This window comes from Chrysemys picta, chromosome 12 (genome assembly GCF_011386835.1).
Source record: "Chrysemys picta bellii isolate R12L10 chromosome 12, ASM1138683v2, whole genome shotgun sequence".
NCBI lineage: Eukaryota > Metazoa > Chordata > Testudines > Emydidae > Chrysemys > Chrysemys picta.
In genome coordinates, this window is record NC_088802.1 from 18307944 (window position 1) to 18379575 (window position 71632).

Consider the following 71632-nt stretch of genomic DNA (forward strand, 5'->3'; position numbering starts at 1 on the left):
GCTTGATTATCACTTCAAAAGTTTTTTTTCTCTTAATTAATTGGCCTCTCAGAGTTGGTAAGACAACTCCCACCTGTTTATGCTCTCTGTATGTGTGTATATATATCTCCTCAATATATGTTCCATTCTATATGCATCCGAAGAAGTGGGCTGTAGTCCACGAAAGCTTATGCTCTAATAAATTTGTTAGTCTCTAAGGTGCCACAAGTACTCCTGTTCTTCTTTTTGCGGATACAGACTAACACGGCTGCTACTCTGAAAGCTGCTTTTGTAATGAGCCAGCCACTCCCAGGCCCTATTCAAGCCCAGATTAATGGTGTTAAATTTGCAAATGAATTTTAGTTCTGCTGTTTCTCTTTGAAGTCTGTTTCTGAAGTTCAAGAATAATTTTGTTCAAGAATAGTTACTTTTAAATCTGTTATAGAATGTCCAGGGAGGTTGAAGTGTTCACCTACTGGCTTTTGTATGTTACCATTCCTGATGTCCGATTTGTGTCCATTTATTCTTTTACGTAGGGACTGTCCGGTTTGGAAAATGTACATGGCAGAGGGGCATTGCTGGCACATGATGGCATATATATAACATTAGTAGACGTGCAGGTGAATGAGGGAAGAGCATAATACATTCATTTACCTTCCCAACACTTTACATAAATATATCTCACATGACATCAAAATAGTCTGGTTGTTATTATTTTTGTGCACATGTGGGCTCTGATCTTTTTTACATCTGAAACCCACTAATTATTAATTAATAATAATTAATTCTTCAATAAGTGTCCAGTCAATGCTTTGGGCATCCTTGACAACCTTTTAAAAATACATGTGTGAAGAAACAGACCTGGGCACTGTCCCAAGAGCAAATAAAATAATGCAGCAGCAACACAATCAGAGCCAAAATTGAATAATGAAGGTGCTGATCTTGCTGTGTGGTTAAGTTTACACACTGGGAGTAGTTACATTGACTTTATATCAAGCATGTTCTTAAGACACTTCAGGGGCCTAAATAAATCCTCTCAGAAACAGCAGACACAATGCGGCTTCCTACCTGATTCCATCTTGTGAACATAAAAAGTAAAGAAGAAAACAATAAAACCAGGGAGAGGGGAGCTGGCTCTGGAGCTGTGTCAGAATGAGAGACTCTTCATCTTCATTGTAACTTGATCTGGATAACAGGAAGGAGGAGGGGAAAAAACTTCCTCATAGTGAGTATAACACTGATTAACATTAAATCATTAAAGTCAGATATTAAAGAGGACACATTAAATAAAAAAGGAATAAATACATAGCTAAGTGAACTATTTCATATTACGGAGCGGAGAGCTCTCCCGTTGCCATCATAAAACTACCTCCGTGAGCAGCAGAAGCTCTGTTAATGGGAGACGCTCTCCCGCTGACATAGTGCTGTGCACAACGGCGCTTATGTCCATGTAACTTACGTCAGTCATGGGCTTGGTCTAGTCACACTCCTGAGCAACATGAATTCTGCCGACTTCAGCTATCGTGTGGACACAGCCTCAGGCGCTTCTCTTTGGCAGAGGAGCACGGTTTAGGACACACCCCTGTTGTGAGCATTTCCCATTGGGTAGTTGAGATGGCTCCCCACCTAGCATGCTGGCTCTTGGGGATGGCATTGTAAGGCACCTGCCTGTCTCCATTCATCGTGCCGGGAGACTAGGCGCCTAAGTCAGGCTGTGTGGGTTGCTGTGTTCTTCTTGTGATGTTCTGGGCACCTAAGAATGAGGTGCGGATGATGCTCGGCATTGTAACACCTAAGTCCCTTCATGGATCCCACCCCCAGTCATTTCCATCAGAAGCTTACAGAAAGCAAAGACACAGACCTGGCCGAAGGTGGAGTGTCTTCTTTTTCTCCCTTTTAAATCCCATCTTTTAGCTCATGGCCACCCCAGTTGAAGGGGTGATTTTTTTTTTCTTCAATGCAATAGCAAACAAAAGGCAGTGATCTCATTATACAGTCCCAGTGGAGATGAGGAAAGTGATGCTTTCACCTCAATGTAGCTACTCAAGGTGATCGTTAACCTTCCCAAACAGCCTCCAACCCACAGAATTCTTCTTGACCAGTTGCACTGAGGGGAAACCACCACTTGCCTTGTTACACACAGATTGTACAATGAGAAAGAGAAACCTGCACCCTAGTGTAGACAAACCCGCAGAGACCGTCTCTCGGAGCAGGTCCCTTCCCATGAAACCCCCCATGGACACCACAGCAATTGCTGACGGGCAGAAGAAATGTGAACAGCATAGTTCATATCTCTTTAGCCACCTTTGAATAAATTCAACACCTTTGGACAGGGCTGTCCCTAGCTATTCTGAGGCCCTATGCAGCTCCCCTGCAAGGGGTGTGTGGGGGGCCCCAGGCCTCCACAGGGGAGGGGCAGGGCTGGCTTGGGTGGCAGGGAAGAACCACTTACCAGTGGCATGCCTGGGGCCAGGTCGCTGCACTTCCTGCTGCTGGTGAGTGTAGGCCTGGCCCTGCTGCAGTCCTCAGGGGAGTGGGGGCGGGGCCGGGGTGGAGCAGGAGCGGGGGCCATAGGTAAGAGGCGAGGCAGGGGCTGGAGCAGCACGCAGCTGTGCAGGGCACCAGGAAATTTGGTGCCCCAAATTTCCTGGTGCCCTACGCAGCTGTGTACTTTGCATATGGGTAAGGACGGCCCTGCCTCTGAAAACAAAAAAGAGAGTTAGCACCGTGTGTTCAGCTCCCCTCTCCACAGAGCCCAGCTGAGGAATTTCCTGATTGACATGGCTATAGACAGCACAAGGGACAGAGCACAGGCTGGATAGCAACATGTCACAGTAAAACCCCAGCTCTCATCAGAGGGATATGCCGGTGTATTCCCTGTTAGTGCTGGGGGGACACAACCAAGTAGGGACCTATGACTCCGCACCTAACAACTGCAGCTGGAAAATTCAAAAGGAACAAATCATGCTTTATTTACTGTAAAGACCCGTCAGAGTGCAAAGGAGCTGAGAAGCAGCTTTAATACCCACAACAATGGAAAACAGACCCACAGGTTTCGGGAACAGTTATTTTTAATGAAACTAAAATGGCAACAAAGTCAAGGAAGTAACATATGAAATTAATGAGTGACAGTTGCACCTTCAGTGACATTTTATAATTCTCTATCCCTTTTTTTCCCTTCTCTGTCACACTGGTTATTTGTACTCACCATTTTTCTAGCCCTCATTTCCCATCCCTGTTTATTTCTCTGTGTCTTCCACTCTCCTCTGATCCCTCTCACAGATCATTCCCCTCATGTTCTCCATTCTTTCCCCGAAGTTTATCCCTTCCCCTCTCACTGCCTCTGGCTCTTTCCCCTCTTCAGAGTGTTTAAATTTCATTGTTTTTATATTTAATTTTCACCCTTTCTCCAGGACTCTGTTTGTTTTCTTTTACTTTATTTTTTCCTTGTTTTTCCTCTGTTCCTTCTGGTTCAACCCAGCCCGCCCCCCACCCCCCACCCCGCCCAGCCCATGACTCGAACTTAGAAATCATGAGTCAGAACCAAAAATCATGAACTTGACCCCCCCCCAAAACATGAGGGCTCAAAACAATATATAAGGTATCCTGCTTTATCTTCTGATTTTTGAACTCTCCCTGCCCATCCCCCGTGTGTGACAATTACAGTGTTACCAGCTCTCCCGTAGTTACAGAGGAAGGTGATTGGGCCCCTGTGGCAGGAGCTCTGGCTGGGAGCCCCAGTGAGATCTAATCCCACTGATCTGTACAAAATGCTCCCTGCTGCTGTGGAGCTTTCAGCTTCTCCCCAACCCCCCAAACCCTGATTGATTCATTCTGTGTTCCTGCCACCCCCACATCTGCCTGTCCCCAGCCCAGCTGTTAGTTCTGCCCCCTGCCCAGCCCCCATGTCTTCCCTCAGGGCCCCTCTGCCCCTCCTGCAGCTCCAGGGTTCTTCACACCCCGCCCCCTCCCCCCCATCCCTGGGGCTGCAGAGAGAGGGAGGAGCTTCCAGGGGTCATAGAGATGAGGTCCCAGAGGCTGGGTAGATGGGAGTCCTACAGAGTCATAGAGACTGGGGAATGTGAGGCTAGAGATGCTAATTTCAGGGTCCCCAGTCTCAGGGACACAGTCTGATCCGGGATCCCCACCCCACCCAGAGCCAGGGTCGGATTCTCTCCCCAGGGACAGAGCCTGGTGGGAAAGTGAAGATCGGGGCCTCGTCACCAGCATCGATAAATGTCACCTGCCCCTGGTCACAGTCCAGACAAACCCGAATCCTGCTGGGGATCTGGCTCAGGGGCAGGGGGATCTCAGGGGAGGTGAGAGCCTGGAACTGATCCCTCCACCGCTCCACAGCCCAGATCCCCTCATCAGGGCTGAGGCTGATCCCTCCCTTCCTCCTCACAGACTCTCTGGCCACCCCCACAGCCCAGAATCGCCCAACCCCCACCACCACCTCCCAGCAATGTCTCCCCGAGGTGAATCCCTCACAGCCCAGCACACAGGGATCCAAGTCAAATCTCTCAGGGTTGTCGGGCAGATCCTGCCGTGTGTCTCCCCATCTCACACTTTTCCGATCCTCAGACATGATAAGTCGGGGATGAGCCGTGTCAGGATCCAGAGTCACATTCACTGGGGGGAGATAGAATCCGAGCGTTAGGGGCAGAGCTCGGCCCTGCTGGAGGGTTTGATGGTGTCAGTGACAGAATCTGCCCCAGCTGGAGAGTGACTCAGGGAATCTCCTTCTTCCAGGATGTACCCATCAGATCAGAGATCTCAGCACAGTGCTGGGGAGAGTCACTCCCCTGGCAGAGACGGGTCAGTGACAGGGTGAAAGTATTGGCTGGGCCAGGCCTGTGACTCTGAATCTTTCCCCTGCTGCCTCCACCTCTCCCCAGGAAGGGGATAAGAGTCTCTGGGAGCCCCAGCAGATGGTACAACTCAGTGAACATTGACAGAGTTCCCCTCCCCCTCCCACCTTAAATCTCACTGTGTCCTGTCTTCCCCTGTGCTAGACTTTGCAATGGGGCCTCCCCACTGCACCCTGCTTGCTCTGAAATGTCACAGCTCAGACAGGAACATGCCACATGTTACCAGGATTGAACTGTCCCAGAATTTCACTGCTCAGCAGCAGTCACAGCGCAAAAGTATATACCCACTGAATGGGAAGTTTGAAAAATTGAAGATGAGATTGTTAATGTTAGAGAATGGGGAACCTGTGTGTTTCGGAGTCAGATGCATGTGTAAGCAGAGTCGGGATGAGCTCTACCCTGACATCTGGTGGTGAATTGTGGCGAGTTGTGGAAAAGAACTTCAGGGGCTTATCTTGTTTGCATAGGCACACCCACCCTGCCTAGCATGAGCCCACAGCAGCCCAAAATGATCACTTTGGCTGCTGTAGGATCCCCAGTTTCTCTGTTATTGGGGCAGGAGGAATAAAGTGTTGTTACCCTGATTATGTGAATTAAGGCCAATGAAACTGTTTTATGACAGAGGGACTCGCCATCAACTAAGTAGCACTCGCTAGACAAGGGACATGGGTTCCAAAACCCTGTGAATTGAGAGAGGATAGGGACATGTAGTTGTATTTGATAGCATGTGGTGTCTCTAGACCTGAAATACCAATTGCACTGTCTTCTTCTCTCTCCACTGTAGAATATCAGAGCTGATTTTAATTCTATTAGGAGTCTAGTAACAGGCTGCTGAGCTGAATTCACTTTGGGCCAAGGGTGCACCAGCACTGAGGCTTCCCCACTACAAGCTAAACTCACTAAAGCACTAAAATTGCTGAGAGCTGAAATCACTGAGTGTTGGGGGGGGGGGGCTGAAGATATGTTGCTAAGCAGCTGGTGGAGCAGAGCAGTTTGCAGGATGACTGAAGTGGCTTGCGGGATGGCTGATGGAGTGGAGCGGCTGGCAGAGTGGAGCAGTTCGTGGAGCTGCTCACGGAGTGACTGGTGGAGTGGCTCACAGTGAAGGCTGCAGCAGAACCCAATGGAGAGGTGGGACAGTCGGCCTTGGACCACATAAGGTGCCCCCCTGGTTGGGAGGTAAATCTCTGCAGATAAACTTTTGAACTCTGGTGCTGCACTGACCAGGGACAGAGACTTTTGGAGTGTTGGACTTTTGGGACTTTGGGTGATTTTTTTGGGTTGCTGGACTTAAGACCCTGAGGGGAAAAGGACACTGCCAAACTTACTTGGGGGTTGGTATTTTGCTCATGGTTTGCTATGAATCCTGTTTGTGGTGTTTCCCCAACATAATGCCGCTACACTCAGACTCCGTGCTTGCGAGAGGGGAAGTATTGCTTCTCAGAGGGGCCCGGGGGGGGGGGTGTAATTGTCCCAGGTCACTGGGTGGGGGCTCGAGTCAGTTTTGCATTGTGTTATTGAAACGGAAACCCTAGATACTGAACCCAGCCCTTGTTGCTGCCAACTCAGCTAGGCAGAAGGGTTACAAGCAAAAGGGGAAGCTACGTTATCCCTTCTTGTAGAGAATAGCGAGGGGGGTGGAGGCACCGCCAAACACTTTCATAGAAAGAAGCTATACCCTGCTGAGTGGGTGGCGGGATCCAAAAGAACCCAGACCTGTCCATCAAAACCTGTAAGCGGATTGGCATTAAAGGAGGTAACCAGGTGGAGAGGGGCGCTACAAGTACATTAGCATGAGGCAGGGAGTGAGGGGTTAACACAAGGGAAGGGGGTTCATGGTGGAATGAGGCAGAAGCTATAAGTGTGGGGGGAGCAGGGTGGATTAGGGTTTTGTGGGGCCCTGGGCCAGAGCAAATGGGGACCCCTCCCCACCCCTTGTGCCTGCAGTTCCCTCACCCCCTTGCGCTTCTGCTGGGGAAAGGGCATGTGGGCTAGCTGCACACCACCCACCTGGCACTCCAGCCAGAGAGTGGGGCAAGCCCTTACACCCCAATCCCATTCCCTGGCTAGAGTGCCAGGCGGGTGGAGTGGGGCAAGCCCTGCAAGCCCCTGAGCCCTGACCCCACTCTCCGGCAGAAGCGCTGGGAAGGCAGAGAGAATCGGGGCATGGAGGCACCCATTTTTCATGGGCCCCCCAATTGGCCAGGGCCCCTTGGCACAGGCCCCATTGGCCCAGTGGCAAATCTGCCACTGAGGGGGGAGGGGGGAGTGTAGAATAGGTGGCTGGTGGAAAGAGGGAGAGGGTCATGCTAGTGATGGGGAGGCTAAAGTGACATCCTATTTACCAGAGATGGGAGAATGCTGAGATCATGGTGGATGGAGACAGGAGAAAATAGACAAGCTCATAGCTCTGATCACAGGAGCTCCCCAGATGTGTATAATGGAGCCAGAAGAGCCCCTGTCTGTGACCAAGGCTCTGTTCCTCTGCTAGAGACTGGAGCAAGGATCGCACACAGACACAGTCCCTGCTCACCCCATCAGCGGGTCATTGCAGAGCTCCTGGCCTTCTTCAGAGGGGAAAAGATGAAGGAAGAAACAGAGAGAAATTGGAGATCGGCCATCAGCGCAGGGAGATAAAACAAACTCCCACTGGAGAAGTGGCTGTGGAGGTGCATGTCCCACTGGATCTGTACAATGAGTGGCAGCTGCTGTCACAGATCTCTGCAGGGTGCAGTGCACATGTGGGTGGTGAAGGGGCACGAAGAGTAGATGCAGTATGATATAGATTCATTATGGTTTGATAGGACATAGGCACAAACCCCGCCTCACCTTGTGATGCGCCGTGAAATGCAGGGTGCTGGGGAGTGAACTATCACAACCACTCCCACATTCAAGGAAAAAGAGGCACATTGCCTCATAGGGACTGATATTTGGACTTTGATAAATATGATCGTTAATTACCTTCTTCCATAGGTGCGATAGATCTTCTCCATGCTAAACAACCCCATAATTAGAGATGATAGCTGCTCTGAACAAGTATTGCATGATTCAATATTGTACAAACTAATACACCGAGGGGAAAAGAAAGCTCTAAGTTCATCAGAACCTCCACTGGGTTGCATGTGTGTCTCTCTCCCAAGGTGGATCTTCACTGCGGAATTAGCCCAGGATCTTACCTGGCTGTTGTCCCAATATGTTTATTGCGCAAGCATAAAAACTCTGGCTCAAGTTTGTTGGTGCTTTACGCCCAGGCTAGCTGTCAAGACTTTGGGTATAGGGTATAGTCCAGGTACCACTTTAATTCAGGTTGGTTACCTGCCCACTTTGCAATGTGGATGGAGATTAACCATTTCAGGAGCTGATAGTCCTCCAGTGCCTTCCCACAATTTCTCCTGGGCCATGTTTTCTTGGCCACTACCTACTTTACTACTGTATTGCTTATCAATTTTTCAAATTAGCTTTTGGTGGGAAATTCATCCCGCTTAGCCTTTCCCCACATTTTATAAAGTTACCTTAAAAAACAACCCCCACCTCCCCAAAAGAATGACAATAATAATAAAAAGCAAACAAATAAAAAAAGGTTTCCTAGTGCAACAATTTTAAAAATTAAATTTAAAAGCAAACTCCACCACAATTAAACAAATGGCCACATGATACTCCAAATTGGTACAAAAAATTTCTTTTCAGAGGAAGGATAATTACACTTACTTATTTTGTTATCTTGTTTGCCTAAAAATTAAAGAGAAATAAAGGGAAATTCATCTTGTTTAGTCTTTCCCTACATTTTATAAAGTTACATTACAAAACAAATCCACACAAACTCTGCCAAAAGATAATAAAAATAAGAAAAAGGCATGCTAGCAAACAAAATGAATAAAGGTTTCCTATTGCAACAATTTTAAAAGTTAAATTACAAAGAAAACAACTCTACCACAATTAAACAAACTCCCACATTAGGACCCAAATTGCTACTAAGTGTTTCTTGTCAGAGGAAGAATAATGACACTTACTTATTTCTTTATCTCGTTTGTCGAAAAATTAAAGAGAAATAAATATATAGTTTGTTAGGTGTTTCCCTTTTCTTATGTTTTATTTGTCTTTATCACCTATATGACAGTGAAGGCTGAGAGAAATAAACCTCCCCTTCAGGACGTCAGATGAGAGGACCAAGTGGTAACTTCTGATCTTAAACTCTGTGACTCCATGACTCTATTGCTTATCAGTTTTTCAAATTAGCTTTTGGTGTACAATCGATCCAGTTTAGCACTTCCCCACATTTTACAGAATTACACTAACCCTTCCAAAAAAGAATAATAATAAAAAGCAAGAAAATAAACAAAAAGAGGTTTCATATTGCAACAAAATTGTAAAAGTTAAATTTAAAGCGAACAACTCCACAACAATTAAACCAGCTCCCACCTGAGGATCCCATTAGGTACAAAATATTTCCTGTCAGAAGAAGGATAATGACACTTACCAATTTCTGTATGTAGTTTGCCTAAAAATTAAACAGAAATACACATATTGTTTGTTCTGAGTTTCCCTTTTCTTATGTTTTATTTCTCTTTATTATCACTACAAGAGTTAAGATGGAGAGATTATTTTTATTCAATCACCTAATAAGGTCAGACTAGACCAGTGCTGCCAAAATGTTTCCTGTTGCCCCCTCCCCCCCCATTACCAGTAATGGAATCCATGTGTAACACCCGCCCCCCCCCCCTCCCATTACTGCACAGTTGGCTCAGCAGAGGAGCTTGGGCTGAAAGCGGAGCTGGGCAAAGAACTGGGGATAAGAGAAGAGCTTGGAATAGAGGTGGAGCTGGCCTGGGGGCAGAGAGGAAATGAGGGCAGAGCTGGGCTTGGGGCAGAGCAGAGGATGGAGTGGAGCTGCTGCTGGGGCTGGAGCTTGGATAGGAGCAGAGCGGGCTGGGTGACACGCCGTCCCTTCTCCCCGTAGTGGCTGGCCAGGGCCATGCTGTGCACCCAACCTAACATTCCTCCACATACCGCTAGGGGCCCGCCCCACTGTTTGGGGACCACTGGACTAGAGCAGTGGTTTTCAAACGTTCTTTCTGGTGACCCATTTGAAGAAAATTGTTGATGCCCATGACCCAACGGAGCTTGGGATGATGGGTTTGGGCTGTGAGAGCAGTCTCTGGACTGGGGCAGGGATTGGGGTGTGGCAGGGGGGTCAGTGTTCTGGACTGGGGGTGCAGGCTCTGGGGTGGGGCTGGGGATGAGAGGTTTGGGGTGCAGGAAGGGGCTCTGGGTTTGGGGGGGCTCAGGGCTGGGGTAGGGGATTAGGGCGTGGGCTGACCTTTGGCGGCTCCTGGTCAGTGGCGCAGTGAGGGTGCTAAAGCAGGCTTCCTGCCTGTCCTGGCATGGCGGATCATGCTGCGTGCTAGATGCAGCCAACAGCAAGTCTGGCTCCTAGGCTGAGGTGTGCAAGCGGCTCCACGCAGCTCTCGCCCAAAGGCAACGCTCCTCCCCCATATGGCTCCCCCCCGTATGGAGCAGGTGCTTGGGGTGGAGGCAGCGCGCGGAGCCCCGTGGCCTCCCTGCCCAGGAGCCGGACCTGATACTGGCTGCTTCAGGGCACAGCACGGTGTTGGAACAGGTAGGAAGTAGCCTGCCTTAACCGGGCGGCACCGCCAACTGGACTTCTAACGGCCCGCAATTTGAAAACCACTGGATTAGAGGATCCTGTGGTCCCCTCTGATCTTAAACTCTGTTACTCTATGACTCTATTACTTATCAGTTTTTCAAATTAGCTTTTGGTGGGAAATTCATCCAGTTTAGTCTTTCCCCACATTTTATAAAGTTACATTAGCAAAACAAACCCCTATACACTCTCCCAAAGTTGATAATAAAAGTAAGAGAAAAGCGTGCTAGCAAACAAATGAAAAAAGATTTCCTATTGCAACAATTTTAAAAGTTAAATTACAAAGAAAACAACTGTGCCACAATTAAACAAACTCCCGCATTAGGATCCAAATTGCTACTCCGTGTTTCTTGTCAGATGAAGAATAATGACACTTACTTATTTCTTTATCTTGTTTTCCTAAAATTAAAGAGAAATAAAGATATATTTTTGTTAGCGGTTTCCATTTTCTTACGCTTTGTTTCTCGTTTTTCATGCATACGACAATGAAAGCTGAGAGAAATCAACCTTCTCTTAGGACGTCAGACAAGAGGATCCAGGGGTCCCTTTGGGTTTTTTAGTCTGTAATTCTATTGCTTATCTGTTTTTCAAATTAAATTTTAGTGTGAAATCTGTCCAATTTAGTGTTTCCCCTCATTTTATGAAGATACACTAAACCCCCAACTAAAAAAAATATATATTAAAAAGCACGCACACAAACAAACAAAACCAGGTTAAATATTGCAACAGAATTCTAAAAGTTAAATTTAAAAGCAAACAACTCTAAACAATTAAACAAGTTCCCACATGAGGATCCAATTTGGTACAAAACAATTCTTGGCAGAAGAAGGATAATGACACTTACCAATTTCTATATCTCATTTGTCTAAAAGTTAAACAAAATACTGTGACAGACCCAGACCAGTGGAGTAGAGGAGTCTGGTAGAGGGCAAATATACTGGTCACTGGATGAGTAGATTTCTGTTCCCTGAGTGACCAGAGCAGGGGCTGCACTAGAGTAATCAGGAACCTGCTAGAACCAATTAAGACAGGCAGGATAATTAAGACACCTGGACATAGGCGGCGGGTTATATTCTTTTGTGGTGTCCAAGCTCCAGCAATATTCAGGGCCGGGGGCCCAGCTCCAGCAATATTTGGAGCTGGGTCTCTTCCCCGACCCTGCCTGGAGTGGGCCCCAGCCCCCAGGGGTCTCCCCCACCGCCCTGCCCCTGCCTAGAGCGGGTCCCAGCCTCCACCTGCCGTCCCTTCCCCCGCGGTCTCCCCTCCTCCCCCGCGTCCCTGCCCAAAAGAAAGCAGTGCGCGCCTCTCCCGTGCCTGCTTGTGCTGCCGGAATAGCACATTCCTACGTGGAGCCTTGCTCCCGGCAGTAACTGCTGTCTGCTGCCCCAGGGTCCTAGTGCCCCCTATGCACTAATAGCAAGGCAGGCTGCCCTTACCCTGTCCTTCCACCCTATCCCTGAGCCTCTCCAACGCCCCAAACCCCTCATCCCCAGCCAGAGCCTTCATCCCCCTGCACCCTAATCCTCTGCCCCAGCCCTGAGCCCCCTCCTGCACCATGAACCCCTCATCCTCAGCCCCAGCCAGATGCATGCGGGCCGAGGCCCCCGTGAGCCCCCCAGCTCCCTCCTTGCCACGCATGGGCTCTGCGGCTCCCGGGCATGCGAGCTGCCGCCAGGGTGCGGGGCCCTGAGCCTGCTCCGGGAGGGGCAGCGGCGGCGGCGGCTCACACTTCCAGGAGCCGCACAGCCCGAGCACTGCAAGGGGGGAGCCGGGGGGTCGCACGGGGGTTTCTGCCCACATGCATCTGCTGCAGGAGCCCCCAGAAGCCCCCAGAAGGCAGCTCCTCCCTGCTGAGCTGCTGCAGCGGCCCAAACCTGGCAAACCCAAAAAGAACAGGAGTCCTTGTGGCACCTTAGAGACTAACAAATTTATTAGAGCATAAGCTTTCGTGGACTACAGCCCACTTCTTCGGATGCATATAGAGTGAAACATATATTGAGGAGATATATATACACACATACAGAGAGCATGAACAGGTGGGAGTTGTCTTACCAACTCTGAGAGGCCAATTAAGTAAGTGAAAAAAAATTTTTTGAAGTGATAATCAAGCTAGCCCAGTACAGACAGTTTGGCTTGGTCTACACTACCCCCCCTAATTCGAACTAAGGTATGCAACTTCAGCTACGTGAATAACGTAGCTGAAGTTCGAAGTACCTTAGTTCGAATTAGTTCAAACTTACCTTGGTCCACACTCGGCAGGCAGGCACCCCCGTCGACTCCGCGGTACTCCTCTCGGCGAGCTGGAGTACCGCAGTCGACGGCGAGCACTTCCGCGTTCGACTTATCGCGTCCAGACTAGACGCGATAAGTCGAACCCAGAAGTTCGATTTCCAGCCGTCGAACTTGCGGGTAAGTGTAGCCAAGGCCGTTGATAAGAAGTGTGAGAATACTTACAAGGGGAGATAGATTCAATGTTTGTAATGGCTCAGCCATTCCCAGTCCTTATTCAACCCAGTGAGTGCACTCGGGGCGGGGGCCGCCGGGGTGGGGAGGGGAGGGCTCACAGGGGGGGCTGTGCACCCTCCAAGGGAGTTCAGGGGGTGGGGAGGGGGGAACCTGGTCTGGGGAGCAGCCCCTGGGCACAGCTGGCCCCTGGGGTCTATAAAGGCTCGTTGGGATTTGCCCCTCAATGAACTGATGTTACGGGGGGTGAGGGCACAAGGTGGAAGTTTCGCCTAGGGTGCAAAATATTCTTGCACCGGCCCTGGGCAGGACTCAGCACTACACTGACAGAGACACCAGAGGAGAAAAAAGAAACAAACATGTTAATGCACGAAATGACCAGACACAGTGGACAGCACTTCACGGGTGACATTCAGTTCACTTGGGGAGGATTTCTGGGAAAGCCACAAGAGCTAGACGTTAACTCATCAGCTGAAATGGAAGCTTAGGGCTTGTCTACACGCAAATCTAACCCAGCAATCCATGATCATGGAGAAACACACACAAGTCCAAATTCACCAAGGCCACACAGGAGTCTGGCTCCAAACAGACCTCCCACTGCCAGTCCCTGCTGGTTAATAACAACAGGCACCTACCAGATACTCCTGGTGTTTCCCCTCTCCAGTCACTTTAAATCCCAGCAGCTTTTCTCTTTCTTCCCTCACAGCCTTCAAATGGGCCTGAATTTTTTTCTGAAGAAACAGAAAGGATTCGGGAGGTTTCATTTTGAGGATTGAGAGGCGTGTGGAGTTGGGTGTTTTTCCATCCAAACCCAAGATGACTGTTGGTCCTAATCACTTTGTGACATCAGGGCCACCAAGGAGATGAAACCTTATCTATGCAGATTGGGAGTGTGTCATATTCAGACTTGCTACCAATTCAGGTTCAGTCTTTTCAGTAATTAGACAGAGATCTCAATTATAACCAAGTTTTTAATTGGTATTTGTGAATTGATTAGTGGTACAGCACATAAGAGGACACTGAAGTCACATGGGGGTGAATCAATAAACCTGTTTTTGATAAGGTTTAACAAACAAAGTGATACAAGTCCTACAAGCCACCAGCGTTTAAATATGGACTGGGATTTCAGCCCTGAAGCCCTGGGGATTGCTCTGGGGACCTAGCACTGGATGTGGCTTTGTCCAGTGAAAAAGAGGGAGGAGGAGACAGAGGACGCAGGAGAACACCACTGAGGGCAGGGGCAGGGGTGGGGTGGCACTTCCATGCAGAATGATGCAGGTGAGGGCGAGCTGACAAAGGTGGGGATGGGCCCACACAGGCTGACCGATTCAGGTGTGAGAGGGCCCATGCAGGCAAATGTGGGGATGTCCTATGTTCTGGGGATGCCTCAGTGGCCACCCTAATTAGACAGGCAGACAGATTTGTATAAAGAATGGTTGGGGTTTGACCCAGTGCTGCCCTAAACCCTTTCAGTTACAATGCACTTTGGGTAGGTCCCTAGTAAAGGTCCTGGAAGCAGTGGATTCTGGGAGATTTCAACAGGCTGCCTGGTGGGGCTAATGGAACCACTTAGGCTGGTCCTTGCTCATGTACACACTAGAACAGTTCAGACTGGCACCGGTCAGCTCCAGCCTGGGGTTAGTTTTGCTACAATCTAGTGTAATCCCAGTGGTACTTGGCATGGACCTGCGCTGTCTGGAGCCCTTTTGTGTGCGGACTCAAGGTGCTTGGGGTCCACACAGCATTTAGCTCAGTGATCTCCTCTAGTGCAGGCCAGCAGCATCTGAGTTTAACCCTTCATGGAGCAACACAGGAGTTCAGAATCCCAGTGGGAAACCTTGTCTCCCTGTTGGGCCTGGGGCCTTTATCAAGGAGTCTTTCCCTCCTACTGTCCGCACTTCGTCACTGCTCAGTGCTGCTGAGGAGGGCAGTGTAGCCTAGTGGTTAGGGCACTGGGCTTGGCTTTTGAAAAGTGGGGGTTTCTACCCAACTCTGCCACTGACGTACTGAATGACCTTGGACAAGTCACTTCCCCGCTTTGTGCCTCAGTTTTCCCTCCCACCTTTTGACTCTCTTGTCCAGTTAGACTGTGAATGGCTCAGGGCAGGGATTGTCCCTCACTGGGTTTTGTGCAGGACCCCCTACAATCAAGGTCAGATCTCATCTGGGGTTTGTAGGGGCTGCTGGGATGCAAATAACAATTATAAACTCTATGATAAATCAGTAATAACAGCCATAGCTTGTAACTCCCCCTTCTCCAGTCTGAAGGCAGCACTCTCACATAGACTGTCCCGCAGCTCTTGTGAATCAAACCTCCCTTGTCATTTCATAACTTCCAGTCTGCAGAGTTCCCTTATTTCACTGGTGGGAGCTGAGTTTGAAAAGGATTCAGCTGCTCAGAGAAAACTTTCCCACATCAGACAATTTTAAAATCTTCATCTCCTGTCATTCTTGCCAGGCTGGAGTATCATTAATTTCTACAGCATCTTTCATGCAATGAAGACTACACACAGCTGAATGACACAGTTACACCTGTCTCGGGCAACTTGTGATGCCATTAACCTGTCATTAAAATCCAAAGTCATTACCCATTAGACTGGACAGCAACTCGGTACCTTGTACTCCTGGGCAGCTTCCTGTATGGGAACCACAGTGTGAGCACAGTGAGCCCGGGACTCTCTGCAGATCACACAGATGCAGGGCCGGCTCTAGGATTTTTGCCGCCCCAAGCTAAAACAATTTTGGCTCCCCCCCCCCATTTTTTTCTTACCCCACCCCCAGCCCCGCCTCAACTCCGCTCCTTCCCCAAATCCCCAGCCCTGCCTCCTCCCCCCAGGATCTCAAGCCTAGGAGGGAGGGAGAGGGAGAAGCAGCGCATGCGCCACAGCCACTCAGGGTCTCCCCCTCCCTCCCAGGCTCTCAAACCCGGGAGGGAGGGGGAGATCCCGAGCGGCCGCGGCGCGCGAATCAACTGTTTTGCACGCTACGGCTGCTCAGGATCTCCCCCTTCCTCCCGGGTTTGAGAGCCTGGGAGGGAGGGCAAGCAGCGGCGCGCGAGCGGCAGCAGCAGAGGTGAGTTAGGGTGGCCGGGGCACATTTTTAGGGGCGGCATGGCCCGCACCAGAATGCTGCCCCTAAAAATGTGCCGCCCCAAGCACCAGCTTGTTTTGCTGGTGCCTAGAGCCAGCCCTGCACAGATGGGGGTTTGATCCTCTTCACAGAACAGTTTCAGAGCCTCCTGGTGATCCCCACACACCCCATCCCCTCCTGCTCCCTTTGCTGCCTGTAAACTCAGCCGCTTGGCGATTTCTACGACATTTTCCAGCTGCCTGGTCACCCTGAGGTTTCTCTGTTGCACAGTTTCTCTGCACTGAGGGCAGGAGGCAGCTGTAGTGGATCCCTGCCAGCATTGGGCGATGCAGGTTCGGCAGAAATTGTGCCCACACTCCAGAGTGACAGGTTCTGTGAAATACTCCAGACAGACGGGACATGTAGCTTCCTCCTGGAGACTTTCCACAGGGTTCTCTGCAGCCATGGCCCCTCTGGGCAGTGTAACAGGATAAGTTTCAATTTCCTTAATTCACACTATGCCCGGCCTGCAGCAACAAGGGGGTGTTTCCCTTCCTGGAACTGACGCAGGCTGTTTGTTGAATTGGAAGGAGCCCACCAGTAACATTATAGCCCTGGAGGGTTTGGTGAAAAATGTACCACTCGGGCTCTGGTCCTGCAATCAGCCTCTGTGCTGGTGGGGAGGGTCACTGGGGCTTCACATGGACATCAGCATCCCCCTGTCAGGATGAGCCTGCAGGAGCAGGGTCTGTGTGTCTAAGGAGCGATAGTCAGACTTGGCAGAATTCTTTTTTTTTTTTTTTTAATATATAATTTTGACCGATGTTTATTTTAAACAATTTTTATATTTATTGATTTAAAATTTCACAGTTGCACAAAAATCTGGGTTTCAGCTTTTCATTCCAATTGTTACCAATTTAAATTTTCACAGTTGTGGGGAATTATGGGGGGGATCAGACAATATTTTGTTCAGACTATAATTATTTCATGACACTGGACACTGAGATTCAAAAAATGAACACTTTATAGCTGTTAAAATTGTCTGCGAGCAGGTAAATCTCCCCCAGCAGCTCCCCCAGGGCAATAACCCAATTCCCCCCCCACCACTACATGGACAGAGGCTGACAGTCCATCTGATAGCGGCTCAGGGGCCAGCGTGGAATGTGCTGGGATCTCAGCCTGGGCCATAGTGAGGCAGGTGACCCATCTCACACAATCACACCCAGCAAGGCCTGCACCCATTTTCTCCCTTTTTGTCAGTCCCCAGCTGTTTACTTAGGGACACTCAGGCCTGGTCTACACTACAAGTTTAGGTCGACTTTAGCAGCGTTAAATCGAATTAAGCCTGGACACGTTCACACGACGAAGCCCTTTCTTTCGACTTAAAGGGCCCTTTAAACTGGTTTCTGTACACGACCTTCGACGAGGGGATTAGCGATAAAATCGGCCTTTGTGGGTCGGAATTGGGGTAGTGTGGATGGAATTCGACGTTATTGGCCTCCGGGAGCTATCCCACAGTGCTTCATTGTGACCGCTCTGGACAGCACTCTCAACTCAGATGCACTGACCAGGTAGACAGGAAAAGACCCGCGAACGTTTGAATTTCATTTCCTGTTTGCCCAGCGTGTAGAGCACAGGTAACCACGCAGAGCTCATCAGCACAGGTAACCGTGATGGAGTCCCAGGATCGCAAAAGAGCTCCAGCATGGACCGAACAGGAGGTACGGGATCTGCTCGCCATATGGGGAGATGAATCGGTGCTAGTTGAACTCCATAGCAGTAAAAGAAATGGCAAAGTATTAGAAAAGGTCTCCAAGGCCATGAAGGACCGAGGCCATAACATGGACACACAGCAGTGCCGCGTGAAAATTAAGGAGCTACGGCAAGCCTACCACAAAGCCAGAGAAGCAAATGGAAGGTCCGGGGCAGAGCCGCAAACTTGCCACTTCTATGCGGAGCTGCATGCCATTCTAGGGGGTGCAGCCACCACTACCCCAACCGTGTGCTATGACTCCCTCACTGGAGAAACACACAGGGAAGAGGGTTCGGGGAACAAGGAAGATGAGGATGGAGGTAATATAGGTAGCTCACAGCAGCAAGGAAGCGGAGAAACCGGTTTCCCCAACAGCCAGGATATGTTTGTCACCCTGGACCTGGAACCAGTAACCCCCGAACTCACCCAAGACCCTGAGGGCACACAGGGGACCTCTGGTGAGTGTACCTTTGTAAATATTACACATGGTTTAAAAGCAAGCGTGTTTAATGATTAATGATTAATTTGCCCTGGCAATCGCGGCCAGTACAGCTACTGGAAAAGTCTGTTAACGTGTATGGGGATGAAGCGGAAATCCTCCAGGGACATCTCCAGAAAGCTCTCCTTCATGTACTCCCAAAGCCTTTGCAAAAGGTTTCTGGGGAGGGCTGCCTTATCCCGTCCACAATGGTAGGACACTTTACCACGCCAGGCCAGTAGCACGTAGTCTGGAATCATTGCATAACAAAGCATGGCAGCATATGGTCCCGTTGTTTGCTGGCATGCAGACAACATCCATTCCTTATCTCTCTTTGTTATCCTCAGGAGAGTGATATCATTCACGGTCACCTGGTTGAAATGGGGTAATTTTATTAAGGGGACATTCAGAGATGCCTGTTCCTGCTCGGCTGAACAGAAATGTTCCCCGCTGTTAGCCACGTGGTGGGGGGAGGGGTGAAGTGATCATCCCAGAGAATCAGGTGTGTGTGGGGGGGTGGTTTAGTTGGGTTTGTGCTGCATGTTAACCTGGAAACCGCAGCCCCTCCTTTTACATTGAAAACCCATTTTAAATGGCCAACCCAATTCATCCTTGATATGGGAAATGAGGGCACTGCTGTTTGAAACCATTCCCACATGTTAAGAAGGTTAAAAAAGCCAAAAGACTGTGGCTTACCATGGTTGCCTGCAAGCCGAAATCTGTTGCCTGGCACTGCGTGAGTGATCTCTCATACCAAACCGGCAGGCCCTCACTATAAGAGGAAAAATGCGACCTTGTAACGAAAGAGTGTACCCATTGTTCTCTAAAATGTGTCTTTTTTAACCACCTCTCCCTTCTCCTCCACCAGCTGCAAATGTTTCTCCTTCACAGAGGCTAGTGAACATTAGAAAGAGAAAACGGAGGATGCGGGACGATATGTTCACGGAGCTCCAGATGTTCTCCCACGCTGATAGAGCACAGCAGAATGCGTGGAGGCAGTCAATGTCAGACATGAAAAAAGCACAATATGAACGAGAGGAGAGGTGGCGGGCTGAATCGCGGGATGAACAGAGCAAGTTGCGGGCTGAAGATGATAGGTGGCGTCAGCTTGCAGACAGAAGGCAAGAGTCGATGCTCCGTCTGCTGGAGCATCAAACTGATATGCTCCAGCGTATGGTTGAGCTGCAGGAAAGGCAGCAGGAGCAGAGACTGCCGCTACAGCCCCTGTGTAACCAACAGCCCTCCTCCCCAAGTTCCATAGCCTCCTCACCCAGACGCCCAAGAACACGGTGGGGGGGCCTCCGGCCACCCAGTCACTCCACCCCAGATGATTGCCCAAGCATCAGAAGGCTGGCCTTCAATAAGAGTTAAAGTTTTAAAATGCAGTGTGTCCTTTTCCTTCCCTCCTCCCCCACCCATCCCAGGCTACCTTGGCAATTATCCCCCTAGTTGTGTGAGGAATTAATAAAGAATGCATGAATGTGAAATAACAATGACTTTATTGCCTCTACAAGCGGTGCTCGAAGTGGGGAGGGGAGGGTGGGGTGGTTGGTTTACAGCGAAGTAGAGTGAACCGGGGGGGGCGGAGGGTTCATCAAGAAGAAACAAACAGAAGTTTCAAACCGTAGCCTGGCCAGTCACAAAACTCGTTTTCAAAGCTTCTCTGATGCGCACGGCGCCCTGCTGTGCTCCTCTAACCGCCCTGGTGTCTGGCTGCGCGTAATCAGCGGCCAGGCGATTTGCCTCAACCTCTCACCCTGCCATAAATGTCTCCCCCTTACTCTCACAGATATGGTGGAGGGCACAGCAAGCAGCAATAACAATGGGGATATTCTTTTCTCTGAGGTCTGAGCGAGTCAGTAAGCTGCGCCAGCGCGCTTTTAAACGTCCCAATGCACATTCCACCACCATTTGGTACTTGCTCAGCCTGTAGTTGAACAGGTCCTGACTCTTGTCCAGGCTGCCTGTGTACAGCTTCATGAGCCATGGCATTAAGGGGTAGGCTGGGTCCCCAAGGATCACGATAGGCATTTCAACATCGCCAACGGTTACTTTCTGGTCCGGGAAGAAAGTCCCTTCCTCCAGCTTTCGAAACAGAGCAGAGTGCCTGAAGACGCGAGCATCATGTACGTTTCCTGGCCATCCCACGTTGATGTTGGTGAAACGTCCCTTGTGATCCACCAGGGCTTGCAGCAGGAGGGGAAGCAAATGAATACAGAACAAATCTATTTTTTACATCTTAAGCTGGCAGCCAATGGTGCAGCATGACTGATAGCCTCTGCAGTACGACAATGATAGATACCAGTCGTAATATACCATCTTCTACCAAAAGGCAAGGGGCTGCTGCTGTGTAGCAATGCAGCCCCACGTCTGCCAGCCCCACATCTGCCAGCACCCAGATTGCCCTCGGCCTCTTCTGGGTGCTTAGCAGACAATACTGGGCAATTGGCAGAAAATAGCATACTACGACTGATAGCCATCATCATCGAGACAGTAGCATGTCTGCCCAGGTGCCCATGATTGACATCCACTGCAGTACAATGACAACAGATACCAGTCATAATATACCATTTTCTACCAAAAGACAAGGGGCTGGTGCAATGCAGCCCTACAGCTGCCAGCCCCACGGCTACTAGTCATGCTACACCATCTACCACCAAAAGGCAGTTAGCAGCTGCTGCTGTGTAGCAATGCAGTACCACGTCTGCCGGCACACAGATGACATATGGTGACGGTGAGCTGATCTGAGCAGGCTCCATGCTTGCCATGGTATGTTGTCTGCACAGGTAATCCAGGTAAAAAGGCGCGAATCTATTGTCTGCCGGTGCTCTGACGGAGGGGGAGGGCTGGATGACATGTACCCAAAACCCCCCGCAACACTGTTTTGCATCATTCAGGCACTGGGATTTCAACCCAGAATTCCAGTGGGCTGCGGAGACTGCAGGAACTGTGAGATAGCTACCTATAGTGCAATGCTCCGGAAGTCGACGCTAGCCTCGGTACTGTGGACACGGTCCGCCGACTAGAGAACTTAGAGCATTTTATGTGGGGACACACACATTCGGCTGTATACAACCAATTTCTATAAAACCGGCTTCTATAAATTCGACCTAATTTCATAGTGTAGACATACCCTCAGACAGCTGGGGGCGGCATGTTTGTGCTCTGCCCCTTTCTCGGTAAATGTAACTTACATGGCTGTAACTTTACTCACTCTGGCCCCTTTGGCAGCAGGACACTGAGACTTTTCAGGACCCAGACTCTGAATCATAACCTTTCTGGGTCTATTTTCTCAGCGTCTACTCTGAGCTTCGCACCATGGGGCCCTCATCCTTCATAGACTGTAATGCAAATAGCCACACAAGCCTTGTGTAGATGGGGAAACTGAGTCTGCAAGGACAATGCAAACCTTGGCAGCAACTAAGTAAGTCCTGAGCTCCAGCCAGAGCTGCATCCCTGGTTTAATGGCCCTAAGGGGCTTTGCCAGGGTGCAGAGTATAAGAGGTGAGGTGCAGCTTCACCCTGGCCACGCCCCTCTATCCCTGCTCCACCCCCTTCTCCTCCAGCCTGTCCATGCCCCAACCCCACTCCCTCACAGCCCTCCCAGGAGCACTCCCTGTGCCTGCCGCTGCAGGGGAGGAGGCACAAGCGACTCCTTTGTTGGAGGAATTTCCCAGGGTGGGGGAGGGCTTTACCCCTTTTCTACACCCACTTGGCCCACTCTAGCCAGCTCGGGAGCCAGAGCACAATGATGGGCTGGGTCCAAATGTCAAGAATGTCTATTGATTTAGGGTCCAAATTTAGGATACTGACCTGAGTATTTAGGGGCTGGTTCTCCAAGGGGCTGGGCACCTGCAGCACCCACTGACTCCGGATGCAGCTGTGGATGCAGGTGTAACAGGTGCCCTGAAATCCTGTATTTCGAAGAGATAAACTGTGACAGCCAAAATTAGGCCAGTGTTGTGAATTTAGGCCTTAGAGATCGGCCATTAACAACAGTACATGGGCTAAGTCTCATTGTAAGTTGGTGTTTGTACTTGGTCACAGCTCAGTCCCATGACTGTAAGCAGCAGAGGTGCTGACTCCTTGGGTGCTCCGGAGCTCAAACACCCACAAAAACAATATAGTGGGTGCTCAGCACCCACCAGCCACAGCTGTTCAATGGGGCCACTGATCAGCTGTTCGGAGGCTGGGAGAGGCACTTGGGGGAGGGTGGAGAGCAGCTAACTGCAGGGATGGGGGCTTTGGGGGAGAAGTTGGAGCAGCAGTGAGAAGAGGTTGAGTGAGGGCGGGGCCCCAGGGGAGTGGTGTAGTGGGGGGCGGGGCCTCGGGGCAGAGCTGGGGTGGAGCACCCCCTGGAAAAATAAAAGTCAGCACCTATGGTAAGCAGAGACCTAGAAATATATACCCAGTGTCCAGAGCCAGCCAGTCCCCCAGGGATGTAACAACAAGTTCATAACCTTTCCCACAGGATGGGTAATTCCACCGTTTTGTTCATGGGACGAGAACCTCAAGGTGAATCTGAACAAAGTGAAAGTAGCAGAAATGTGACCCCTGCCCTGCACACTGTGCTCAGGTGCCCTAGGGAGACATGGCTTTCACCTGGTGTCCAAGCCCCTGCAAAGTCTCAAGAATTATGACGGGGAGTGAGAAGGAGCTGCGTGTCTGCTCGAAGTGCCTCTGACGTCCTAGGGGGGGGAAAGAGAGAAAAGAGCGCTCGGTCTAATATGTCACACAGGGGGATCCATCCTCCATGCCGGGCTTGGGGCTGTCACACTCTGGGATCCAGGGTGATTGCCCTGTGCATGGTACGTTTAGACCCTCTTTTCAGAACTGAGAGACGGGATCAGAGTTTGAAGCAGCACCAGGGGATGAGATTTCAGCAAACCACACACTGGCAGTTGCAGAATCCAATCAGTGAAAGGCCCCAGCACAGAAGACCACATGGATACATGTGTTATCATGCAGCTCTCACCACACTGGGGAGTTCTGCATAAAAATGGATGGTTGGATCTGGCCCACTGAGCTCAAGGCCACCACCAGCCTGTGACTGCGCTGACAACACTGAGTGCAGGAATGAGAATCAGGCAGTGGCTCCCTAAGGGTTGTCCCGAGGTCTGAGGATAAACCAACCTGTCCTGGGAATGGAAAGGGGGAGGCAGCCAAAGAAACAAGGCTATTCAGGGATAGTAAAGGCTGAAGAGAAAAAATTTGGGCAAAACAAGCAAACCAGTGAAATGGTAACCGCTAGGCATCAACAGGATCAGAAGGGATTTTACAAATACAGGAAATAGAGGCCTTGTTCTGGCCTAAAAGCCATGAGTTCTCTGAGCGAATGGGGCTTTTCCATCTCTAACATCTGCACGTCTGTCAGGGCCAGCTCTAACTTTTTTGCTGCCCCAAGCAGCAAAAAAAAGCGCCGCCCCCCGAGCCCCTCCCCGGCCGAGTGCCGCGCCGCCAGAACCCCCCCTCCGAGCGCCACGCCCCGCGCCACCCCCCCGCCGAGCGCCGCGCCGCCGGAGCCCGCCCCCACCCACCGATCGCTGCCCCCCCACCGATCGCCGCCCCTCCGGAGCCCGCCCGCCGAGCGCCGCGCCGCTGGAGCACCCCCCCCCCCCATGGAATGCCACGCTGCGCTGCCCCCCCCGCCGAGCACCGGAGTCCCCCCTCCACGGAATGCCGCGCCGCTTAGGGTTACCATATTTCAACAATCAAAAAAGAGGACGGGAGGAGCCCCGCCCTAGCCCCACCCCCGTCCTGTCCTAGCCCCGCCCCTGTCCTGTCCTAGCCCCGCCCCTGCCCCTTCCACTCCCTCCCACTTCCTGCCCCCTCAGAACCCCCAACCCTCCCCCCCACTCCTTGTCCCCTGACTGCCCCCCAGGACTCCACCCCCTCCCTAAGCCTCCCTGCCTCTTGTCCCCTGACTGCCCCCTCCTGAGACCTTCCCCACATCCTAACTGGCCCCCTAGGACCCTACCCCCTACCTGTCCCCTGACTGCCCCAACCCTTATCCACACCCCCACCCCCTGACAGCCCCCCCCAGAACTCCTGACCCATCTAAACCCCTCTGCTCCCTGTCCCCCCCCTCCTGGGACCCCTGCTCCTAACTGCCCTCCTGAACCCCACCCCCTACCTAAGCCTCCCTGTTCCTTATCCCCTAACTGCCCCTTCCTAAGACCCCTCTCCCTAACTGCCCCCCAGGACCCTACCTCCTACCTGTACCCTGACTGCCCAAAACCTTATCCACCCCCCCCAGAAAGCCCCCCCCCCGAACTCCCGACACCCCCCCCCCCCGTTCCTTGTCCCCTGACTGCCCCCTCCTGGGACCCCTGCTCCTAACTGCCCTCCAGAACCCCACACCCTACCTAAGCCTCCCTGTGCCTTGACCCCTAACTGCCCCTCCTGAGACCCCCCCCACCTGTACCCTGACTGCCCAAAACCTTACACCCCCAACCCCCAGACAGCCCCCCCCGAACTCCTGACCCATCCAACCCTCCCCCCTGCTCCCTGTCTCTTGACTACCCACCCCCACCCCAGAACCTCCCTGCCACTTCTCTGACCCCCGGCCCCCTTACTGTGCTGCAGAGCAGCGCGCTCGACAGCGGGGGAGCGGAGCAGGCTCGGAGCTCCAGACGGCGAACAGCCGGCGATCTGTGAATGCAGGGAGGGAGGGGGAGGGAGGTAGAGGAGGGGAGTGGTGTCAAGTTTCAGGAGAGAGGAGGGGGGAAGTGACGGAAGGGCTCTGGGTCTGGCTGTCGGAGCCCGGGCTGCTTTGTAGGCCGCGCGCACGCTCTGTATGGGCGGGGAGGAGGGGAAGTCCGGACATTGACAAATTCCCCCCGGACGCTATTTTTAACTCGAAAAAGCCGGACATGTCCGGGGGAATCCGGACGAATGGTAACCCTAGCGCCGCTGGAAACCCCCCCCCCCCGAGAGCCGCGGCCTGCGCCGCCCCCCCCCCCGCCGAGTGCCACGCCGCCTGAACGCCCCCCGCCGAGCGCCGCGTCACCGGAGCGCCCCCGCCCCCCCGTGGAATGCCGCGCCATGCCGCGCTGCCCCCCCATCCCCCGCCACCCCAAGATTGGCCGCCCCTTACCAGGTGCCGCCCCAAGCATGTGCTTGGTTGCCTGGAGCCAGCCCTGACGTCTGTAACTGCAAAGAACAATAATAATTCCCGTCTCTGCCATGCACACACCGAGTTATGCTGTATCTCTGAGTGCTGGACTCCAGTGCCCATGATTCAGGAGCTGTCCTGTCTCTGTGCAGGGATCTGGGTGGCTGGAACAGTCTCACCCGCAGGAATTCACTCGCTGGCTGCTGGCCCTGCCCCTCCAGCTCACTGACCAGCTTGTTGTGATGAGATATTAGCTTGGAAAAGTTGGTGGCATTTTCACCCCGTTTCTTCACAATCTCCCTGTCCAGTTCACCCAGTTGAGCCAGCAGGAATTACTCTTGGTCCTGGATACACCAGCCCAGAGAGTCAAAATGAGAAACAATTTCCTGCCTCTAAGCTTCTGTCTTTCCCTGTAATGGCAGGTCACGAACATGCGGAGAGTCATGGGCCATTTCATCCTCCTCCTCTTCCCCTAGTGCTTACATAGCACTTTTCATCAGTCGATCTCCAGCATTTTACAGTGAAGGTAAGTGACATTATCCCCATTTTACAGGTGGGAAACTGAGGCACAGAGCCATGATGTCCCAGTTCCACAGCGAGACTTAGGTGACTAAAGCCCAGGTTTAGATACCAAACTCCCAGAATTAGGTGCCACTGAAATCCAGAAAACCTCTGCCCGGCTGCCCCTAACTGTGCAGGCAGCTAAACTCACTCACCGCCAACATTTCTATGGCAGAATTTCCCAACTTCTTAAATTTCCACTTCTGAGCCTGGGCACTGCTGCTGCCTCACTCTAGGTGCCCAGACACCTGCCTCACACCTAAACCCCAGAGGGATCCTCAAAGCAGAAGGCCGGTAGTGGAAAGCCTGTCTTGCCTGTGGGGCTCAATCCTGTAGGAGTGTGCTGAGCACCCCTTTGGATCAGGGCTCAGACAAAATCCAGAGGAGGTGCCGGCAGAGGCTCCTTTATAACTTTGAGCCCAGTGGTTGGGTCACTCGCCTGGCATATGGGAGACTAAGGCTATGGCTACACTACACAGTGTTTAGTGACATGGCTGTGTTGCCACATCTCTGAAAGACAAACATTTTGTCTTTCAATTACCAGTGTAGACAAAGCCTTAGGTTCCACTCCCTGCTGTGACTGATGGGGAGGAAGGGTTTGAACACGGGTCTCCCACTGCTCAGATGACTGCCCTAACCACGGGGGTCTGGGATATTCTGATGTGGGGCTCCCTCAATCTCTTCTGATCAAGCTGCTCCATGTTGACTAAATAATTAAATAGCCCCTGGGTCAGAGGGAGAAAGTGACAATGACTCTATTGCCAGGGGATCAGGGCACTGGGAGGTAGAAGATGCAGGTGCAGGACCCTGCTCCAATAGCTATTTAATTACAGTCCCTTTTCTGCAGGAGGCAGCATTTCATTGCAACCCTGTGACGTAACACTGGACCTTTCCTGGGGATGTGATGTAGGCTCCGTAGAGAGAGTCCCTTATAGATGCACTGGAGCACTCCCAGCCCCCAACACCAGTGAGAACAGCAGAGTTAGACCATGTGCAGGGTCACCAGCCCATCAGTGCCTAGAACTATCACTGGGGTAGGTCACTTGTGGGAGGGCAGGGTGCAGCACACGCTCTCCTGCTGGGCAATCTCAGAGAGATTCTGTATTGTAGTTTAAATGAATTCCTCAGAGTTCTGAATTAATATGCCCAGTAAGGAATCTATTTGTCAAAAAAGAAAATACAGAATCTTTTTTTTGGTCTGTCTTGTTATGGACATAGTTGCCTGCAGGTATTTTGAAATAAATTACCAAAATAATTGAAATTGGCATGATTATATCATGTTATTTTGACAAATAAAATATGCAGAATTTTAAAATATTATGCACAGAATTTTTAGCTTTTTGGTGTTGAATTCCCCCAGGAGTACTGGGTCCCTTCATGGATCGCGCTCTTTGTCTCCGAATCAAAAGGAGAGAGGAAAGTTTCCCAGCATGCAGCAGCTTCATGAGGCGAGGGGGCCCTGTCTGCTTTTCCTGAGCCCAGATGGCCCCAAGGACTCCCAAGGAAAGGGTCAGCTAGTCAGGGGCACTGCAGTTAGGTTGGTTGTTTTGTGCTATGTGATCTAAATTCTCTTGTGCTTTTTCTGGTTAAGTGAAAGAGCAATAATGTGTTGGACTTGTGCAAAGACTCTGTGTGTGTGTTAAATGCTTCACAACTACTGCGTGCCTCTGGAGAGAGTTTAGCTGAAAACCAGAAAGCTCTCACCTCGGCGTGGAGTTCTGGGAGATGGTGTGTTTAAACATGTGGGAGTCTGAAGGGTCAGCTCTGCACCAGGGGGTTAGGCAGTGGGATCCAGGCTTCAGGACAGGGGGCTAGAGAGCACTCCAAGAATGTGCCCAGGGACCCCAAGACTGGACCAATGGATGGGCTCTGTTCCAGTCCCAGAGGCTTGACTTATGTGGGGATCCTGGGGCTCAGATGCTTGGATTCCCCTTACAGCAGTCTGGTGGAACCTAACGGGTTCTGAGATACACACACACACACCAGTAAACAGAAACCTTCTCACTGCCCAGCATCCAAACACCCTTAACTCTGACCACATGGGTTCTGGTGAATATTTCTACATGTCTGAAATATTAAATTCAGAGACATGAATGGAGAGGTCTCCCCCTCAGGGCTGTCACATCCCTTTGCCTTGGACTGAGGGGGGCTCTTTCCTGGATGCTGCTCCCTGTTTCTGGATTAGGCAGAGGCTCTCCCTCCAGTGCCGCCACCTCCTGCTCCCTTTGCCTTGGGGTGGGAAGGTTTCTATTAATGGTTCTTCCTGGGCTGGGGAGAGGCTGTCTGCTGCTCCATGTCTTCCACCGTTCTCTTTGGCCAGGATACAGCAGCTGGTGGCTTTAACCGTAGATACCTGTGGCCAATGGCTGCCCCGACTCTGCAGCTGGGAATGCGGCAGCCCCAGCAGGAGTAGCAGGGAGATGTAGCAGGGGAAGAGGTAGAAAAGCAGCAAGATAGACGGGAGTACCCAAGGGGCCTGTCTGTGACTCCATGTTCAAGCTGTTATAGTGTTTGAGGGGTTCCTCAACATTTGATACCTGGTAGGTGAAATCTAAATATAGAATATGCAACCAGTGTAGGGATTGTGCCCTGCTTTGTAACTGTTTGCCTTGAGTTTGGTACTCACGTTCCAGAGCTACTCTAGACAGCGTGACGGGAGAACTGAACCGGGGTCTCCCACATGCCAGCTGAGTGCTCTAACCACGGGGTAAAAGTTACAAGCTGGGTGACATCATCAAAACCACCTCCTTCTCCCTCCCCCTGCTTCCCCCCCATGCTCACATTTTGTGTGGAGCAAGGCAGGTGCCTACCTCATTCCAGCAAGAAAACCCTTAGGCGCCTGAGCCACCTGACATCAGGCGCTGGGTTCCCGCCTGTGGGTGGCTACGCAGAGATAGACGCCCCTCTGCAGCCCTGATTTAGGCACCTGTCTGTGAGAGAGGGGCAGGGCTTAGGACACCCCTCTCCCCTTGATGGCCTCTCTCATTGGCTAGCTTAGCTGCTCCCCGCCTACTGAGCTGGCTTTTGGGAATCGCATTGTAAGGTGCCTTATGGGGTGCACTGTCACAATCCCTGACAGGGGAACCAGCCCGGGGGCAGCAAGAGGGGAAAAACCATAGGCACCTAAGCCACCTGCGTGTTAAAGTCAGGAACACTTCTTAAGCTGCTTTCAATTAAGCCTACAGCTGTTAGGGGATGTGGTTCAGACCTGGGTCTGGGTTTGCAGCAGGCTTTCTTGGCCACTCCTCCCTGACCACATGAATTCCAAGGGTGGGGGCAGGAGAAGTGGGAATATGCACAAAACCAGTGATGTATTGTGGCACCCTCTGCTGGATGCATCCCAGCAATACAACCAGCAATGCTTGCAAACATAGGGAAATGGGCAGCAGAAGCATAGATATCAGAGTAGCAGCCGTGTTAGTCTGTATCCGCAAAAAGAAGAACAGGAGGACTTGTGGCACCTTAGAGACTAACAAATTTATTAGATATGATATGCATCCGAAGAAGTGGGCTGTAGTCCACGAAAGCTTATGCTCTAATAAATTTGTTAGTCTCTAAGGTGCCACAAGTCCTCCTGTTCTTCTTTTTGCAGAAGCATAGATAGTTATAGATATAGTAGGGGACTTTACCTAGGTATATTTAATTCTGCCTCAGTGCAGGGGGGGGAGGAAGGGTGGTCTAGATGACCTCTTCAGATCCCTTCCAGCTCTACATTTCTATGACCTTACACTGACACGAGCGTTAAAAGATTTCTGGAGGCAGCTTAGATAGCAAGTACATGCGAAGCCCTGGGTGAGTACAGCACCATTGTGGACACAGCAACACGGGTATGACTTGGGTGGGGCTCTGCAGTGTGAACACTCACAGCTGGGTGACACTAACCCAGTTGCTCAGACAAAGGTGTAGATCATCAGGACTAACTCTGCAGTGAAGAGGGGCCTCTAGTGACTACAGGTTTAAAATACTTTTCTATTATAAGAAGGGCCATTACCTATATTAACACATTACAATCGCAGTTTCCCCACTGACACTCTACAGTTATGTTGCGAAATACCTGGTAAAAAAGGCCTGATCATTCAACCATTGAGGTCAATAGCAAATCTCCCACTTAGTTCAGGGGGAGCAAAACTAAATGCGTAGGTCCTGATCTTACAAAGACAGATTAACGTGCTTAAGTGTGTATAGCTAGTGGAGTCCTGTAGGGGTCTGTCCTCAGTCTGGTAATATTCAGTATTTATATTAACAACTTGGATAATGGAGTGGTGAGTATGCAGTCAGGAGTAGATCTTAGGGAAAACTTTCTAACAGTATGTCTACACTACGAAATTAGGTCGAATTTATAGAAGCCGGTTTTATAGAAATCGGTTGTATACAGCCGATTGTGTGTGTCCCCACATAAAATGCTCTAAGTGCATTAAGTCGGCGGACCACGTCCACAGTACCGAAGCTAGCATCGACTTCCGGAGCATTGCACTATGGGTAGCTATCCCACAGTTCCCGCAGTCTCTGCCGCCCATTGGAATTCTGGGTTGAGATCCCAATGCCTGAATGATGCAAAACAGTGTCGCGGGGGGTTCTGGGTACATGTCGTCAGGCACCTTCCCCTCCATCAGAGCAACGGCAGACAATCGATTCGCGCCTTTTTACCTGGGTTACCTGTGCAGACAACATACCACACCGAGCACGGAGCCCGCTCAGCTCAGCTCAGCTCACCGTCACCATATGTCATCTGGGTGCCGGCAGACGTGGTACTGCATTGCTACACAGCAGCAGCTAATTGCCTTTTGGCAGTAGACGCTGCAGTATGACTGGTAGCCGTCATCGGCGATCTGGGTGCTGGCAGACGGGGGGCTGCATTGCTATACAGCAGCAGCCCCTTGCCTTTTGGTAGAAGATGGTGTATTACGACTGGTATCCGTCGTCATCGTAATTCAGTGGCTGAAACTCTGTATGTCCCCCAGTTGCTGCCTTCCCAATGACGATGATGGCTATCAGTTGTAGTATGCTATTTTCTGCCAAGCTCCCAGAAGATGCCGAGGGCTATCAGTCATGCTGCTCCATCGTCTGCCAGCTTAAGATGTAAAAAATAGATTTGTTCTGTATTCATTTGCTTCCCCCTCCCTCCATGAAATCAACAGCTTGCTAAACCCAGGGTTTTGAGTTCAATCTTTGGGGGGGCCATTCTGTGTGACAGTTGTTTGTGTTTCTCGCTGATGCACAGCCACCTTTGTTGATTTTAATTGCCTGTACCTGTACGCCATGTCGTCACTCGCCCCTCCCTCCCTCCGTCCGTCAGATACTAGTTTCGCGCCTTTTTTCAGACCAGACGCCATAGCACTGGGATCATGGAGCCCACTCAGATCACTGCGGCAATTATGAGCACTATGAACACCACGCGCATTGTCCTGGAGTATATGCAGAGCCAGGACATGCCAAAGCAAAACCAGGACCAGCCGAGGAGGCGATTGCAGCGCGGCGACGAGAGTGATGAGGAAATTGACATGGACATAGACCTCTCACAAGGCACAGGCCCCAGCAATGTGGAAATCATGGTGTTACTGGGGCAGGTTCATGCCATGGAATGCCGATTCTGGGCCCGGGAAACAAGCACAGACTGGTGGGACCGCATCGTGTTGCAGGTGTGGGATGATTCCCAGTGGCTGCGAAACTTTCGCATGCGTAAGGGCACTTTCATGGAACTTTGTGACTTGCTTTCCCCTGCCCTGAAGTGCAAAGACACCAAAATGAGAGCAGCCCTCGCAGTTGAGAAGTGAGTGGCTATAGAACTGTGGAAGCTTGCAACACCAGACAGCTACCGGTCAGTTGGGAATCAATTTGGAGTGGGCAAATCTATTGTGGGGGCTGCTGTGATCCAAGTTGCCAGGGCAATCAAAGACCAGCTGCTATCAAGGGTAGTTACTCTGGGAAACGTGCAGGCCATTGTGGATGGCTTTAATGCGCTGGGATTCCCAAACTGTGGTGGGGCGATATACTGAACCCATATCCCTATCTTGGCACCGGAGCACCAAGCCACCGAGTACATAAACCGCAAGGGGTACTTTTCAATGGTGCTGCAAGCACTGGTGGATCACAAGGGACATTTCACCGACATCAGCATGGGATGGCTGGGAAAGGTGTATGACGCTCGCGTCTTCAGGCACTCTGGTCTGTTTTGAAAGCTGGAGGAAGGGACTTTCTTCCCGGACCAGAAAATAACCGTTGGGGATGTTGAAATGCCTATCGTGATCCTTGGGGACCCAGCCTACCCCTTAATGCCATAGCTCATGAAGCCGTACACAGGCAGCCTGGACAGTAGTCAGGACCTGTTCAACTACAGGCTGAGCAAGTGCGAAAGGTGGTGGAATGTGCAGTTGGACGTTTGAAAGCGCGCTGGTGCAGTTTACTGACTCGGTTAGATCTCAGCACAACCTATATTCCAATTGTAATTGCTGCTTGTTGTGTACTCCACAATATCTGTGAGAGTAAGGGGGAGATGTTTATTGCAGGGTGGGAGGTTGAGGCAACTCGCCTGGTGGCCAATTTCACACAGCCAGACAACAGGACGATTAGAAGAGCACAGCAAGGCGTACTGCACATCAGAGAAGCTTTGAAAGTCAGTTTCATGATTGGCCAGGGTACGGTGTGACAGTTGTGTTTGTTTCTCTTGAAGTTACCCACCCCCATATATATGAAAGGAAATAAAGTCACAGTTGTTTAAAAAACATTCTTTATTATCTGTTGCACAACACATTGAGAGAAATCGGAAGGTAGATTGGGGAAGGGGGCGGGTATTGTGTTAGGGGGGTGGAGGAGGAGGGAAGGACAAGTCCAGAAACCAAATCAAAATTTCGGATATGTCAGCTTTCTGCTGCTTGGGCGATCCTCTGGGGTTGATTGTGTGGGTCCCCATAGCCTCCCCCCTCATGTTCTTGGGCGTCTGGGTGAGGAGGCTATGGAACTTGGGAAGGAAGGAGGGCAGTGGAAAAGCTCTTTATACATCACCTAAGATCCAACCCACCAGTTCCTTGACTTCTTGTTCTGTATCTTTTTTATCACTGTTTTGGAGACCACATTCCAAACCATGTGGGTGAAGAGGCACAGCCTAACCAGTGCTAGGACACACCATTCATGTATCCTGGCTTTGATGAGCTTCTTATTTCCTATTGTGAATGCTAACTTCAGTTTTGCAAACTTTGGTGGGATATTTGATATTGGTGAACAGAACTGTGTGAGAAGCATAATACGTTCAGTTAAGTTCCCAAAACATATACTGTGTGTATATCTATATAATATATAGTTTTTTGTCCAGTGAAAAAAATTTCCCTGGAACTTAACCCCCCTATTTACATTAATTCTTATGGGGAAATTGGATTCGCTTAACATCGTTTCACTTAAAGTCGCATTTTTCAGGAACATGACTACAATGTTAAGTGAGGAGTTACTGTATTAGCTAACTGATCCAATAAAAAAGTCACATGACATCAAAATATTCTGGTTCTTATTACATTTTTGTGCACATGTGGGCTCTGGTATCTTTTTTACATCTGAAACCCACTAAGTTAATGTATTTACATATTAATTAATTACTTATTATTATTATATAGTAAACTCCTCAATAAGTGTCCAGTCAATGCTTTGGGCATCTTTGACAATCTTTTAAAAATACTTGTGTGAAGAAACAGACCTGGGCACTATCCCAGGAGCAAATAAAATAACCCAGCAGCAACACAATCAGAGAAAACATTGAATAATGAAGGTGCTGATCTTGCTGTGCGGTTAAGTTTACACAGTGGGAGTAGTTCCACTGACTTTATGTCAAGTATGTTTTTAAGACACTTCAGAGGCCTAAATAAATCCTCTCAGAAACAGCAGGCACAGGGCGGATTCCTACCTGATTCCATTTTGTGAACATAAAAAGTAAGGAAGAAAACAATAAAACCAGGGAGAGGGGAGCAGGCTCTGGAGCTGTGGCTGAATCAGAGACTCTTCATCTTCACTGTAACTTGATCTAAGCAACAGGAAGGAGGAGGGGGAAAAACCTCCTCATAGTGAGCATAACACTGACTAACATTAAATCATTAAAGTCAGCCATTAAAGAGGACTCATTAAATAAAAAAGGAATAAATACATTGTTCAGTGAATTCTTTCATCATAAAACCACCTCTGTGAGCAGCAGAAGCTCTGTAAATGGGAGAAACTCTCCCGCTGACATAGTGCTGTGCACAATGGCGCTTATCTCTGTGTAACTTACGTCAGTCAGGGGGTTGGTCTATTCACACCCCTGAGCAACATAAATTCTGCCGACTTCAGCTGTAGGGTGGACACAGCCTCAGGCGCTTCTCTTTGGGAGAGGAGCACGGTTCAGGATACACCCCTGTTCTTAGCATCTCCCATCTGCCTGTTTAGGTGGCTCCCCACCTAGCGTGCTGGCTCTTGTGGATGGCATTGTAAGGCACCTGCCTGTCTCCATTCAACGTGCCGGGAGACTAGGCGCCTAAGTCAGGCTGTGTGGGTTGCAGTGTTCTTCTTGTGATCCAAGATGTTTATTTTGTTTTACTTTATCTTTTCCTTGTGTTTTCTCTGTTCCCTCTGGTTCAGCCCAGCCTGCCCTCCCCCAACCTGTGACTCTCACAGTGTTGCCAATCCCAGAACTTAAAAATCATGAGTCAGAACCAAAAATCATGAAATTGACCCCCCAAAACATGAGGGCTCAAAACAATATATAACGCATCCTGCTTTATCTTCTGATTTTTGAACTCTCCCTGCCCATCGAGCATGTGTGTGACAATTACAGTGTTACCAGCTCTCCCGTAGTTACAGGGGAATGTGACTTGGGCCCCTGTGGCAGGAGCTCTGGCTGGGAGACCCCAGTGAGCTCTAATCCCACTGATCTGTACAAATTGCTCCCTGCTGCTGTGGCACTTTCAGCTTCTCCCCAACCTCCTAAAACCTGATTGATTCATTCTGTGTCCCTGCCACCCCCACATCTGCCTTGCCCAGCCCAGCTGTTAGTTCTGCCCCCTGCCCAGCCCCAGGTCTGCCCCTCTGGGCCCCTCTGCTCCTCCTGCAGCCCCAAGGATCTTCATCCCCCCAACCCCCTCCCATCCCTGGGGATGCAGGGAGGGGGAGGAGCTTCCAGGGGTCATAGAGATGAGGAGCCAGGGGCTGGGTAGATGGGAGTCCTCCAGAGTCAGAGAGACTGCGAGGTGTGAGGCTCGAGATGCTAATTTCAGGGTCCCCAGTCTCAGGGACACAGTCTGATCCAGGATCCCGGCAACACCCGGAGCCAGGGTCGGATTCTCTCCCCAGGGACGGAGCCCGGCGGGAAAGTGAAGATCGGGGCCTCGTCACCAGCATCGATAAATGTCACCTGCCCCCGGTCACAGTCCAGACAAACCCGGATCCTGCTGGGGGCCCGGCTCAGGGGCAGGGGGGTCACAGGGGAGGTGAGAGCCTGGAACTGACCCCACCCCCACCGCCACACAGCCCAGATCCCCTCATCAGGGCTATAGCTGATCTCTCCCTTCCTCCTCACAGACTCTCTGGCCACCCCCACAGACCAGAATCGCCCATCCCCCACCTCCACCTCCCAGCAATGTCTCCCCGAGGTGAATCCCTCACAGCCCAACACACAGAGCTCAATGTCAAATCTCTCAGGGTTGTCGGGCAGATCCTGCCGTGTGTGTCCCCATCTCACACTTTTCCGATCCTCAGACAGGACAAGCTCGGGATTCACCGTGTCTGGATCCAGAGTCACATTCGCTGGGGAGAGAGAAAATCAGAGCATTGGGGCAGAGCTCAGCCCTGGGGGAGGGTTTGATGGCATCAGTGACAGGATTTGCCCCAGCTGGAGAGTGACTCAGGGAATCTCCTTCTTCCAGGATTTACCCAACAGATCAGAGCTCTCAGCACAGTGCTGGGGGGAGTCACTCCCCTGGCAGAGACAAGTCAGTGACAGGGTGAAAGTATCAGCTGTGCCAGGCCTGAGACTCTGACTCTTTCCCCTTCTGCCCCCACCTCTCCCCAGGGAGGGGATTAGAGACTCTGGGAGCCCCAGCAGATGGTACAACTCAGTGAATATTGACAGAGCTCCCCTCCCACCTTAAATCTCACTGTGTCCTGTCTTCTCCTGTTCTGGACTTTGCTATGGGGCCTCTCCACTGCACCCGGCCTGCTCTGAAATGTCACAGCTCAGACAGCAACAGGCCACACGGTACCAGGATTGGACATGCCCAGAATTTCACTGCTCAGCAGCAGTCACAGAACAAAAGTACATTAGCATGAGGCAGGGAGTGAGGGGTTAGCACAAGGGAAGGGGGTTCATGGTGGAATGAGGCAGAAGCTACAAGTGTGGGGGGAGCAGGGGTAGATTACGGTTTTGTGCAGCCCTGGGCCAGAGCAAGTGGGGACCCGTCCTCACCCCTTCTGCAGTCCTTCCACTCCCTTGCTCTTCTGCTGGGGAAAGGGCATGTGGGCTTGCCCCGCACCACCCACCTGGTGCTCCAGCCAGAGAGTGGGGGCAAGCCCTTACATCCCAATCCCGTTCCCTGGCTAGAGTGCCAGGTGGGTGGAGTGAGGCAAGCCCGGCAAGCCCCCAAGCCCTGACCCCACTCTCTGGCAGGAGCACCGGGCAGGCAGAGAGAGTCGGGGCATGGAGGCACCCATTTTTCACAGGCCCCCCAATTGGCCAGGGCCCCTGGGCACACGCCCCGTTGGCCCAGTGGCAAATCCGCCACTGAGGCAGGGAAGGTGTAGAATAGGTGGCTGGTGGAAAGAGGGAGAGGGTCATGCTAGTGATGGGGAGGCTAAAGTGACATCCTGTTTACCAGAGATGGGAGAATGCTGAGATCATGGTGGATGGATACAGGAGAAAATAGAGAAGCTCATAGCTCTGATCACAGGAGCTCCCCAGATGTGTATAATGGAGCCAGAAGAGCCCCCGTCTGTGACCAAGGCTCTGTTCCTCTGCTGGAGACTGGAGCAAGGGTCACACACAGACACAGTCCCTGCTCACCCCATCAGCGTGGGGTCATGGCAGAGCTCCTGGCCTTCTTCAGAGGGGAAAAGATGAAGGAAGAAACAGAGAGAAATTGGAGATTGGCCATCAGCACAGGGAGGTAAAAAATCTCCCCCTGGAGAAGTGGCTGTGGAGGTGCATGTCCCACTGGATCTGTACAATGAGTGGGAACTGCTCTCACAGATCTCTGCAGGGTGCAGTGCACACGCGGGCGGTGGAGGGACACGAAGAGTAGATGCAATATGATGTAGATTCATTATGGTGCAATAGCACATAGGTACAAACCCTGCCTCACCTTGTGATGTGCCGTGAAATGCAGGGTGTCGGGGAGGTCTACCCTGAACTATCACATCCACTCCCACGTTCAAGTAAAAAGAGGCACATTGCCTCAGAGGGACTGATGTCTGGACATTGATAAAATATTATCTTTAATTACCTTCTTCTACAGGTGCCACAGATCTTCTCCACCCTAAAAACAACCACATGATTAGAGCTGAGATGGGATCAGGAACAAGGATTGCATGATTCAATATTGTATAAACTAATCCACAGAGGGAAAAAGAAAGTTCTAAGTTCATCAGAACCGCCACTGGGTTGCATGTGTGTGTCTCTCCCAGGATGGATCTTCACTACAGAGTTAGCTCAGTATCTTACTTGGCTGTTGCCCCAATCTGTTTATTGTGCAATCACAAAAACTCTGACTCAAGTTTGGTGGTGCTTTACGCCCAGGCTAGCTGGCAAGACTTTGGGTATAGGCTTACCTGCCCACTTTGCAATGTGGATGGAGATTAGCCATCTCAGGAGCTGATAGTCCTGCAGTGCCTTCCCACAATTCCTCCTGGGTCATATTTTCTTGGCCACTACCTACTTTACTACTGTATTGCTTATCAATTTTTCAAATTAGCTTTTGGTGTGAAATTCATCCAGCTTAGCCTTTCCCCAAATTTTATAAAGTTACATTAAAAAACAACCCCACCCCACCCCGAAAAGAATGACAATAATAATAAAAAGCAAACAAACAAAAAAAGGTTTCCTAGTGCAACAATTTTAAAAATTAAATTTAAAAGCAAACTCCACCACAATTAAACAAATGGCCACATGATACTCCAAATTGGTACAAAAATTTTCTTTTCAGAGGAAGGATAAAGACACTTACTTATTTCGTTATCTCGTTTGTCTAAAAATTAAAGAGAAATAGAGGGAAATTCATCCAGTTTAGTCTTTCCCTACATTTTATAAAGTTATATTACAAAACAAACCCCTATACACTCTCCCCAAAGTTGATAATAAAAATAAGAGAAAAGCATGCTAGCAAACAAATGAAAAAAGATTTCCTATTGCAACAATTTTAAAAGTTAAATTACAAAGAAAACAATTCTACCACCATTAAACAAACTCCCAAATTAGGACCCAAATTGCTACTAAATGTTTCTTGTCAGAGGAAGAATAATGACACTTACTTATTTCTTTATCTCGTTTGTCTAAAAATTAAAGAGAAATAAAGATATATTTTTGTTAGCAGTTTCCATTTTCTTACGCTTTATTTCTAGTTTTTCATGCATACGACAATGAAAGCTGAGAGAAATCAACCTTCTCTTAGGACGTCAGACAAGAGGATCCAGGGGTCCCTTTGGGTTTTTTAGTCTGTAATTCTATTGCTTATCTGTTTTTCAAATTAAATTTTAGTGTGAAATCTGTCCAATTTAGTGTTTCCCCTCATTTTATGAAGATACACTAAACCCCCAACTAAAAAAACAATAATATTAAAAAGCACGCACACAAACAAAAACAGGTTAAATATTGCAACAGAATTCTAGAAGTTAAATTTAAAAGTAAATAACTCTAAACAATTAAACAAGCTCCCACATGAGGATCCAATTTGGTACAAAAAAAATTCTTGTCAGAAGAAGGATAATGACACTTACCAATTTCTATATCTTGCTTGTCTAAAAGTTAAACAAAATACACATATTGTTTGTTCGGAGTTTCCCTTTTCTTATATTTTATTTCTCTTTAACATCAATACTAATTTTAAGTCTGAGAGATTATTTCTATTTAACCTCCTGTTCAGGACAGTCAATTAAGAGCATCCACTGGTCCTGTCTGGTCTTTAACTCTTGTGCTTCTATGACTCAATTGCTTCTCAGTTTTTCAAATGAGCTTTAGGTGTAAAATTTATCCACTTTGGTCTTCCCCCACATATTATAAAGTTACATTAGAAAACAACCCCCCACCCTCCCAAAAGAGAATAATAATAATAATAATAACTTTTGAATTTCATTTCCTGTTTGGTCACCATCAGCACAGGTGACCATCAGCACAGTCCACCATCACAGGCGACCATGCAGAGTCCACCATCACAAGAGATCACGCAGTCCTGGATTCGTAGATGAGCTCCAGCATGGTCCTAGTGGGAAGTACTGGATCTCATCGCATGTTGGGGAGACGAATCTGTTATGGCAGAACTACGTTCCAAAAAAAGGAACGCAAATACCTACGCTAAAGTCTCCAGGGCCATGACGGAAAGAGGCTACTCCAGGGACACAGAGCAGTGTCGTACAAAAATCAAGGAGCTCAGGCAAGTGTACCAAAAAGCCAAGGAGGCAAATGGGTGCTCTGGGTCACAGCCCCATACATTCTGCTTCTACCATGAGCTGCATGCAATTATGGGGGGCGATGCCACCACTACCTCACCACTGTCGTTGGACACCTGCAAGGGGGGAGTTGCACGGAGTGAGGAGGATGAGTTATTGGAGGACGAGGAGGACGACAGTGCACAGGTGGCAATTGGGGAATCCCTTTTCCCTCCTAGGCAGGAACTATTCTTAACACTGGAGCCAATAGCCTCCCCCCACTCCCAAGGCGGGCTCCCAGACCATGACCCTGGAGAAGGCACTTCTGGTGAGTGAGAGCCTGATCAGAGCCACGTGGTGCGGGGCAGGGGGGAAACCCAGCTGCGCTGGGCTGTTCGCGTTTAGTTTAGAGGGCTCATCCCTGCTCAGAGCCTCATCGGAGCCGTGGGGTGGGGGTGGGGGGTGTTGTGTGAAACGATCATCACAAAGAGCCCACAGGCCCTCCTTTTATATGGCAAACCCACCAGGCATTGCTTGCTATGGGAAAGGGGGCCCAGCAGTTTGAAAACATTGAAATGAATGTGGAAGAAGCAGAACCCCGCGTGCCCCTAAGCTGCCTGCAAGCTGAATTCTGTTGCCCGTGTGTGATGGCTTACTCACACCAAAGTGGCAGGCACTTCAGTATTAGAGGCAAAATGCTAACTTGTACAGAAAGAACATGTGCTGTGTACTATGAATTGCCTGTTTCACTGAGGAAGAATGTCCCCTTTGCTCTCTGAAATGTATCTTTTAAAATACTACACAATCCCTTTTTCTCCTCCTGCAGGTGCCAATGTTTCAACACAGCCCCTATCTACTCCGTTCCAGAGGCTGGTCCAGATTAGAAGGCGGTAAAAATGAACTCGGGACGACATGTTCGCCGAGCTCATGCAGTCCTCCTGCACTGATAGGGCCCAGATGAATGCGTGGAGGCAAACAATTACGGAGTCCCGTAAAGCATTACAGGAACACGAAGAGAGGAGGGACACGTGCGATGAGAGCAGGCGGGACGCTATGATCAAGCTCATGGGGGAGCAAACTGACATGCTCCGCTGTATGGTGGATCTAATGTGGGAAAGGCAGGAAGACCACAGAATGCCACTGCAACCCCTGTATAACTGCCCTCCCTCCTTCCCAAGTTCCATAGCCTCCTCACCCAGACACCCAAGAACATGAGGGGGAGGCTACAGGGACCCACACACTCAACACCAGAGGATCGCCCAAGCAGCAGAAGGTTGGAAGATGCAAACTTTTGATTTGGTTTCTACCATATGAGGAGAGATTAATAAGACTGGGACTTTTCAGCGTAGAAAAGAGATGACTAAGGGGGGATATGACAGAGGTCTATAAAATCATGACTGGTGTGGAGAAATTAAATAAGGAAGTGTTATTTATCCCTTCTCATAGCACAAGAACTAGGGGTTGACAAATGAAATTAGTAGGCAGCAGGTTTAAAACGAACAAAAGGAACTATTTTTTCACACAACGCACAGTCAACCTGTGGAACTCCTTGCCAGAGGATGTTGTGAAGGCCAAAACTATAACAGGGTTCAAAAAGAACTAAATAAATTCATTGAGGATAGGTCGGTCAATGGCTATTAGCCAAGCTGGAAAGAGATGGTGTCTCTAGCCTGTGTTTGCCAGAAACTGGGAATGGGTGACAGGGGATGGATCACTTGATGATTGCCTGTTCTGTTCATTCCCTCTGGGGCATTTGGCATTGGCCACTGTTGGAAGACAGGATACTGGGCTAGATGGACTTTTGATCTGACCCAGTATGGCCATTCTTACGTTCTTACAAATACGAAAATTAAGGTTGAGAGATTATTATTTCTATTCAATCTCCTTTTAAGGACATCTGGCCTTAGACTCTATGACTCTATTACTTATAAATTTCTCATACTAGCTTCTGCTGTGAAATTCATCCAGTTTAGTCTTTCCCCACATTTATGAAAGTTACATTACAACAGGAACACCTATACACACCAAAAAGAATGGTAGCAATAATAAAAAAGCAAGTAAACAAAAGATTTCATATTGCAACAATTTTAAAAAGATACATTTGAAAACAAAACACCCCCACCACAATTAAACAAACTCCCACATGAGGATCCAAATTGATACAAAAGTTTCTTGTCAGAGGAAGGTAATGACACTTACTTATTTCTTTATCTCGTTTCTCTAAAGAATAAAAGAGAAATAAACATATATTTTTGTTAGGCATTTTCATTTTGTTATGTTTTATTTCTATTTTTCATCAAGGCTAAGAGAAATCAACCTCCTCTTCAGGATGTCAGATGACAGAGGAACCAGTGTTCCCTTCTGGTCTTAAACTCTGTGACTCTATTGCTTATCAGTTTTTCAAATTAAATTTTGGTGTGAAATCTATGCAATTTAGTGATTCCCCACATTTTATCAAGTTACTGTAATCCCCCAACCAAAAAATAATAACGAAAAAAGCAAACACACAAACAAACAAAAACAGGTTAAATATTACACCAGAATTGTAAAAGTTAAATTGAAAAGCAAACAACTCCACAAGAATTAAACAAACTCCCACATCAGGATCCAATTTCATACAAAAAAGAAATTTTGTGTGAGGAAGGATAATGACACTTACCAATTTCTATATCTCGTTTTCCTAAAAATTAAACAGAAATACACATATTGTTTGTTGTTTCCCTTTTCTTATATTTTATTTCTCTTTATCATCAATATGATAATTAAGGCTTAGAAAATATTTCTATTCAGTTTCCTCTTAAGTAGGGCAGACTAGATGATCTGGTCCTCCCTTCTGGTTGTAAACTCTGTGATTCAATTAGAATCATAGAACTGAAAGTCTAATCCCCTGCATTCGTGGTAGGACTAAGTATTATCTAGACCACCTTGACAGGTGTTTGTCTAACCTGTTCTTAAAAATCCCCAATGATGGAGATTCTACATCCTCCCTAGGCAATTTATTCCATTGCTTAACTACCCTGCCTCTTAGGAAGTTTTTCCTAATGGCCAACCTAAGCCTCTCTTGTTGCAATTTAAGCCCATTGCTTCTTGTCCTACCCTCAGAGGTTAATGAGAACAATTTTTCTCTCTCCTCCTTGTAACATCTTTTCATATACTTGAAAACTGTTATCATGTCCCCCCTCAGCCATCTCTTCTCCACTTTAAACAAACCCAATTACTGTATTTCTTACAAATTAATCAAATTAACTTTTTGTGTGAAATTTATCCAGGTTAATTTTTCCCCACATTTTATAAAGTTATATCCCTGCCAATGAGAATAATCATAAAAAACAAGCAAGTAAACAAACAAACAAACAAAAAAAGGTTTAATAATGCAACAATAAATAAATAAAAAGGGTAAATTTAAAAGCAAACATCTCCACAACAATTAAACATTCTGTCAGTGATGGAATACGTCAGTTTAAAACCATGCCCTTTCGACTTCATGGGGACACAGCCACTTTCCAGTGGCTGATGGACAGAGTGCTATGGTCACATGGGTCTTACGTGGCCACCTACATTGACAATATCATCATCTACAGTGAGAGCTGGGCCGAATATATGAAGCACGTTACTGTGGCATTTGGGGCTCTCAGAGAGGCAGGTTTGACGGCCAACCCAACTAAGTGTCAGCTTGCCACCCAAGAAGTCACTTACCTAGGGTATGTTGTGGCGGGGGTCTGTGGGAGCTTTGACATTTGGTGGAAAATCCAAGCCCTAGTGCGGGATACTATTGACATTTCATCCCAAACTCCATTACCATGGCTGCTGCTTTGACAGACCTGGTTAAGGGCACTGCACCCAAAAGGATCCACTGAACCAAAAGCTGTGACAAGGCATTTAGGGCACTACAAGGCCTGTTGACCCAGGAGCCAGTAATATTTCACTCAGCCTTCTCAAAGCCCTTTATTCTCCAAACAGATGCGTCCAATTCAGACGCGGAGCAGTGCTATCTCAGGAAGTTGGAGGAGAAGAACACCCTGTTCTCTATCTCAGCAGGAAGTTGTTCCCACATGAGGTATCCAAATAGGTCATCGAAAGGAGGCCCTGGAGGTGAAACAAGCCATCGATGCCCTATGCTATTACTCGTGGGGGCAGCCCTCCCGCCTAGTAACTGACCATGCACCACTCCACTGGCTGAAGTCAATGACAGGCCATAAAGCTTTAGGCAGTGGTATCTCTCAATGCAGCCATAGAGCTTTCAACTGGTACATCGTTCAGGCACGGAAAATATATATGTGGACTTATCACAGGATGGTGGGGACACAAACCAGTCCCAGGACATTACAGCCCAGAGTTTGAGGGGAGGGTATGTGAGGGGGTACACAAACACCACACTGGGCAGGACAGGGTGAAAGAACAGTACTGGGCCCAGGTAATCCCACCCTTCCAGCCCTGCAGATCATGCTCCAACTGGAGAAAGGGCTGAAAAGGGAGCAACCCAGCTCAAAAGGGAGAAGCACGGGAGGAGGACAGACCTACCCTGAAGGTTACTGACAAGGGCACCAGAGCAGCCTCCCCGAAGGACTGACTACACGCTTAGGCCTGGTTGGGGCTGATGGTTTGGTGCCTTTTCTCTTTCTTTTCACCTTATCTCGGACTTGAAGCTGGGGAAGACCAGAATCTGGTAGGAAGTGATCCAAGGAAGGTTATTTGGAGGATATCTTTGGGAGCCAGATACTGTTGACCCTCCTAGGGTGCTGGGTCAGAGCCCGGTGTCGTGGGTGGGCCCGGGCTTCCCTATCACTGCCCACCTCCCTGCACCTCCAATTAATAGAGGGCCAGCACTGCAAGACCTGCCCACTGGGAGGCAGCACTAATGTGCTAACCACTAGGCCACCTAACCCACCAATGCATAGGTGCTAAGTCTGTGGGTGCTCCAGGGCTCAAGCACCCATGAAAAAACAATAGCGGGTGCTCAGCACCCACCAGCTGGCCACCAATTAGCTGTTTGGGGGTGGGCCCTAGGGCTGGCTCAGCACCCAGGGACTGTGGCACCAGCTGTACTTCACCCCTTCCTTCTCCTGCTCCACCTCTTCCCCCGAAGCCCCCGCCACTCGCTCCTCTCTGCCCCCTGGAGCAAGCGGCAGGTGAGAAGCACTTGGGGGAGGGGATGGAGAGGAGTAAGTGGCGGGCAGGGGGCCCTCGCATGAGTAGCAGAGAGGAATCGGCGGGAGGCGCTCAAGGGAGGGAACCTTGGGGGATGGGCAGAGTGGGTGCAGGGCCTCGGGGGAGAGGGCAGAGTGGGGATGGAGCACCCACCAGCAAAAAGGAAAGTCAGAGCCTGTGACCGATGACTCGATTACACTCCAACATGAGGATCCAATTTTGTACAAAAACTTTCTTCTCAGAGGAAGGAAAATGACACTTACCAATTTCTAGATCTCGTTTCCCTGAAACATGAACAGAAATACACATAAATGTTCATTATGAGCTTTCCTTCCCTTATGCGTTGTTTCTCTTTATCATCAAACTTAAAGCCGGGTGATTATTTCTATTCAATTTCCTCTTTTCTATTGTTTCCCCACCACTCCAAATAACATTTTGGTGTGAATTTTGTCTAATCTAGACTTACCCTAAATGTTATGAAACTAGATCATCACACCCTCTCCTGGGGCACATCCCCATCCCAGTCAGGAAAAGACGAAAACTCCTCTGGGCTCAACTGGCATTAAACAGGCGTCCTGCAGGGCCTACTCCCCTTGGAGCAAATGATCTTGAAAGAGAGAGTTTGTCGCAGGAAGAGGGTGGCTGCTGGAACTCAGAGGTAGCTGATTCTTGCAACAGAGCGACTGGAAGACAACTTATGAACCTCTGCCACTCACAAGGGTCCTTCAGACCAGGTACAAGCTGACTACAGCAGGGAACGGTTGAAGATAAACCCTGTCTGGGATCTAGCTGTACTGAAACTTCTGTCACAAATTCACTTGATCGCTGCTACACCCCCAGCTTTGCAACAGTTTCTGGACTCTTCAGTCTGCCAGACTCCCTAGGAGTATTTCTCCTCCTCCTGGGTAAGCCACACAGCTTCACCGCCTCCTTAGACTGGATCTCTCGGCCTTCAGACTCCTGCTTCGCACTCTGAACTCTGTTCAGTGAGTCCAACTGAGATACTCCTGGTAAAGACTCACACTCTCTTCAGGGATAAACACACCTCACCAAGCGTTTGCAGTGGTACTCAAACAGCATTGTCAAAACAGTCACGTGTATTTAGGGTTACCATATTTCAGCGAGCAAAAAAGAGGACGGGAGGAGCCCCGCCCTAGCCCCGCCCCTGCCCCTCCCACTTCCCGCCCCCCCTGACCTCCCAACCCTCCCCCCGTTCCTTGTCCCCTGACTACCCCCTCCTGGGACCCCTGCCCCTAACTGCCCCCCAGGACTATCTAAGCCTCCCTGCCTCTTGTCCCCTGACTGCCCCAACCTTTATCCACACCCCCACCCCCAGACAGACCCCTGGGACTCCCACGCCCCATCCAACCACTCCCCACCCCCTGACAGCCCCCCCCCAGAACTCCCAACCCATCTAAACCCCTCTGCTCCCTGTCCCCTGACTGCTCCGATCCCTCTCCCCACTCCCCACCCCCTGACAGCCCCCCCCCAGAACTCCCAGCCCCCTACCCCCCCCCGCTCCTTGTCCCCTGACTGCCCCCTCCTGGGACCCCTGCTCCTAACTGCCCTCCAGAACCCCACCCCCTACCTAAGACTCCCTGTTCCTTGTCCCCTAACTGCCCCCTCCTAAGACCCCCCCCCCAACTGCCCACCAGGACCCTACCCCCTACCTATACCCTGACTGCCCAAAACTTTCTCCACTCCCCCCAAAAAGCCCCCCCCCGTTTCTTGACTGCCCCCTCCAGAACCTCCCTGCCCCTTCTCCTGCCCCCCCTTACCCTGCTGCTCAGAACAGGGTGTTGGGCTCTGTGCGAGCCGAACACGTGGCTAAGCTCCCCAGCACAACAAAACCCGGTCCCTGGCCCTGCACAACAAAACCCGGTCCCTGGTCCGGACCGGGTTGCAGGGGAGAGCTGCCCTTGTATCAGCACAAAGTGCTCTCGCTCCCGTTTTGCTACGCTGCATGGCAGAAACCGCTCCCAGTTGCAAAAGGGGAGGGCTGCACTTTGTGCTGAGACACTTGCTCAGAATGCAGGGCGGATCCGGCTCCTCTCCAGCTGCTCCGGAGTCCAGCCCGGGACTTTCCTGCAGCCCTCCCAGCTGCTCGCTCTGCTGTGCCGGGGGAGGGGGGAAATCCCGGACATTGTGAGTGCTTTACAAATTCCCCCCGGACGCTATTTTTAGCACAAAAAGGAGGACATGTCCGGGTAAATCCGGACGAATGGTAACCCTACGTGTATTAGTCAACTGGACACAGCATAGGAAGGCCTTAGGTTATCACAGAGAACTGAAGGTTAAAGCATAGACCATTCTGGTCAGCCCAGAGCCCAGATTCTGTAGTGAACCCCAGTGTTCAAGCTCTGTCTGTATCTCCATCAGACCTCCTTGTTCAGATTACAGGTCAGAGCCCCGACTCCTTCCAGCAGCCATCTCTTATTCCCCACCTCACACATCACCAGTCCTTGGTTCTTGAGCTGGGGAATGTTGCTCAGCTTCCCTGCTTAGATGTGGGGGAATCCATCTCCCTCTGGGATGTTGGTTGCTAGGGGTCAATATCCGGTGACTGGATTTGCCACTGTCTTCTCAGATGCTCCATCGATATGGGGACTAAGGCCCATAACACCAATACTGATGTCTCTTAGCCTGAGAGCAAACAGTCCTTTTCTACCCACTGGGTAACAATGTCACATATAGAGGAAACTGAGGTATACATCAAATTCATAAAAATATTGAAGAAAATTCCCACTTCATCACACCTTCATTGACAAGCCAGACATTTGTAGATTCTTCTGAAAGACTCTGAGACTGAGGGCTGGTCTGCACTGAAAACTTGCACCGCTCAGACATGTAGCTATGCCAAACTCATCCCCTAATTGGAAGGACTTTTAAAGGGATAGGGTTCTCTGGAAACATTCAATCAGGCCCTAAAATGGTCCCGCCTATTACACACAAATCAACCCTCCCCAGCCCAACAAACACAAAGAAATAAAAATAAATCAAAGAAACCAACAAGTCTATATACAATTGTGTGACTGTGGTCAAAATTTGTATTTGTGGAAAAAGGGAAATTGAAACTTACCAACTTCTTCAGTAAGTTTCCCTTAAAAATACAGAAATAAATATAAATTATTTTCCTCTCCCTGCTTCATGAAACAGTATTAAAAGACTACGTTCTATAGGTACAAAATTCATTAGGAGCATGGAGGGACAAGTCCAATTTATTTGGAAATTGGGCAGACATTCTTTATGGACAAAGTGAACCCAGAGCGTGGACAACTGTGTCTGAGTTATGTGACAGTTGATATGATTTTTTTTCCTAACTGAAGAAGAAATGTGTTTATTTACTGATTTACCACAGGGGCATTTCTATTGAGCCTATCACTGTAATGTCGAGGTGCACTGCACTTTGTTAGCAGAAAAGATCTTTGAAGTACAAATATGACAGGCTAGGCTCTGCAGAACCTTCTCTCAAGCGGGACAGAGACAGACAGTGATAACCCCCTAAGAACTGGGAAGAGGGGGAGATGGAGGACTGAGCAGAACACAGAAGTATCTGCTATGATCTGATTCTTTCGTTCAGTTCTATAGCCTAAGACCTCCTCCCTCCTATTTTCCCACCCCAAACTCTGCCACCACCCTCTATCAATACCCCCACCCCCTGCCACACACACACCTCTGCCCCCACCCTCTATTAATAAATTCACATTAATTCTTCTTCTTTATTTAAGACAAGATCAGCAGGTCCCAAGTTCTTTTAATATTAAATTCCGAAATTCCTCTTATTTATTTATAAGAATAAAACCTTTATATACAGTATATTTCTTCCTCTGATATTTACCTTTCATTTTAAAGAGATAAACAGTGAGGGCAGTGAAACCAAACAAAACCACCAGGATCACACTGAGAGCCACCATCCAGGAATTCACCCTTGGTAAAAATTGATCTGAAAAAAAAACACACCCAGAAATTGCCTTTGTTTGGAAGCAGTGACGAAAGTCAGATGTTTTTATTCCATACAAATAGATAAATAGCACTCAGCAGGATTTCTGTGAGATAAGAGTGAAAGAATGGCCATGTCTACACTACACAAAATACCAGAGACTTATTTTAAATATGGCTCCAATCAACACAGATTTAACACTGATTTATCCTGGAAAAAACAGACCTGATTTGATCCATTGCTATTCAGACAGCCATAGAATTCAGGGGCAAATTCTCTGCTCATAAAACCCTACTGACTTCAATAGAGTTACACCAGCAAAGAATTTAATCCTTAGTGTTCAGCAACATTCAGAAATTATCAGATTAATTAGAATATTGTTGAAAAATCCACTATTACCCCCCAAATATTTGAAGGAATCATAATCACAATTTCTCCAAACAATTCTGTAGCAAACTAATTAATCTTCATTTACTGTTGTTGTCTTCACAGTGATTCAGACATCCAACCAAGATGGAATATATAGTGCCCTCTGAAACTTATAAGAGTGTTCACCCAAGCAAGTGTCATCGATTAACTAAATAATCAGTGCACCTTTTGTGTTTGGACAAGGGTAAAATGAGTCCCTTCACGGATCTGGACCAAAGTGACTTAAGGAGCACAAGTCCCATGGAATGTCGTTAGAAAGAACATCATATGACTTAGGTGACATTTCACAAAATTAACGAGTTGGTGCAGCAGCAAGATCAAAAAGAAGCCACAGTACATAATTTACCACATTCAAAAACATCATTAAGGTAAAGTTAAGATTGCAGGAAAATTTAGTGTCATTGGATTGAGTGAAAGTTTCTTCTAAAAAATGTTGGAAGTTTGTGGCGTGTGTGTGTGTGTGTGTGTGCGCGCGCGCATGCTGCATGCTAGAATATCAGAAAAGTAAGAGTTAACATTAAATTTACACTAAATTGAAAACTTTGGTTGTCTGAATACTCACAATTAAGGGAATCAAGTTGCCTAAACTGTGACCCCCTTAGAGACACTAGCCTCCCATCTTCTGTGTTTGTATGTGGATTATGAAATATCCAACACAGATATTTCAGTTCTTTTCTTCCTATGTTTTGTTTCCTTTCTAGTGGTGGTGAGTTCAGTGTGAGATTTGGATGGTAACTGACCTGCTATATAAACTGCTGATTCCTTTTCTTGATTGAGAACGGCGTTCCTGATGCAACAGGACAAGTTTTGGTTTGAATGTTCTGTTACAATGAGAGCAGTTTCTGTTCCAAACAGGCCATTATTCCCTCGGGATTTTGTTTCAGAGAGTGATGGTAAATGTCGTCCACTGAGATCTTTCCACAGCACCTCAGGCTCTGGGTACCAACCAGCCGATCGACAAACCACCTGGATCCCTCCATCCTGGTGACCCTCAACAGAGATGAGAGGAGCAGAGCCCAGACCTAAGGGGAAAAGACATAAAGTTGTTAATTCCATAAGTTAATTTATAAAGCAAAAGGAATGAGGGACAATTTGTGGATCCCTTACTCACATGAGAAAGCACTAATTCAAGCAGGTAGTCAATAGAAGGGATAAATTAATACTGGAATGTCTGAAATCCCAATACACAAGGACACACAAAAAGATGAACAAATATTTAAAATAATTTCACTGAGTCAGTGGGAGATATTGTTGTCTCAAAAGAGGAGCAACTGAGTGCTGAGCACCTTTGGCGATATGAGCACTTAGATACCGGAATAGAATGTGAACTTTTAAAAATCTGGTCATTAGTGCATTGGATAGATATTTTTATTTAAAAAAAATCTAATTAGCTTCATGGTTACTGTCATAAAAATAAAGGGAAGAGTAACAACCTTTATATATGCCATAACATCAAATCCCTCCTGGCCAGAGATACAGAATCACTTACCTGGATGGGGTTAATCAGTTCCATTAACCTAGTTGACACCTGACCAGAAGGACCAGTGGGGAAAGAAGATACTTTCAAATCTGAGGGGTGGGGAAGGTTTTGTTTTGTGCTCTTTGTTTTTCTCTCCGAGACAGAGAGAGACCAAGCAAGTAATCCAGCTCCTACTAAATGATATATCTAAAATTACAGAAATAATAAGTAATACCAAGGAAATGTGTTAGATTATCTTTTGTTTTAGCTTGTGAATTTTCCCTATGCTAAGAGGGAGGTTTAGTCCTGTTTTTTGTAACTTTGAAGTTTTAAATCTTATTACCCACGTTCCATCCTGATTTTACAGAGGTGCTTCTTTTACTTTTCTCTTTATAATAAAGTTCTGGTTTTAAGAATCTGATTGGGTTTTTAGTGTCCTAAAACACAAGGGTCTGGTCTGTGCTCACCTTGCTTACCTATTTAGTTGGTATATTATTCTCAAGGCTCCCCAGGAAAGGGGGTGAAGGGACTTGGGGCAGGGCCGGCTCCAGGCACCAGTCTACCAGGCATGTGCTTGGGGTGGCACCTGGAGGGGGGCAGCGCTCAGGCCCGAGAGCGGGGCCACGACTGGGCTCGCCGCCCTCCCCGCGGTGCTCCGGCCGGCCGGGGAGAGCAGGGCTGCCCTCCTCCGGCGCTCCAGCCAGTCGGGGAGAGCAGGGCCGCAGCAGGGCTCTCCGCCCTCCTCCCGGCGCTCCGGCTGGTTGGGGAGAGCGGGGCCCGCGGCGGGCTCGCCGCCCTCCCCCCTCCCCAGCGCTCCTGCCGCCAGGGAGAGCGGGGCTGCGGCCGTGCTCTCCACCCTCCTCCCGGCACTCCAGCCAGTCGGGGAGAGCGGGACCTGCGGCGGGCTCGCCGCCCTCCCCCCGGTGCTCCTTCCGCTGGGGAGAGCGGTGCCGCTGCCGGGCTCGCCACCCTCCCCCGCTGCGCTCCCTGCCGGGGGGCGGCGAAAGGCTTTTTTGCCTGAGGAGGCAAAAAAGCCAGAGCCGGCCCTGGCTTGGGGGGATATTTTGGGGAAACAGGAACTCCAAGAGGTTCTTTTCCTGAATCTTTGTCTAACTCACTTGGTGGTGGCAGCGATACCATCCAAGGGCAAGGAATAATTTGTGCCTTGGGGAAGTTTTAACCTAAGCTGGTAGAATTAAGTTTAGGGAGTCTTTCATGAGGGTCCCCACATCTGTACCCCAGAGTTCAGAGTGGGGAGGGAACCCTGACAGTCACAGTGTCAAAGCAGCAGGGGAGAAATGCTCAGTCTCATCTAAGAGTGGTAAATAAATAATTTCCCCTCCCCACTGTGACACTCTGCACTCCATATTCATCATGGTAATATGATTATGGTATGATTATGATATAATTATGTTGCATCTTGTACAAGAAGTTTCATGTAAAGTGTCAATGGAAAAGTTATGATTTGCTGAATATGATTATCCTATTTGTATGCATGTATCATTTTTGTATCTGGAATTATGAATATTGATATGCATCTGTATTTCAAATGTGCTTGTCCTGGGTAACACATACAACTAGCGTTTTTGGTACAACAGTTAAGAAGCTAGAAAGTGCTAATGGTCCATCAGCGAAAACAATTGGCCATGGAAAAGGCCTGTCCTCACCTGGGGACACTTTAGACAGCCTATAGATAATGGCTGCCATGACTCATCAAGCATGCAGGGGAATGTGACTAGACCACATGACACTGAAATTAATTTTGGTAACTGTATTTTCCATAAACTGGGCTGGGAACCTGGCTTGGAACAAAAGGGTTCCCACCATATGGAAGAAACTATAAAGGAGGAAGTGACATCACCAACGGGCCTCACTTTCCCACGACTCAACACCTGGATATACCTCTGGAAGAACAAAGACATTGAACTGGGGAACTGCTTGTCCCAGGTGGGAAAGAAGAAAACTCTGCCTGTGTATGAAACATCTACAAACGGTTTGTACTATCTAACAGTGTGAGACACTGCTTGATTCAAATCCTGTGTAGAATATTAGGCTTAGGTTGTGTTTGTGTTTATTTGCTAAGTAATTTACTTTGATCTGTTTGCTATCACTATCTTTCGGTCGTTAATAAATCTATTTTATTTTTTTATCAAAACAGTATGGTTTGAGTGAAGAGTTTAGGAAAAATCTCAGCTCATTTAACAAACATTTTGTGCATATTCCTCTCCACATCAAGGGAGGGGTGAGCTGGGTAATTGTAATGATCTTTACTGGTCAGGCTTTTGACCAGGGCAGGATGGTACAGCTCCAGGGTCCTAGGTTGGGAAGATGGGGGATGTTTTGGCTGAAACCTAGCTATGTTGGTTCATGGGTGCCTGGACAGATGCATTCATGAACACAGCTGGGTGTGGTCCCTGCCTGTGGATGTTGGAGTGAGTGCAAGTGTGGAGGGCTTTGCAGCTTGTCACAACGTTACAGTGCAAAAGGGAACCCAGATTGGTGTGACAGAGGGCTCAGCTGTACCCCAGTTCCAGGTGGCACCCCGGGGGGAACCCATCACACCCACCACCACCATTATACAGTCTCAGCAAATAAAAACACTGCATTTGATTTTAACTACACCCCGAATAAACAACCAACAGTGAACCAATGAGAAGGCCATAAACGTCCGGCATTCCCACACACATCCTAGAAATGACTGCAGAGCAACTGGAAGGCCATATGTGTCCAGAAGTCCTTTCCCTCTTAACCAAAGACTGCTTTGGGGTCAATTAAGATTAGGCAAGAAAGTGCCTTGGCCATCCTGAAAATGTTTTTAATAACATGTTGGGAAAGTTTCCAGCATATTTCCCCTAGTATGAAAGTGGCTGTTTGCTGAAAGTTATGTATACTGTGTTTAGGGTGACCAGACAGCAAGTGTGAAAAATCAGGACAGGGAGTGGGGAGTAATGGGAGCCTATATAAAAAAAAGCCCCCAAAATCGGGACTGTCCCTATAAAATTGGGCCATCTGGTCACCCTACCTGTGTTGTTGTAAAATATTTCACAAGCAGGGAGTCACAGTTGTTGTAATAGGAAAGAACAAAGCCTGCAAACAGCACAAACTAAAACTGTCACAAGCTACTGACCTGCTACCCGCAGTTCCAATACTGCTTGTTCATAAAAAGTATCGTCTTGAACAAAACAGAGGTATAGTCCTTCATCAGAGAGTCTGACACTGAGAATCCTCAAGGGAACATTTCCATCTGTGAGTCTGGCTTTCAAAAGCTCTGTCCTTCTCCGATACTCTGGTATCTGCCCAGCATACTGATCCTTCCCATCACGATACAGGTGCACAAAGGATGCAAACTCAGATCGGAACCATCTCACCTCCATGTTTGTAGCGTTCATCGGGGGGGACAGGTGACAGGGTAACTCAGCTTCCTGACCCAGGACGGCAGTGACAGGGTCACGGGGTCCAATCACTGTGAACTTTGCTGGAAAATGCAGCAGGAAAACAACAACGAAAAGCAGCTCAGAGGAAAGAGGGAATTTGATAGGACGGACACATCCAACAGGTTCCATTTGACACAAACTTTCCAAAAAGTTCAGCCAGAGGCAGACACTCAACATGGAACATTTCAGCCTGAATATTTGAGAGAGAGCAGCGCTCATGGGCAGCAGGATGGGGGCTCTGTTATAAGAACACTCAGCCTCGGTGTATGGCACAGGCACACAGCACTGAGATGTGGTGTGGAGCTGATAACAGACAGGTTTGGTGCATGGCCCAGGCACAGAGCACTGGACAGAGAGGGGAGCTGAGAATTGGTAGGTTCAGTGCATGAAGAGGCACACACTGCTGACATGGGTTGGGAAGCTGAAGAGGGGTAATGTTCAGTCCATGTCACCGTCACACATCAGAGAAACTGAGGCAGAGAGCTGGGAATGGTCGTGCTCAGTGTATAGTTGAGATAAACTTACTATTCAACAGCCTGTTTTTCTAAGTGCTCTCAAATTGACACACTTGCCGACATTGCCATGAAATTTGCTGGGCCTCACCAGGAATAAGGATGGGATTGGTGGGCCATATTTGGTGTTCTTTCACCAAAGCGTTCCTGAGACATAGCCATATTGCTAGAACCAATTTTTAGACTATTGTAGTTCAATACTTCACATGCTCAAGAGACCAAATAACCAAACATTAGTATTGTTATGATTAAACTCTTCAATAAGTGTCCACCCAATGCTTTGGGCATCTTTGACAACCTTTTAAAAATACTTGTATGAAGAAACATACCTGGGCACTATCCCAGAAGCAAATAAAATAACCCAGCAGCAACACAATCAGAGCAAAAAATGAATAATGAAGGTGTTGATCTTTCTGTGTGGTTAAGTTTACACACTGGGAGTAGTTACATTGACTTTGAGTGGAGCATGTTGTTAAGACACTTCAGGGGCCTAGATAAATCCTCTCAGAAACAGCAGACACAGGGCGGATTCCTACCTGATTCCATCTTGTGAACATAACAAATAAGGAAGAAAACAATAAAACCAAGGAGAGGGGAGCAGGCTCTGGAGCTGTGGGAGAATGAGAGAATCTTCATCTTCATTGTGACTTGATCTAGACAACAGGAAGAAGGAGGAAAAAACTTAATCATAGTGAGCATAACACTGACTAACATTAAATCGTTAAAATCAAAATTAAAGAGGACACATTAAATAAAAAAGGAACAAATGCATTGTTAAGTGAACTCTTTCATATTATGGAGTTCGAACAGCTATTCAATTACAGTTGAAAATGTGTTTCCTTTACGACTCTGATTTTGTCCCATCCCTACAAAATCCACATTAAAAAAAAGTCAGATCAGTGTAAAAGTTGGTAGTAATTCCATCAATGAAGAAAAAAAATTAAGAAATGAGAAAGTGTGTGTGTGAGAGAGAGAAAGTTTCTTGGATTTTTTTACCCATTTCTTTTCTTTCAAAATATATGAGGCAAAATTATCAGTCCCATAAACAAAGTTATTAAGTAACAGGGACCACAAAGAAAGACGCTTCCCATAAATTTGGATTTGCAAGAGTTTGTAACTTACTTTACAAAACAGAAATATACAGTAAGTTAATTCATAGCAAATCTCCCTTTGAATGCACTGAGAGCAGGATCAGGTCCAGTTTTCTTGAATAAAATATAGGAGCAAAGAAATCAATTCTTAAGTCAAATGACTAAAATAATCTGGAGTTACATTACAATGAAAGGAGAGGAAAAAATAGCTCATATATCATTTTGAATATATAGTTCAAAATCAAACTTTATGTTCAGAGTAAAGCACATTTATCCTGGGATTATTAGATCATTTTGCAGTTAATAACTCACACAGGGAATAAATGTCTACTAGGAGATATCAAAGAACAAGGGAGATGGTATTCAAGTGACAGAAGCTCACTTACCTGACACATCCAGGAAATAAGCTTTGGAACAGTTTTGAGCTCTCTCTGGTGTTCCCACATTTTCTAAAATCCTCATCCATTCTCCTCTAGTTAGTTTACATTCTCAGTGACTCGTTCAGTGATGAGACTGCAAAATTAATTCTTAGTATGAAATTACAGAAACAAAGAGCTGAATCCTGGCCTTTCCTTCTGTATTTCTGCCAAAATGGCATTTATTTTTTGTTGGAAGCTGAAGTGAAGTGTCTCTTTCGATGCTTTCACCAAGCTAGAAAGAGAAAGTAGAAAAGGAACTGGAAAGCTATGGTGATTTCAGTCCGTATCATATCCTCAGTATGGTTTGGAGATAAGGATCCTCTCCCAAAGAAGCCCTCCTAGTGTTCCAGTGTTAGCGGCAGTAGAGTCAGACATCCAAGTGCTGCAATCTAGCTGAAGGCAATGAGAATTTTCAAGAGGCTCGGCTTCCTGCTCCTCGAGAACTGATAAATACTGTCATAATAACCATTATATTTTTCATCTCATGCTCCAAATGGAAACTCGCCTTTTAATTACTTAAGCAACAAGCAACCTTTGTACTGCTACACTGGAGTTCCTGGTGAAGGGAGTGTCTTTATTGCTGTAAGGTTGAAGGTTAAAGCCCAACCCATCTCTGTTCTCAGATAGGAGTCAAACAGGGATCAAACTGCATTAGTTGATTATAAGTTCTGATTGGTCAGCAGACATAGTGTTCTCCTTGTGACAGGATCCCCGTGGTACAACCTGGAACTGGGGTACTGCTGTGCCCCCTTAACTCTCCAGCCTGGGCTGTCTCTCACAATGCTTTGCTAGTAACAAGCAGCAAAGCCCACCAGGCTCTATTATCACTCAGCCCAACAGCATGTGGAGCCCCACACCTATCTAGATTGTCTACTCCCAGAGCCAATCACGAATCATACAGAGAAAGGCACCAGCCAATTCCCCCCAGCTCCCGAGCCGTATACCCCAGAACTGTCCTGTCTTGCCCTGGCCAGAAGCCTGACCAGTGTACGTTTTTTACCCAGTCCGCCCCACCTTCAACATGGAGAAGACACACACTAGCCTTTGTAAACTGAGCAGAGGTTTCCCAAGCACTGGAATGAAAACACACTGTTTTAGGTAAAATATAAAACAGATTTATAAACTACAGAAAGATCAATTTTAAGTGATTATAAGTGGTAGGCATAAAAGTTTAGAGATAGTAAATAGAAAATAAAAGTTAAGTGCATAATCTAAATCTTAAACCTTATTACACTCGGCAGTATTTAGATCAAGCAATTTTCTCACCCCACTGGACGTCACAGTTCTTAATACACAGTCTTGTCTCTCAAGCCTGGGACCAACCTCCTCAACTGAAGTGTTCATCTTCTCAGCTCATAGGTGCCAACTTTCTAATGTTCCAGGGGGTGATCCCCCTGGCTCTGCCCCAGGTCCTGCCCCCACTCCAGCCTTCCCCCAAGGCTTCACCCCCACCCTTCCTCTTCTCACCCCATTCCACCCCTTCCCCCGAGTGCACCCTGCCCTCGCTCCTCCCCCTCCCTCCAAGCACCTCCTGCATACCGTGGAACAGCTGATGCATGGTGGGTGGGGGGTGCTGGGAGGGAAGGGGAGGCACTGATTTGCAGGGTTACTGACAGACAGGAGGCACTGGGTGGAAGGGGAGGCACTGATTGGGGGGCTGCCGGTGAGTTTTCAGCACCCCACCATTTTTTTCCATGGGTGCTCCAGGGCTGGAGCACCCACAGAATCAGTGCCTATGTCTCAGTTTTCTTGTTGCTTCCAGTGTAGGTGGGGGAGGAGAAAGGCAAAGGCATGATGCCACTGTTCCCTATTTTATATCCATAGTCCATGTGCCTATAAGACACTTGCCCAGACATGGCCTGGTGGGCTTTGCTGAGTCACAGGGTTGAGCAATCCCCCTGGCGTGGTCTTGTGCAACTCAGTCATGGGGTTGAGAAGTCCCCACTGTGTGGTGCTTGCACAATTGTCACTGAATTACAGCTCCCCTGTTGACTAGTGGTCGTTTAACACCCTCCTGGGTGGGGACCATGACCTTTATAGTAGAGACTCCCAAATTCAGAGCATATTTCAGTAACAACCATACAGCAAAATATCATCACTTCATATACACTAACTATATACATATTTGGACAGAACAACAGGTTTCAGCAGATCATAACCTTCCATATGATATCTTACATGGCATGCTTGTGTGAAATATCACAACCATATATGTATGATGTGAGGGTTACAAGGTGCTATTTTGAGGTACGGCGTGTCACACTCCTGTCTAAGTCATCACTACAGGTTACTGAATCCATGAATCACAAGCCTCCGTGTTCTGTTTATTCCTTTACAAGTGGGCAGTGCATTCATGGGGTCAGACCCAGACAATCACAGTGCAATATTTGTAGAGGGCTATGTAACAGTTTGCCATCACGTGAACAAGACTTGAAACAGCATGGAAGCCATATCCGTATGGATCTAGTTATTAGAGAGACAAGGTGGATGAGGTCATCTCTTTTATTGGACCAACTTCTGTTGGTGAGAGAGAGAAGCTTTTGAGATATACAGTGCTGGGAAAAGTACTCAGAGGTCATGGCAAAATGCAAGGTGGAACAGATTGTTTAGTCTAAATAGTTAGCACATATACGGGACCATTCAAGGTAGAGTGGCCCATTAACACCTCTACAGTCATAGGACAAAAGGAGGGGGGGAGTAAGTTACAGATTGTTGCAATGAGCCATAAATCCAGTGTGTCTGTTCAGTCCATGATTTTCAGTGTCTAGCACAGGCCTGCACAACATGCGGCCTGGGGGCCACATGCGGCCCGCGTGGGCTCATTGTGCGGCCCGCGGGGGTTGAGTAGATGGGCTCACTGTGCGGCCCGCTGGCGGAGCGGGGGGTGAGTAGACAAGCGGCGGGTGAGGGAGGGGGGCTGAGTAGGTGAGCGAGCGGGCAGTGGCAGGGAATGAGTAGACGATCCGGGAGGGTGGAGGGCTGAGGAGGCGAGCGAGCGGGCAGTGGCGGGGGGTGAGGAGGCGAGTCGGGGGAGGGGGACTGAGGAGGCGAGTGGTGAGTCGGTTGCTGACCTGTTCTACTGATCTGGTCTGGCTCCCATCCCCTCTCCCAGGGCCGGCTCCAGGCACCAGCAAAACAAGCAGGTGCTTGGGGTGGCACATTTCTAGGGGCGGCATTCTGGCGCCGGCCATCATAGGTGCTGACTCCGGGGCATGGGAAAAAAGTGCCCTTGCTGCCCCAGTTCGCCTCCGCTCCACCTCCACCTGCTCCCCTGAGCGCGCCGTCACCGCTCCGCTTCTTCTCCCTCCCTACCAGGCTTGCTGCGCGCGAAACAGCTGTTTTGCGCAGCAAGGCTGGGAGGGAGGAGAAGCCAAGCGGCGGGGCGCTCGGGGGAGGCGGCGGAGGTGAACTGGAGCGGGGAGTGGTTCTTCTACCCCCCTGTTACTTCCTGCACCCCCCCACCTTAGCTCACCTCCGCTCCGCCTGCTCCCCTGAATGCGCCGCTGCTCCGCTTCTCCCCCCTCCCTCCCAGGCTTGCCACGTGCGAAACCGCTATTTCACGCAGCAAGGCTGGGTGGGAGGAGAAGCCGAGCGGCGGGGCGCTCGGGGGAGGCGGTGGTGGTGGAGCGGAGGTGAGCTGGAGTGGGGAGCGGTTCCTCTAACCCCCCCATTACTTCCTGCGCCCCCCCACCCTAGCCCACCTCTGCTCCGCCTGCTCCCCTGAACGCGCTGCTGCTCCACTTCTCCGCCCTCCCTCGCCTGAGAGGGACGGGGGAGAAGCGGAGCGGCGGCATGCCCAGGGGAGCAGGTGGAGTGAAGGTGAGCTAGGGCGGGACGTCATAGGGGGCCCGTAGGAAGCAATGGGGGTGAGAAATGCGGCATGCCAGGGGAGGAGGCGGTGCTGGGGATTTGGGGAAGGGGTTCGGAAGGGGTGGAGTTGGGGTGGGGCCCGGGGCACGAAAAAGAAAGGGGAGGCGGCCAAAAATTTTTTTGCTTGGGGCAGCAAAAATCCTAGAGCTGGCCCTGCCCTCTCCAAGCGTTGCAGCTGTCCAGAGGTGCCTGCCTTCCACGCCTTCCTCATTCACACCTCATTCATTCAACAGGGCAATCCATTACAAAGTGGGGGGGAAGATCTTATTCTACTTCTAGCAAAAAGACATTTTTCTTTTACCTTAATTATACTACCTTAGGGGCCCGCTATAACATATTACCGAGGTTCGATACTGCTGTTTCGGTGGGGTGGCACTGGGGAAGAGGGTTTAATTCCGTGGAGCAGATGGCGCACGGGGGGGGGGGGGCGGTTCGGCGGCGCTGGGGAGGTTGTTTCCGTGGGGTGGGCGGTGCTGGGGGGGGTTGTGTTTCAGGGGGCTGGGTGGTGCTGGGGGGGGGGGGTTGGTGGCGCTTGGGGGGTTTCGGCCCTCAGTTGTTTTCTTTGGAGTAATATGGCCCTCGCCGCTTTACGAGTTGTGCAGGCCTGGTCTAGCAGACTAGATTTACAAAATGCTCCCTGCAGCTCCAGGGGTTCTTCACCCCTCCTGCTCCCCTGGTGCTGCAGGGAGGGAGGAAGAGGAGCTTCCAGGGGCCATAGAGATGAGGAGACAGAGGTATATGGGAATCTTCCAGGGTCCCAGAGACTGGGAAGACTGAAGCTAGAGAAGTCCTTTTTTTATTCCCACTGGGTTATTCCCATCATGTCTCAGCAACACCATCTGAGCCGAGATCCCCAGAGTCCTCCTGGACCATAGAAAGCAGTTCTCAAACCGGGCTTCGGAGTGCCCTGGGGGGCCACTAGCAAGTTTCATGAGGTCCACCAAGCAGGGCTGGGGCATTAGACTCACTGGGGCCCAGGGCAGAAAGCTGAAGCTCCACTGCACAGGGCTGAATCTGGGGGCCCGGAGCCCCACCACCTGGTGCTGAAGCCAAAACCTGAACAACTTAACTTTGCAGGGCCCCCTGTGCTGGGGGGCCCCGGGCAACTGCCCTGCTTGCTACCCTCTAATGCCAGCCCTGGCTTTTATATGCGGAAAACCAGTTGTTGCGGCACAGGTGGGCCGTGGAGTTTTTATAGCATGTTTGGGGGGGGCACAGAAAGAAAAAGTTGAGAACATCTGTCCTAGAAGACAGTGACAAACAGGCTACAAAGCCCTTGGGGCAATGGAAATGGCTTCTCTACTTCCATCAATCCCTGCTCTCTATGGTTTGCCCAGGGACAGAGCCCAGTGGGAAAGTAAAGATCGGGGCCACGTCACCAGCATCGATAAATGTCACCTGTTCAGACGGCAGAGTGTCTAGAGGGGGAAAGGACAAGAGATGGGATCAGGACCGGCTCTAGGCACCAGCAAAGCAAGCACCTGCTTGGGGCAGCACATTTCCAGAGGCGGCATTGTACCACTGTATCGCTAGCACCCAGGAGGAGCTGGATGGGAGGAGCTGGAAGTGACTTGCAGCGCTGCGGTGACTCTGGGTCCCAAACTCCTGGCGAGATCCCCGAGCCCCAGCGGCTGGTGCTGGGAGCCCAGAGGGAAGGTAAGAGAGACCCACCTCCCCATGCCAGGGAGCAGTGACCCCCCCATCACCCCCGGGCTGCAGGGGGAGGTTTGGCCCCAGGCTGCTCCCAGCAGAGCTGGCTGCGATTCCCTGCCCTGGGCCCGGGAAAGCTGCCGCCAGCCCCCCCTGTGTAGGGTGGGGGGAGCCAGCCCACGCCGTGCAGCCCCAAGCACTCAGGAGACAGACCCCAAATCATGAGTGTGTCTAAAAATAATAAATTGGGAGTGCGTGTGTGTGGGGGCTGGATATTTGCCTTATAGCTCTTACTCTCAGTCTCCCCCCAGCCTCCCCTCATCCCCCCTTTCCTTCATGGTGCCCCACACTCAGTTTCCCTCTATTGCAGCCCTGTTCCCATCCACCCCATAATTTTTCCCTCATTTCTCTGCATTGCCCCGTTCTCCCTTCAGCGCCCCCATCCCCTTCCCCACTCCTGCCCCCTCCTACATTTCTGTTCCCCCTTATCCGCACCCCCTCCCCTCTTCAGCCCCCTCCTGCTCTCCCCCTCGGATAGCTCTATGGTTATGTTCTGCATAACTTTGCTGGTCAAATTCTCTGTTTTCATTTTTTTTTTTAATTTTAAACAGTCAAAAAACAAAACAAAAAAACATTGCAAAGTGCAAACGTGTAAAAGCCAAAAAAAAGGCAGCGAGGGGGGGTTTGCTTGGGGCGGCAAAAAACCTAGAGCTGGCCCTGGATGGGATTTCAGGCTTTCATATTTATAACAGCATCACCACTCTGAACTCATAGATGTGTGGTTTACTTTTGTCACAGAAACAGACAGAGAAGCACAGAGACACACTCAAGTATTTAATATAAACTAATCTGAAACCTTCTATTTCACAGTCCTGACAAACCCGGATCCTGCTGGGGATGCAGCTCAGGGACAGGAGGGTTGCAGGGGAGGTGAGAGCCTGGAACTCATCCCAGTTCCACTGCACAGCCCAGATCCCTCCCTTGGAATTAAAGCTGATCCTTCCCTTACTCCTCACACACAATCTGGCCAACCCATGGCCCAGTATCCCCAATCCCCCACCTCCCAGCAATGTTTCCTCAAGGTGAGTCCCTCACAGCCCAGTGCACAGGGCTCAGTGTCAAGTCTCTCAGGGTTGTCAGGCAGATCCTGCTAGGTTAATCCACGTCTCACAATTTTCTGGTCCTTAGAGTTCAGGATGAGCCGTGTCTGGATCCAGAGTCACGTTAGCTGGGGAGAGAGAGACTCAGAGCATTAGGGGCAGAATTCAGCCCAGGGGGAGGCTGGGACCATTTCTCGCACTCCTCAGCAGCCCCGTCCTGGCTAGGACACTCCTGGATCCCAGGGAGCTGCCTCTGTCCTGGGGCAGGTCTACACTAGGGGGGGATCAATCCAAGATACGCAACTTCAGCTATGCGAATAGCGTAGCTGAAGTTGAAGTATCTTGAATCGAATTACCTGGGGTCCACACGGCGCGGGATCGATGGCCGTGGCTCCCCCGTCGACTGCACTACCGCCGCTTGATCTGGTGGAGTTCCGGAGTCGACGGTGAGCGCATTCAGGGATAGATATATCGCGTCTTAACGAGACGCAATATATCGATCCCGGATAAATTGATTGCTACCCGCCAATACGGCGGGTAGTGAAGACGTACCCCTGGGCACCTGAGACTGAGCAGAGATGTCACTGCAGTTCCACAGCCTGTTTAATGGGACCCACTTCATTAGTTTCTTATTTATTGCAGAGACTTCAGCTCCACCTGCAGGGGCTGCTCCATTCCCAGTAGCAGAGAAACAGCCAGGAACTGAGGTGTCAGACTCTTCCAGTGAGGCGGGAGTACACTCTGTGTAATGGGATTTCATTAGTTTCTCATTTATTTGTAGAGGTTTGAGCTCCCAGCTCCTCTCATGGGGCTGCTCCATTCCCAGCAGTAGAGACACAGCAAAGAAAGTTTTAGTGAGGAGGGAGCAGAGGAGGCAGGTAACAACTTTAAACTCTTAAAAGAAGCTCCCTCCCCTAAATACATCCTCCACTCCCAGGCCAGGGAACAGGGAGGAATGTGCAGAATTCTGGAAGAGTTGCTGAAGACCAGAATAGGAGGTAGAATTCAGTGGGGTAGCCTCATCCCCAGCCCAAAGAGAGGGAGGAGCTGGCAGCGTCAGAGGGAGAACATCTCCCCAATCCAGGAAGCAGGGAGCAGTTCCAATGGGAGAGCCCAGTCCTGCCCAGAGGAAAGGCAGGATGTTGGAGAAGAGCGATGGGGAGACCCCCTGCACCGGGGTAAAGCAGAGGGATGGGTCAGCCCTCAGGGCAGAGAGCTCTGTTCGGGTGCTGCTCACGGAGAGTGTTTCTGTTCATCAGCCTGGACATGAACTCAGCACCAAGGTTACTGTCAGGAGTTTGTGTGTGACTTCAGCTTGGGTTCACCTCACTCTTTAATGGGTTTATTTGTAAGGCTGTGTGTCATGATCGCTGTTGGTTTAGTTGGTAACTTTAGCTACAATCTCATGAAGATTTTTTCTCTGGAATTTTCTCATAATTTAAAAACAATCACCACATGCAACCTCACCCTGTCTGTGTGCTCCTAGGAGTTCCCCTGTTTTTGTCTCTAGTGCGGACGGTAGAGTGTCTGGAGGGGGAAAGGACAAGGGACGGGATTTCAGGCTTTCATATTTATAACAGCATCACCACTCTGAACTCATAGACCTGTGTTTTACTTTTGACAGAGAAACAGACAGAAGCACAGAGACACACTCAGGTATTTAATATAAACTAATCTGAAACCTTCCCTTTCCTCTCTCATTCAGGCATCTCCCAGCAATGGATCCAACATCCTCGCAGCCTCGCAACCATCCCAGGACATACAATCCTCTAATTTGTCTAGGTCCCTCTGTATCCTATCCCTACCCTCCAGCGTATCTACCACTCCTCCCAGTTTAGTGTCATCTGCAGACTTGCTGAGTGTGCAATCCACGCCATCCTCCCGATCATTAATGAAGATATTGAACAAAACTGGCCCCAGGACCCTAGAAACCAGCTGCCAACTAGACATGGAGCCATTGATCACTATCTGTTGAGCTCGACGATCACGGGCCGGGGGGCGGGAGGCTCCAGGGGAGGGCAGCGCGCATGGCCGGGGCCTGCCGATGCCCCCGGCCTCTTTGAAACTCCCTTTTTTTTTTTTTTTGCAAATGAATTTTAGTTCTGCAATGCCCCTCTGCCATGTACATTGGCCAAACCGGACAGTCCCTCCGCAAAAGAATAAATGGACACAAATCGGACATCAGGAACGGTAACATACACAAGCCAGTAAGTGAACACTTCAATCTCCCTGGTCATTCTATTACAGATTTAAAAGTCACTGTCATTGAACAAAAAAACTTCAGAAACAGACTTCAAAGAGAAACAGCAGAACTAAAATTCATTTGCAAATTCAACACCATTAATCTGGGCTTGAATAGGGATTGGGAGTGGCTGGCTCACTACAGAAGCAGCTTTTCCTCTCCTGGAATTGACACCTCCTCATCTATTATTGGGAGTGGACTACATCCACCCTTATTGAATTGTCCCTGTCAACACTGGTTCTCCACTTGCAAAGTAACTCCCTGCTCTCCATGTGTCAGTATATAATGCCTGCATCTGTAGCTTTCACTCTATGCATCCGAAGAAGTGAGGTTTTTACTCACGAAAGCTTATGCCCAAATAAATCTGTTAGTCTTTAAGGTGCCACCAGACTCCTTGTTGTTTTTGTAGATACAGACTAACACGGCTACCCCCTGATACTTGATACTGATAGTGAGTTCTATAATTAGATTTTACCAAGACAGTAACAAAAATGAACTCCTGGATCACTCCACCAGTCTTACCATGGAGTCACAGACAGGCCCCTGGGGTTCTCCAGACTATCTTTCCACCCAGACAAACTGGATTTTGTGATAAATGGTCACTTATACCAAAAAATATACCTTATTTGGGTTGCTTCCAGTCCCAAGAGACCAGTCACTTACCCCAGATCAACTGGCACTCTGGATCCTTCACCAAAGATGACAACTGTAGCCAATCCTGTAATAAACTATCTAAATATTTATTAACTGGGAAAAAGGAATAGGGTATGCTATTCAATGTCCTTCATTTGCATTCCACGCAGCTTCTTATGGGGTATACACAATAGAAATGTTCTCTACTCCATTATAACAGGATACAGATAAGTGAAAACAATGCAAGTAACATTCCATTAGTTCTCATGAAGTTTAAACACCAACTACGTTCTTATACGTTTAACAATCGCTTTGATCTATACTGCTACACAAGTGAATTGGTTTGGCATGAGCTGGCACCTGGTCTGCCAGCATCACGCCCAGTACAGCTGAGTTCAGCGCAGGATCAGAGAGTGGGGGCAGAGGTGGCTGTCTGACACCTTTCCAGCTCCTGGTAGTATCTGTTCCTCCAGGGTCCTGCCTGGACCCTCAGCCCCAGGGGCTGCTCTGACTCACCCTCTGTTCTCTGGGTGATTGTAGCAGCTGAGAATAGGCAAAGTGCAGCATGCTTCAGCCACAACCCCTGCCTTCCCAGCGGGCCCCTATGAAGGAGGCTTTAGAGAGCTGGTGAATGGTCATTCTGCTGGCTCACTGCCATAAAGGATTCCTCCTGATGCCGGGGGATTCCCCCATTTGTCTATGGTGCTCACTTCAATTCCAATAAAGGAATCACCCATTTCTGGGACCAAACTACCCTGATCACTCAGAGCCAGGGCAGCGCTGGGTGCAGGGCCCCTTGCTGCTGTGCATTGGGCAGCCCAGAACGATCGCTGTCAATATTACTGCCGGGGAAGGGGATCCAGGGGAATTACTAGAGACAAACCTCCTCCCACCCAGCACCTCCGTCTGGCCAGTGGGTTTTCAGGGAATTGGCATCACGTCCTCCTGCCGATGGCGACAGTTTAGAAAGAGTTTCATCAAAGAGTAGATTCTATCCATGCTAGATATATATATTTTTGTGGTAGGAACAAGTCTCACCCCATCACACAAATCACACGCAGCATTTTTCTCCACTCAGAAACAAACTCTGACTCAACTGAAGACTCTGAAGAAAGAGCAAGAGGAGCTTCTGGGATTTAAGGAGACCGAAGAGAGGAAAATGAAGGAGTACCGGGTAAGTGCCCATAGTCAATACCCAGCAGGTTCATTTCTCTGTAGCATTGTGGGCATGGGGGTGTGTTTCTCTGTGACCCTTCTGGGTCACGGTTGCACAGCTAGCGGCACCTCTGTCCCCTTTCTGGTATCCCTGAGTGCATGCCTTGCGCCTTTACATGTCCTGACGTGGAATTCTGTAATTTTCCCACTCGTAGATCGGGCCCTGGGCTACATCACCCTGGGTATCGACCATTCTCACGCTGTAGGCCCGGCTGTGTTCTGGCACCTGTAGGCTGTAGGGGCCCTGGCCAGTTTGGGGGTTCCTGTAGGAGCGCCGGAACCTGAATAAAAGTGGGAGGGCCATTGGGGCTCTCTCACCTGGGAACTGACAAAGGCTGGAAGTCAGAGAGGAAGGCAGAGCATGGGGATGGAGTTCACTACAGCTTGGCTGGTGCCTTGCCCCAGAATGGACTGTGCTTTAACCTGTATGTCCCTGTGCTAACCTATGGGCGTCCCATGCTGTGTTCTAGTCCACTAATAAACCCTACGTGGTTTGGGGTGTCACTGCAAATGTTGGGTGCCTGAAGAGTGGACAAGTCTCTACCAGGAGGGCTGGAGCCCGGGATCTCAGTCTAAGGATGTGGTGAGGCTGCGTGGTCCACCCTGAAGGAAGAGTGAGACCCCTCGGGGGGGTCTGGCACATCTAAGGGGTTGCGGCACATCTAAGGGGTTCCTCCAACCAAGAGACTGTTCAAAAGCTGGGGCATAGCACAATCCTGTGGACCTGTGACAGCTCAGCGTACACCTATACTGCAGCTGGAGGCATAACTTCCAGCTCAGGTGGACATATGCACACTAGCTTTGGTTGAGCTAGCATGCTAAAAATAGCAGTGTACTCACAGTGGCATGGGTTACCTGCCTGAGACCCAACCTAGGGTCTCACACAGGCCTGTACTCAGGCAGGGCCGGCTCCAGCATTTCTGCCGCCCCAAGCAAAAAAAAAAAAGCCGCGATCAGCGGCGGCAGTTCAGTGGCAGGTCCTTCGCTCCTAGAGGGAGGGAGGGACCTGCCGCCCCCGAATTGCCACAGGTGCCGCCCCTCTCCCTTGGCCGCCCCAAACACCTGCTTGTTAAGCTGGTGCCTGGAGCCGGCCCTGTAATCAGGGCAGCTACGTTGTCCCACCGCCTGAGTCCTCCCCAGCTGGAAATGACCCCTCCAGCTGTTGTGTAGATCAGTGGTTCTCAACCAGGGGTACATGTAAGGATATGTCTACACTACGAAATTAGTTCGAATTTATAGAAGCCGGTTTTATAGAAATCGGTTGTATACAGCCGATTGTGTATGTCCCCACATAAAATGCTCTAAGTGCTCTAGTCACGGACCGCGTCCATAGTACCGAGGCTAGCGTCGACTTCCGGAGCATTGCACTATAGGTAGCTATCCCACAGCTATCCCACAGTTCCCGCAGTCTCCGCCGCCCATTGGAATTCTGGGTTGAGATCCCAATGCCCGGATGATGCAAAACAGTGTCGCGGGAGGTTCTGGGTACATGTCGTCAGGCCCCTCCGCCTCCGTCACAGCAATGGCAGACAATAGATTCGCGCCTTTTTACCTGGGTTACCTGTGCAGACAACATACCACGGCAAGCATGGAGCCCGCTCAGCTCAGCTGAGCTCACCGTCACCATATGTCCTCTGGGTGCCGGCAAACGTGGGACTGCATTGCTACACAGCAGCAGCTGCTAACTGCCTTTTGGCGGTAGATGGTGTAGCATGACTAATAGCTGTGGGGCTGGAAGCCGTAGGGCTGCATTGCACCAGCCCCTTGCCTTTTGGTAGAAGATGGTATATTACGATTGGAAACCATCGTCATCGTACTGCAGTGGCTGTCAATCATGGGCACCTGGGCAGATATGCTGCTGTCTCGATGATGGCTATCAGTCGTAGTATGCTATTTTCTGCTAATTGCCCAGTGTTGTCTGCTAAGCACCCAGAAGAGGCCGAGGGTGACCTGGGTGCTGGCAGATGTGGGGCTGCATTGCTACACAGCAGCAGCCCCTTGCCTTTTGGTAGAAGATGTATATTACGACTGGTATCCGTCGTCATCATACTGCAGAGGCTATCAGTCATGCTGCACCGTCGGCTGCCAGCTTAAGATGTAAAAAATAGATTTGTTCTGTATTCATTTGCTTCCCCTCCCTCCGTGAAATCAACGGCCTGCTAAACCCAGGATTTTCAGTTTAATCTTTGGGGGGACCATTCTGTGTGACAGTTGTTTGTGTTTCTCCCTGATGCACAGCCACCTTTCTTGATTTTAAATCCCTGTACCTGTACGCCATGTCGTCACTCGGCCCTCCCTCCTTCTCCTGGTCCGTCAGATACTAGTTTCACGCCTTTTTTCAGACCAGGCGCCATAGCTAGCACTGGGATCATGGAGCCCGCTCAGATCACCGCGGCAATTATGAGCACTATGAACACCACGCGCATTGTCCTGGAGTATATGCAGAGCCAGGACATGCCAAGGCGAAACCCAGACCAGCCAAGGAGGCGATTGCAGCCCGGCAAAGAGAATGATGAGGAAATTGACATGGACATAGACCTCTCACAAGGCACAGGCCCCAGCAATGTGGAAATCATGGTGTCACTGGGCAGGTTCATGGCATGGAACGCCGATTCTGGGCCCGGGAAACAAGCACAGAATGGTGGGACCGCATCGTGCTGCAGGTGTGAGACGATTCCCAAAGGCTGCGAAACTTTTGCATACGTAAGGGCACTTTCATGGAACTTTGTGACTTGCTTTCCCCTGCCCTGAAGCGCCAGAATACCAGGATGAGAGCAGCCCTCACAGTTGAGAAGTGAGTGGCGATAGCTCTGTGGAAGCTTGCAACGCCAGACAGTTACCGGTCAGTCGGGAATCAATTTGGAGTGGGCAAATCTACTGTGGGAGCTGCTGTGATCCAAGTTGCCAGGGCAATGAAAGACCTGGTGATATCAAGGGTAGTGACTCTAGGCAACATGCAGGCAATAGTGGATGTTTTTGCTGAAATGGGATTCCCAAACTGTGGTGGGGCCATAGACGGAACCCATATCCCTATCTTGTCACCGGAGCACCAAGCCACCGAGTACATAAACCACAAGGGGTACTTTTCAATGCTGCTGCAAGCCCTGGTGGATCACAAGGGACGTTTCACCAACATCAACGTGGGATGGCCGGGAAAGGTACATGATGCTCGCGTCTTCAGGCACTCTGGTCTGTTTCAAAAGCTGGAGGAAGGGACTTTCTTCCCAGACCAGAAAGTAACCGTTGGCGATGTTGAAATGCCTATCGTGATCCTTGGGGACCCAGCCTACCCCTTAATGCCATGGCTCATGAAGCCGTACACAGGCAGCCTGGACAGGAGTCAGGACCTGTTCAACTATAGGCTGAGCAAGTGCCGAATGGTGGTGGAATGTGCATTTGGACGTTTAAAAGCGCGCTGGCGCAGCTTACTGACTTGCTCAGACCTCAGCGAAAAGAATATCCCCATTGTTATTGCTGCTTGCTGTGCGCTCCACAATATCTGTGAGAGTAAGGGGGAGACATTTATGGCGGGGTGGGAGGTTGAGGCAACTCGCCTGGCCGCTGATTACATGCAGTCAGACACCAGGGCGGTTAGAGGAGCACAGCAGGGCGCGGTGCGCATCAGAGAAGCTTTGAAAACGAGTTTTGTGACTGGCCAGGCTACGGTGTGAAACTTCTGTTTGTTTCTCCTTGATGAACCCTCCGCCCCCCCCCACACCCGGTTCACTCTACTTCCCTGTAAACCAACCACCCCCACCCTCCCCTCCCCACTTCGAGCACCGCTTGCAGAGGCAATAAAGTCATTGTTATTTCACATTCATGCATTCTTTATTAATTCCTCACACAAGTAGGGGGATAATTGCCAAGGTAGCCTGGGATGGGTGGGGGAGGAGGGATGGAAAAGGACACACTGCATTTTAAAACTTTAACTCTTATTGAAGGCCAGCCTTCTGATGCTTAGGCAATCGTCTGGGGTGGAGTGACTGGGTGGCTGGAGGCCCCCCCACCGTGTTCTTGGGCGTCTGGGTGAGGAGGCTATGGAACTTGGGGAGGAGGGCTGTTGGTTAAACAGGGGCTGTAGCGGCGGTCTCTGCTCCTGCTGCCTTTCCTGCAGCTCAGCCATACGCTGGAGCATATCAGTTTGATGCTCCAGCAGACGGAGCATTGACTCTTGCCATCTGTCTGCAAGCTGACGCCACCTATCATCTTCAGCCCGCCACTTGCTCTTTTCAGCCCGCCATTCAGCCCGCCACCTCTCCTCTCGTTCATATTGTGCTTTTCTCATCTCTGACATTGACTGCCTCCACGCATTCTGCTGTGCTCTATCAGCATGGGAGGACATCTGGAGCTCCGTGAACATATCGTCCCGCATCCTCCGTTTTCTCTTTCTAATGTTCACTAGCCTCTGCGAAGGAGAAATATTTGCAGCTGGTGGAGGAGAAGGGAGAGGTGGTTAAAAAAGACACATTTTAGAGAACAATGGGTACACTCTTTCATTACAAGGTTGCATTTTTCCTCTGCCTGCCGGTTTGGTATGAGAGATCACTCACGCAGTGCCCCAGGCAACATATTTTGGTTTGCAGGCAGCCATGGTAAGCCACAGTCTTTTGGCTTTTTTAACCTTCTTAACATGCAGGAAAGGTTTCAAACAGCAGCGCATTTCCCATATCAAGGATGAATTGGGTTGGCCATTTAAAATGGGTTTTCAATGTAAAAGGAGGGGCTGCGGTTTCCGGGTTAACATGCGGCACAAAAGCAAGTAAACCACCCACACACACACACACACGATTCTCTGGGATGATCACTTCACCCCTCCCCCCACTGCGTGGTTAACAGCGGGGAACATTTCTGTTCAGAAGAGCAGGAACGGGCACCTCTGAATGGCCCCTTAATAAAATCACCCCATTTCAACCAGGTGACCGTGAATGATATCACTCTCCTGAGGATAAC

At 49.5% G+C, this 71632-nt stretch overlaps 1 protein-coding gene and 1 long non-coding RNA gene across 2 annotated transcripts; both read right to left on the bottom strand.

The window, feature by feature from the left end:
• Window positions 1-3233: 3233 nt before the first annotated feature.
• LOC101935801 (butyrophilin subfamily 1 member A1-like) lies at window positions 3234-56525 on the bottom strand. The gene is made up of 9 exons (XM_065565101.1): window positions 55940-56525; window positions 54999-55115; window positions 53644-53991; window positions 49798-50079; window positions 48527-48631; window positions 41740-41760; window positions 37404-37436; window positions 35421-35712; window positions 3234-4319 (listed from the first exon to the last, which is right to left on the bottom strand). Exons 1-9 carry the CDS (start codon window positions 56013-56015, stop codon window positions 4097-4099), a joined length of 1497 nt encoding a protein of 498 aa, XP_065421173.1. The 5' UTR covers window positions 56016-56525; the 3' UTR covers window positions 3234-4096.
• Window positions 7196-11770, bottom strand: LOC103307139 (uncharacterized). Its single transcript, XR_010592086.1, has 5 exons — window positions 11357-11770; window positions 10891-10911; window positions 9328-9348; window positions 8559-8579; window positions 7196-7417 (listed from the first exon to the last, which is right to left on the bottom strand). It is a non-coding gene; the product is annotated as an uncharacterized LOC103307139 (long non-coding RNA).
• Window positions 56526-71632: the final 15107 nt, after the last annotated feature.

Bases quoted from the DNA above. Each gene is read 5' to 3' on its own strand.
- LOC101935801 (XM_065565101.1), bottom strand. From the start codon at position 56,015: ATGAGGATTTTAGAAAATGTGGGAACACCAGAGAGAGCTCAAAACTGT. The intron at 41,761-48,526 runs GTAAATATCAGA...TTTATTCTTTAG, and splicing joins TTATCTCTTTAAAATGAAAG to AGAAACGAGATAAAGAAATA. The intron at 4,320-35,420 runs GTGGGGTCAGTT...GGAGCGGTGGAG, and splicing joins TGGGCTGTGTGGCGGTGGGG to GGATCAGTTCCAGGCTCTCA.